The following is a 72,089-nucleotide window of genomic DNA, read 5'->3' on the forward strand; positions in this document are numbered from 1 at the left end:
GTGAAAAATTACAGCACTGTCAATACATGAATATCCAGACGTTGTACAAAAATGTCCAATTTTGGCACACAATTGGACACCATGCCAGTTGAATTTTTTAGGTATTAAAGAGCAGAACTTGATTACTTTTATTAACAGGCCTAAAAATGCTTTTTTAAAAAAAATATATTTTTGAAGAATTAACCACACATTTACATGGGAATGGCCCTTTTCTGCCATGCGCATGGAGTGTTTAATAGGTCTCTGGCCCTTTAAACTCTGAGGGGCTGTAACTTTGGTTTCTTTTGGTCAATTTGCATGATTGACACCTCTTTTTAATCGTTTGAGCCAATAGAATCACAGTAACGATGCCTCATTCACGTTACTTCAACCAATCAGGCGTTGCAATGCCAAAACCCACGTGGGCCCAAATTTACTGCATGTGGCGTCTGTCCAGTCACGTGTCTGTAGGTGGGTCTAAAATGGAGGTTGTTGACAGAAAACGGCTCTGATGCAGCTAGGTAGGCGTGGTAACTACTGATAATCACGTGGCTACCGGCTACCGGTGAAAATAACGGAGGAAATCGGGATGGTAAGCCAATTTCTGTCTTAGCGCATTTGCGCCGCTGTGTGTTTTTGTGGTCTTCTTTTGCGGCGCATTCAGTGAATTTTGGTCAGAGCGGGGTGAAACTTGGTGTTTGGAATTGGTGATAGCTCTGGAAGATAACCAGCCTATCTTTAGCCGGTTACATGAAGTTTGGAGAATTTCTGGTTGGGTTTTGTTTGTTTAGCGGTCTTCTGCGCATTTACGTAACTGCTCGTTTAATCATGGCTTGTTTTCGGTGTGTTTGGTGGTTGTAGAAATGGTTTATACGACATTTTAGCTGATATTCAGAGGTTTCTGTGGATACCACACATGTCTGGACTTATATTTCTCACCCCGTGTTGTAACCGATTAATCCTTGTGTGGTGTTCGTATTTTTGTTACTCAGCCAGTGTTCATGGGTCTGGTGGACCCGCTAGAGTTTTGGCTTTCCAATTAACACGATCAAACAATTTTATGTTAAATTACTCAACAGATGTTTACTTTATCCCAATCACGAGCCATGTGAACAGCAAACATGGTTAATTTTTTCCCTTTACCTTTGTTCATCACATTTATGAATTAATGTGCTTCTCGTTTTTTTTTTGTTTTTTTTTAAATAAAATGTTATAAGAAAAAAATAAAATCAGTTATAATCAAGTGTAAATATCTTTATACCATATTTTGCAGGTGTTGATGGTATATACTGCCTAAAGGGGCAGCGGCCTCTAAATGGCATGGGTCTCACAGACCCGAACACCATACAAGGGTTTTGCCCCCGGTACCAGGGCGTGGGGCTTAAGTGGTTAAAAAAAAAAAAAAAAAAAAAAAAAGCAATACTCTGTGATCACAATGGAAAAGGTGGAAGTTACACATTGATTGAAAATTTGCTCTCTGCCTTCTCTATTGTCTAACTGCCAATCAGTCTGCATTTAATAATAAACATCAGAGTGTGTGTCTCTGGGTGAATTGGAGGTCATTAAGCAGCTTCTCCTCCTCAATGTTCAATAGTAAACATTAAAGAATGTGCTCTAACAATTCAAGACACAAAGACATGACACATGTTCAAAGTTCAGCGTTCTGTGCCATTTTCCCATTTTCCCACCACCCTCAGTGCTGGAAAACTGGAACTGGGACAGGGTTGAACTCACTGAACAAATTGGATAAACATGCTTACATCATCATGACTATCTCAGCAGTTTCAAACTGTATCTTGTCCTTCAGGATGACTGATGTCGTTTATGAACAATTTTTGCCCGACAGCATACATAAAGCATAGAGCTGGATTTCTGCTCTCTTGTTGACCATATGCTTAAAATGTGACACGCTGAATGAATCTTCACAATCCTCAAGATGTTAGTAGACGATGATGTGGAAAGGCCTATGGTTCAAAGGGGGAAACGGGAAGTGTGTTACACTGATGCCAAACTAATTTAATATTGTAGTTCCATAAAACCGGGATGCTCACAAGGGACAGATTAAAAAAACCTTGTAAAAAGACTGAAAAATACAGATGGGAACAAAGGCCATGGTATTTTTTTTTCTCTCACAGAAAAACAGTTATTTAGTACGTAGTTTTTCAAACAATGTATAAAAGACCAAATCAGTCTTTTCATTTTAAGTGGTTTCATATTTTGCAATATTGACCAATTTTGTAGCCTAAACATAGTAAGGTATATGGGTTGAAATGCTGTCTGCAAAGAGGGACAGCTGCACATGACGCCTTAAATATCAGTTCATTATCCTTGGCAACTTAAATAAGTTTATTTTGGATTTTTTTCTAATCCACACAGGGATAAAAGTGTATATACAGCCTTAAATATATACATACTTTGGTCAAATGTCCCTTAGCAAGTTGCACCTCGACCAGACACTTTTGGCAGCAATCAACAAGCTTCTGGCATAATCCTGTCTGGATATTTGACCATTTGTCTTGCCACACTTGGTAGATTTTATTTAAATGGGTTGGTTTCCTGTCATGGAGCCAGTTTTAAGTGTAAGCAACAGATTTTCAATTTTAGGTCGAGGGTTTGGGAAGGCAATTCTAGAAGCATAATGTTAGCCTGCTTCATTCATTCCATACCACATGATTTGAGAATCGGAGGCAGACATCGTCCAGTCAATATTCCAACTATTTTGTTCAATACCACCGTCAACTGGCTGCAACTTTACTCCTCAAAACATACGTCTTATAAATGTGACCAACAAATTCTACTTTGTCTTTTTTTTACCACAAGGCATTTGGTTTGTCCACATGGGCCACAAATGACTGCAACAAATAGTACCAATCATTGGTGTTGATATTGCTTTTAATATAATTTGCATCACACAACATTTTGCACAGAGATTCACTCTTACATTTCCTTCTGAAATAGAAAATGGGAAAGATAGGCAATGCAGCTAGAAAGACAAAGAAACTGGATGAATTATAACAGCTCTTTCATGAGCTTGATCCTCTCATGGCTGCAGTTAATTTTTTTTATCTTCTGTTTTGGAGGCATTTTCTCCTACTGTTCTAATGTTGGATCATCAAAGTGCTCACTGAATTTTACTGGGAGATGAGGCGTGAGAGAAGACCATATCCCAAACAATGTGAGGGATTTAGTATGACCAAGATAAAATGGGTAGGGCGTGGAAAGAGAGTGCTGAGACGTGAGAGTGGGAGTCTGAAGGATGAGAGAATGTCAAGGGGCTTGACTTGGGGTGTGTGAGAAACCTAATTGAGTTAACAGACATCAGACATAGAAGAAGTAGAAACGCACAACTCACTTTCTGTTAGAAGACTGCTCTACTTTTGAAAGATGATACTTAGTATACTCTCCAAAATGTAAATAAAGAAAGAATCTGATGACTTGCAAATCTCACAAGTCCATAATAGTAAAATGTAAAATTCAAAACCTCATTTTGAATTTGATAGCAGAGACATGTCTAAGAAAAAAGTTGGGCAAGGGCAACAAAAGGCTAAAAAAGTAAATGGTACTAAAAAGAAACAGCTGGAAGAACATTTTGCAGCTAATTAGGTTAACTGGCAAAAGGTCAGTAACATGATCGTTTATAGAAAGAACATCTTAGACAGGCAGGAATTTCCGAGTAATGTTCTGCAACGTGAATTAATGAGTATGAATATCTCTTCATCTGCAGTACATAATATGATCACAATAATTTGAGAATCTGGAGAAACGCAAATGTGCAAATGACAAGGTCAAAAATTAAGACTGTATGTCAGTGAGCTTCAGGCCCTCAAGACACATTAAAAAAACTAATTCTTCCATAAAAATCCCTGCATGGACTCAGGAAATCAGAATAGTGAGTACAGTGTATCATGCCATCCACAAATGCAGTTTAAAGCTCTATCATTCAAAGAATAAGCCTTATGTGAACATGATTCAGAAACACTGCATTCTTCTCTGAGCCAAAGAGCATTTAAAAGGGCAAAGTGGAAAAATCTTCTGTGATGAAAAAAATTGATATTTGAATTTTATTTTGGAAAAGCTACATCGCTGAGACTAAAGAGGAGACGGTTTAGATCAAAAGGTTTCATCTTTGATCGTAGGGGGAAACATTAGTGGTTATGGAATTGGTAGCTTGTGCATCTTCAATGGCACCATCAATGCTCAAAGGTACTATACACAGGTTTAAGAGCAGCATATGTCTCATCCAGATGATATTTTTCAGGGAAGGCTTTGCATATTTCAGCATGATTATGTTAAGGTTTGATGCTGAACCACGCGTACAACAGCATACCTTCGTAGTATAAGAGTCTGGATACTTAACTGGCCTGTCTGCAGTGCAGAACTTTGATCAACTGAAAACATTTGGGATAAGAGAAATATAATATATAACAAAGATCATCCAGGACTGTTGAATGGCATGATGTTCGTTTTCCAAAGTCCAACAACTTTTCTCCTCAGTTCATAGATGATTACAGACTGTTGTAAAAGGAGAGGGAATGCTACAAAGTTTATAGATGGCCCTTTTTTGTGGTGTGTTTCTACCATCAAAACTTTTTTTTTTTTTTTTTTTTACATCAGAATGGTATTATTATCTACATTTAAACATTTGATGTATGTTTTTTGTGCTATATTATGAATAAATGATGGGTTAATGAGATTTGAAAATTATTGCATTCTGTTGCTTTTTTCATTTTACCGTGCATCCCAGCTTTTTTGGAATTGGGGTTGTATTTTTCACTAGGTGTAGCAATTAAATGCTAAATGATAGAATTTTGAGCAGGGATACATACTTTTTCTTTGCATTGCCAGGCACAGAGTCAAAAGTATCAACACTTTAACAGAAAAGCAGAAGATACATTCGACTGATTAGATTTTTAAGTTTAAACGGACATGTAGAAGAACTATAAAAACTGTGGACAAAACAAAGCAATTTGGCTGTAGACCATCACTAATATATAAAAAATGTTTTTGTTTGAAGAACACTGCACTGCACCAGGATTTGGAGCCCTGCTCACAGCATCCATTTCAGGGATTTTATTTGTGGATCAGAGCTATCGCTGTGTGTGTATGTTAGTGGAACAGCGTGTACGTGCATGCGCATGTGTGCTTATCTCAACATGCTCACTATGAACATACTGTAACAATCCAAAACATGTTTTCCACTACTGTGTACAGGACACACAATAAAGACAGGGACAGAAAGCACACACGTTTGCACACACTCCCACACACACACACTATGGATGTCGGTTAGATCATAAAGTAATAGTTCTGCTTACTTTGGCCCCCATGCCTTTTTCTCTCTCAATTCCTTCACTTGGTCCATCTTCTCTCTTTACCCAATGTCTTGGTGCATGATCAAAGACAGACCTCCTTCCTAAGAACACTAATTTTCTCACACCATTTTGTCACCAAACATTTGCAGTCAATTAGTCATAGAACACTCAATCCTTTATTTTCAGTAGGTTTTGTAATGTACCGTCTAGCTCTACAGCTTCAATCAGCAGACAGAGTGATGACTCCCTGGAGAGTAAAAATTGTCTTCAAATGATCATTTTTGTACTTTGTCCATCTTTTTTCTAAGTAGTTAGCCTTGAGCTTAGACCTATGTCGGACTCACTCTATGAAACCAAAACCTTTTGGCTAGTCAAATCCTCACCATCTGTTCTGCAATCCCTTCAAAATTTCCAACCTTGCCATGTTTCACTATCCCTGGTGATGTGATGAAAGTAGTGTACCACACTTACACAATAACTAAGTATGTCCTTTCTGCAGTGCAGGCCTGTGAGGAAATATAAAGATGATTTAGTCCCTCACATTGCTGGTGCAGCTATAATTTTTAATCCAAGCGGCTGACACACAACACACAAAATTCAGACTTCAAAGTTAAAGCATAAAATGTATCACTGGATTTTGTTCACACTGACACTTAGTCTGTGTTCCAGTGTGTCCACAAGGCCTTGCATATACACTAAATGCATATATGCATTAAAATGTTCTAATCAATATAACCTATTTAAGCTTATACTTTGGAGTCATTTTGTCCATTTAATTAGTTTCAGCTTAAATGCTCTTAGCCACCTTGATTCAATCAAAGGATTAAAAACCTGCTGCCCTGAGCAGGCAGTATGCAGGAAAGTGAATCCATTGCAGATGTATATAGCTTAGTTTTAACATAGAACAAAATCCCACCTACTCAGTGGTCATTCATCAAGTACATGCTATCCACTGCTCTGAATGTGTGAGCAGCAACATGAAACAGGGCCTTAATTTCTTGCAAAAACACCATAAAAACTGGTCAAATGTTATGTTTTATTGAGTTTTCCTTTTGACAGTGGCATAAAAAAGTGAAAATATATAATTACAAAAAGATATTTGGATAAAGACATTCACGGGAATTTGGAGGAACATTAAAATACTAAAATAAGTTGAGCCCCATTAATCTAATTTAGTGTAATATTTTAAGGTGCTAAAGGTCATAAGCCTCTCCTGGTGCAGTCAGGGTGAATAGCAGAGCAGGAGATGGAAATCTAGCCCTGCTTTTCTTAAATTATTATTTTCTTATGATTTGAGCTGTCCTATTATTAGCATGTCATTCATGTGTGAACCACTTTAAATTCCACTGAACTGCACAAACAGTGCTATGCAGGAAATATTTCGTCCAGTTTTCCCATTGTGAGGCTTAGCACAGGAATCTGAAAAGTCACATTTTTAGTCTCATAACTAGTGAAATAAATATAAAAAACGCTATATTTGTATAATGTAAAAACTATGAAAGAGGATATATACTTTTATAAACCAAAGAAAAAAAATCAAGTTAAAAGCAGTGTTTTTCAACAAAAAGCAGCTCAGATTCTTACTTATGTGCTAGCAGATTGTCTTGCTTGGATGTGCACTTTGTCTATGAGAGAGAGCATATGAGTTTGTATAACCAGCACCTCTCCACAGTCCAGTATGTGCAGCTGCAGAAATGTCTTTCCTTCTTAGTCAGATAAATACTACACTTCATACCCGAGTTTAAATAAACCAACCACTGTCTAATCAGACCAAGCAATCATAGCGCTGAAGGAGACAGGTATGTGCTAACTCAGCAGTGAATCTAAGAAGACATGTAAAAGCGTATTCTCCAATAATTACTGTATATAATTTTCATATGGTTAATACACTCACTGCAGAAGAAAAAATAAAGAAAAAAGCAAGACACTCATGCGCACATGCACCTGCTTTAACTTGTGTTTGTGTTCTCTGCATGTTCCCTAAATGCAACTGTGCTTTGCTAGCTCTAAACCCAATGACAATACTAAAATAAAGGACTACAGCTCCTACTTCCTCTATCACGCAGTAAATGGTTTTTAGTTTGGCTAATAAGCTTTCTTTAGGGCAACTTCTGGTGAAATGTGCTGAAAGTTGAAACAGCTTTATTCGCAGCCAAGGTCTTACAAGAGAAGGAATAGCGAAGCGAGCAATTTGAACTTAATACAGTAAACGATGCCATGATCCTGATAAGCAATCATGAGATCAAGGCCTTTGCTGCAGTTTAATAAAGCTCCTTTTGTCTGAAGCATGTGTGTGAGGAATCTAGCACTCAGTAGCTGTGATAGCATCTAAACTTGGCAGTGTCTTTCTTGGTGTCATTGCCATGCAAGTGTAGTTTAATGATTTTTATCCATTTATATATTAGTCTAAGTGTGTATTTTGCTTCAGGAGACAGCATATAAATAATTCATCCCCCCCCTTTGGCATGTGGGTGTATGTGCATATCAAGTGTGTGTGGTTATGTTGGCAGGATGTGTGCTGTGCTAGTCTGGGCTCAGTGGTTTTACGATGTATATCAGGCAACTGCTTGGTCTAGCATCTAAAAGATCAAAAATAAAAGCTGTTATTCTAGAAAAATGGCAACTGTGAGATACTATTTCACAATCGGACACCCACATAACTGTGTGTTGTACATACAAGCACACACCACCGGTCGCTTCTGTTTCTAACCCCTTTTCCTGGCATTCCTAAGCCTGTGTTGACCTTTAAACTGGGAGGTCAGATAACATCTCATGAGATGTACTCTACCGGTTGAATTGTTGACTTAGCAACAGTAATTGGTTTGAATTGAACTTCATGGAGGCATTTCAGGGAAAGGTATTCACCACAGATATTTCTGGCTTTGAGGCTTGGGGGGATTTTACTTCCCCATATTTTGGATTTATTCACTGCCTCAGGCTTTCTAAAGGAGGAATAAACATACCTTATATTCATGAAAATTTAGAATTAGTATATGAAGTGTGTGATAAGTCCCATGACCTAAGTCCTGCTGTTTGCTTTTAGAGATAAATTCAAATCAGTGGAGAACCCTTTTTTTCCTCCTTTATTTCTGTGGGGAAATAAACACATACTGTGAATTTTATCCAGAAAAAGCAATATTTTGCACACAGGGCAAAGAGAGAGACACTCATACGTGGACACATTCAACCTGGGCTGCAAGTCATGTCTCAATCGATGTAAGCTGATCCTCGTCATCTGGTTCTGGTTTAGATAGACCCCATTTCAAGACTGATTTGATCTAAGTTCACCCTCTGGTGTTTCTGTTCTTCCAAGTGACTCATTCAGTCATTGCTTTTCTAGCTGTACATCACACACATGCACACACACAAGCACCCGTGCACACATTGCTTGCACCGGTAGTGAGAGAAAAAGATATTTCCTGCACAGTCTTCTCACTTGACCCTGTGTTCCAATATGTTAATCATTTCCTGCTGTATAATCCAATGAAACGGTTGAATCCACTGACTTATTAGATTAGTCAAACTGGTGTCTACATTGGAGAAGCAGCAGCATAACTGGATCTGGACTCACTTAAGTATGATTTTATTACAAAGATTTTTTTTTATGATTCATAAAACGTAAAGCATTCATTCTGCTGGCGTAAAACATTCTGAAGTAGTGTTTTCAAATCTCTCCAAAGTGGTGGTATTGAACAATTTAACAAAATATCCAGTGACATGAGTTGTTTCTATTACAACATGAATAATATAAGATAACGGTAATGGTCCCAGTGAAAAAGTGTCTAGAAAAAAAAACCCTAGTCATAGCAAATGAATGCATAAAAGGATTTTTTATAGCAATAATGAGACTAAAACTAGACAAAAAAGGTTGGGGGTTTATAAGGAATGTAACCAAAAAGACAATCAATCAAAATACTGAAAAACAAGAAAATACTGATAGTACAAAATTCAAAGCAAAATGCTATGGGGGGGAGTAAAGAGTCTAACATCAGCAAAGTAATGGAAACCTTCATATCCAAGTTCAGATGCTTCTCATTTAACTTTTGACCCCCAAAGCGCCTTCCTTTATCCACAGGAGCAGCCCTAAATGTCTTCCTCCTGTTCGCTTTGTCTAAACAGTAGAGGCCTGTAGTTCTGGGGACCCCTCTCTTTAGGCTACTTGATGGACATGTGGCCATAGTTTAACATTGCATGGCACAGCTGTTGTTAAATGCAGTTATCCTTCAGGTTTCTTTAAATTGCTATACTGGAGAAGAAAATACAGACGCCTCCCATTTTCTGGGCAGTAAATGCCTGTTTTCATTTCCCTTTCCTTTTTTCTCTGACTTATGGTGTTTGACTTTAACTTCACTCCAGCTCCAGTTAAAATACTTCATGGCATCATTTATTCATGACCTGCTTGCAGCACTGGGAGGTGATTGGCTTGCTGTCATTTTGGGGGTCTGGTGGTTAAAGCTCTTTCCTAGGGCTGCATTTCTTTTCTATCTTTACTGTACTTTGAGTGCATGTCTTTTTGGAGTGATGTATCTGTGTATTTTGGTTATGAACACACAGAGTTAAAGCAAAGGAGAGAAAAAAAAATGAAGCAGACAATGGCCAAAGCTAGGACTTAAATAAAACAGAACTAGAGAAATGGGGATTGCTGTATAGCTCTTTCTCTTTGTAATCAGATCCTAACAGCTCTCTTTGTTCCCATGCTGGGGGCTATAAGTAGGCCTGAGAGACATGTGTTGAATGAGTCCATCCCTTTGTGTTATTACATGTCTGTGTGTGTTTAATCATTGAGCAGTGCTTTGAAAATGATGCTTCAAGCTTGTGACGTATTTTAAAACCTATGATAATGATAATGATATTGTAGGTCAGGGGTTAATAAAGCAAGTATGTATGTGTGTTAGGGCAGATGTGCATGTTTGCTCAAGTCTTAGACCTCTCATTAGCTCCCCATTGTGTGCTTTGAAAAACAAATATAAGCAACATGAACAGATGAAAAACACACAGCAGCGAGTAGATCAACATTTACTACTGTTATTCTTAGGAAAACAGAGGTCTTAAAATCAGGCCTTTTAAAATTAAAATGGTCATTTAAAATAGGAAGGTGACGAAAGGTCACTGACCCAACCTAAACCCCATGGCACCTGCACATTTCTGCAAACTGACTACATAGTCCCTCATAGAAGCTCTTTTATATACCGAGTTGGGAAAACTAACAATTATACACTTGCCAGCCACTTTATTATGGACACTTTTTTAGTACCAGGTTGGAGGGATGGCTATGGCAAGCAACAATAATCAGGTACGCTGTGACATTTAAAAGATGCTCAATTGGTACTAAGGGGTCCAATCTGTGCCAAGAAAATAATATTCACAATATTACAGCACCAGCAGCCTAAACCTAATATGATGTAGGATGAAGCCTTGCCTTCATATCATTTAGACAAAATTCTAACCCTACTATCTAAATGTCACAGCAGAGATTCTAACTCATAATACCAGACAATATTTTTCCAGTCTTCCATTATTCAACCTTGATGAGCCCTTGCAAACTGTAGCCTCAGTTTCTGTTCTTAGCTGACAGGAATGACACCCAGTGTGGTTTTCTGTTGCTGCAGGCCATCTGCTTCAAGGTTTGATATGCTGTCTTACGCTCTTCTGCATATACTGGTACAGGGTATACAGGGTAGCTTCCCCTTTTCTTTTAACAAAAGTCCATAAATATCTGGGAACTGAAGAGGAATCTTGTCCCCTTCTTGTATGACATAGGAGTTTAGTTGCTTAACAGTCCTTTGCTGTATTTTTCATGTCACCATGCATCAGATATTTTCATATGTTCTTTTTTATAGTCAATCATGGTACTGGCCTGTTGCCAATTAACCTAATTAGTTGCAAAATGTCCCTCCAGCTGTTTCATTTCTTTTGTTGCCCCCATAGCAACTGTCTTTTTGTTTGCTTTTGTTTTTCACATGTGCTGCTGCCATCAAATTCAAAATGAGCTAATAATTTTCATGTAATAGTAAAATGTATCTTTTCTGTTCTTTTGTGAAGCAAATGCAGATTTATGTGACTTGCAAAACATTGGACTCTGCTATTATTTATATTTTACACAGAATCCAAACTTTTTGGGGTTGTAGCTTAAAACAGTTTATGCACAGTTTCTCATATATTTAAAGTAGCTAGCGGTGCTTTGTGAAGCAAACATATTTGTAGAGATCTGCATATCCTCATGGTATGGTCACCAGGGTCATTGCATAATGCACAAACAAACTCATATTTACATTTTTTTTTCTGTTATTGCTGTGGAACTGAATAAAAGTCTTTCACATGTGTCATGGTTTGTGTCAAGAGATTTATTCTAAAGACACTTCTTCAGCTAAGAGTCTAAGGGTAGAAACACACACAGACGCTGTGGTTTTCACTTGTATACAAGGGCGGTCACAGAACGCTCACAACAGAGTGGGGGCCCTGTGATCAGCGCCCTGTTACCGCTCTGGTCTTTTTTTTATATACAAAGCAATACAACAGTGAATACGTCTATTCATAGGCAGAGGAATGTTAGTGCGTAGGGAGTGAAGATAAGAGTGGTTCAGGTGTATGTGTGTGTGTTGTGAGATTCAGAAGGACGCAGCCCCTCTTTTTGTTAGAGAGCGCAGATGAAAGTGTCCAGCTCTCCTCTTCCTGCTTGTTCAGCTATTATCGCTGTGAGAAAGAATTTATAAAACAGTCTTGTAGTGGTCAACAGTTCTAAGTCATCAAAAGGTCAACATACAGTATTCTATCATATGCAAACTTATATCATTAAAAGCTTATACTGACTACTAAGTACAATTTTCCATTGACAGTTTGCTACACTGAAAAGAATGAATTCCTCTCTGATGGCTGAAACAGCTTTTTCTATAAAGAAATAAATATGAAAAAAAGAATGAACCTTATCAAGGGCAGAAGCCCTTTACTACACTAATCAAACAGAAGGACGGAATGAAAAAAGACAAAAAATCTTAGACATTTATTTTGCTATGCCAGTTAGTCATCGAGGTCCCATGCCACCATTGTGTTGAGATTACTGAAGAGAGACGAACTCTTACTACAATAAAACTACAAAGAAGTGCACATTTATGGATTATAAGCACTTAAATCCATTGGTTATGAGTCATATAGGATTTGAGACAGAGACACACAACCTGCACTCATTGTAGAGCTTCCATACAGGATATGAAACCAACTGATATAAGCAGACTTAACAGATAAGGTGGTACTGTCCCTCTGGCTGACGACAAAAGCATTTGGTAGACCAACAAAAAACATTTACTCATGAGGTTGTTGTCAGATTTTACTATTTGGCTTTAAAGTGTTAAATGGTTTAAAAATTTTAGAGCTTTATTCTTTACAGAAAACATCTGCTCTTAGCTGGGAGCTTATTTAAGCAAGATTTGCACACTGCGGCACCAAAACTATGAGCTAACAGGGACTAAAAAGCTCTATAGCGCCTGTTGTTGACTGATAATTCTCTGTGGATTTGTCACAATGAGCAGTGCCTCTCAGAGCGCATGATTTAGTTTTATAATAAATATTACCAAACAGCTGTGCTTTAGGTTAATTGCGACAGCAGCTGTGTAGTCTAACAATATCTATTGCTTCTATTAACACTGTGGACCTTATGAATAAACATAGAATATGTGTGCAGCGTTTTAGTCTACGGCTCTCAGATGAGCTCAAGTATCTGTCTGGGATGTTTTGATGGAGGGATATATGCATTTGTGACTTTCACTTCAGGGTAAAGGTAGATATAAGATTAATCCAGTGTTTGGTCAGGGTGTCAATCAATAGACACCTAAAATAACCCCAATTTTCTTATTACCACACACATCTAATTACAATACAATGGTGTATGTGTATACGCACATGATAGATGTAGAGGACATTGTGTCATCACCCAGGGTAAACACTGAATGAGTCATGCCTTGCCTCAGGTGGATTTCATTAACGGGTGAATAGCATCTATCTTCATCTTAACAATTTCTAAAACAAGATGCAGAGACAAGGAACAAGAAGGATGAATGAAACAAGGCTTACTGATGATATCAAATACGGCAACGTGGCAACTGAAAATTGTGCAGACGCTGTAATGAAGACATTATGAAAAAAGTGATAAAGGGGAAGATCCAAGAGATAATGAAAAGCTGGCATCAGGGGTGTTTTGTCCAGATTTTCATAAAACAGAACACCCCCTCCTTCCATCTTTCATCCCCATGGTGATGTGTTTATGTGTGTGGGCAGACACTGAGGAGAGACAGGGCAAAGCTGAGGAAAACCATTAACGGAAGGAAATAAAGAGAGCGCAGAAGAGCAGACTGGTCAATTCCCCAAGGTAGGGGTGGTAAATTATTTTTTCCCCTCTCTGACAGAGCACTTATAACAATAGCAGTAGTAGATACACTGAATATCATCTACCCCATACACAAAGACATACACACCCTGGAGATAGCTTATCATCTGCATTTTTATTTAATTACAACAAGTTCTAGAGAAATGTTGGAATGCTTCACCCACCCTGATATTAAAAATGATATTCCTCTGAGCCATCTCTGTTTTTTCTCACTTGGCTGCGTTTACAAGGCTCAGCTTTACATCAGTTTACAATTTAATTACATCTTGGTCTCAGTGAGATTACATGTGACAGGACATGCTCCACATGCGAGTCATACTTACGCATATGCTTGCAACAATTGCTCTCACAGTCAATCTCCCATGGACACTCATAAGCTGGAATGTAATTGAATCATTTATTGAATCCTGAAATGTTATATTTCCTGAGCCTGCATGTAGAGCTGCTATCTGTATGTTCATTGATTGCAACCTAAGGAAACAATGATAAAGGAAGTAAGAGGACCAGCCATATTTTCTGCGTGGAAAGCAGAAAAGTAAACACCGCTGCAGAAACAGCCCGTTATACATAAACAAAAACATCTTTGCATCGATTTTCGAGATGACGGTGATTCAAATGCATTAAAGTAATTACAAGTAATAATTGCCATCTTTATTTCCATGATTAAAGTTGATTAATGAGTAATGTTTGCTTCTTACATATGTTTAGAAGCTTCTCGTGCTAAACACACGCGCACACACAATTGCCGTGGTAACCAAACACCACACAAGCATACATTAGTATAATCTCCTTGATAATAACACCCAAACCGAAATGTCAAGAACTCATCAGCGTTAGAAAATGAGGCCATGGGCTTCATGGAGATACAAGGGTTTTTTTTATCCAGCAGCACTGAGCTCATTTTAGAAACATGCAAGCACACAAGCTACCTCTGTGACAAGAGATGTGAGATATCTTCACCTGGGAGATGTACAAAGCACATTGATAGTGTGAATGAGTGTGTTTGTGTGCACCTGTGTGTGTGAGTGACACTGTGATATGTGGAAGATGAGGAGACAGGGGAAGGGAATTGAGAAGAATTTCATACAGTGAAACAATGGGATAAAATTCTCATCCATTTCAAATATTCTATAGCATTTTAGGTATGTCCTGTGTGTGCTTCTTTTGAAAGAGGACACTAGCTGAGATCCTTATATTTTCTAACTATCCATGCATCAGGACAAAAAAGATTGTCCCTTACACTTTAATGCTTGCTAGTGTGCTTGAAAATTGTGAACAGATCGGCAGTTTCCTCGAATTAAGGACGGCTGTATTGGGAGACATTTGTCACACTAAATTGCACTGTTGAAGCCAACTGAATGAAACCACAATATGCTGTTAATCATCTCTGAAATAAGTAATACGTGCACAGCCAAATAGGCATACAGCGCACAGACACCAATCGATACACATTCACAGTTATAAATCTAAACTTGGTGCACAGCACAATTAGGCTGGTTCGGGTCCAGCTACACAGAGTTGTTTGTCTATTCCTGCTGAGCTGCCGAAGCTGTTTATTAAGTGTGTGTTCTTTTCTGTGGGTGTATGTGCATTGTGAGCGCATGGCTGCTGGGTTGAAGCAGCCGGGGGAGGCCATCGATAATGACCCCATGTGTGGAACTCACACCTGTGGGAACAGCCAACCTCAAAAGCGCTGCAAAGGATCATGGCACAGGACCCGCCATGCCTCAAAGAGACTCCAGAAACCATGGCATTAACTGACAGCACTGCCAATTAGTGGTGTGAAGCCTCTGGGTTTTGCCTTTTGCAGACCAAGTCTGTGTAAAATTGCATTTGCACAGACTTAACAAGGTTTGTTTAAGTGTTGGTTTAGAGAAGGTGACCATGCAGCACAACACAATGAAAAGCAAAACATTTTTACTATCATATTCTGATCAAAAACTAAGCTGACTAATATGGGAAGTTCATTAGTTTATCTGTAATACCATCTGCATGTGGTACTACTTAGAAATACATTTTTTAAGATGCCACTGAAAGTGCCCTTAATGGGGTGTTAAATCTTTGGGCACTGTGCTTTGGAAACTTTTGCCTTCTTCAAAGAGCCAGGTAAAAAAAAAATGCCTGTATGTTAAATATAGAGCTGGAGCAAGAGAACCATTTAGCATTTACTTCTTCTACTTCTAAACTTAATTAATGTAAGTTTACAATATCATAAAGCTCAATTTTATCATATAGCTTATACCAATAACCTATTCTTGGTTTGGCCTGCTGTTTTCTGTCAAAGATCTCATGTAATGTTTATTCAACATCAGATTAGGAAGGTAGATTTTTATCATATTATCAGCTTTGTTGTGTTTCATTGTAGAATGAAAGACTAGATCTATCTCTATGTATTGAAATTTAATGAGGCAAACCTGGCTGGCTGCAGACTGAAGAGGATAGGAAAGACTCCAAAAAAAGACAGGACTGCAGTGTCCTCAAAGCTTCTTCAAAGCCAAAGTGTTCAAAAATATATAAAAACACATCTGCTTAGTCCTTCCCTTCTTTTCAGCTCACCCACTCTGTCTGTGTTGCTCCCTTCATGGTGTATCCTCTCCTGTATATCCCTTATTCCTTCTGTTTTAGCTTTCTCTTAACTCATCACATTCCGTTCCTCTAATTTTCACTTCACTTTTTCACTCTTCAAGTTTTGTTTCTCGAATCCTCCCTCTTCTTAGCTCTCCTCCATCCAAAGGGAGTAAGAGGACTACTTCTCGAGAATTTGTTGAATAATACATGCCTGTTCGAGCACAGCAGAGCTGAGGAGGCTGACATGGATGGAAGAGAGACTATTGAGCTGGATATAGAGTTTTTATAACGTGTGAATATGGAGCATTTATTATGTTGAGATATGAGCAGACAGGTTCATTACAGGGCGGAATTATAAGATTTGATAAATCTTTTAGATTCTTCCTGGCAAAAGGGAAAATGTGTAAAAGCACACATTTATTTTTAGATTTTTTTTAATGAGCGTACAGACTTTCATAAACATGTTAACAGCCGGTTCAATGTGTTGATGGTTAATTCTCACTTCAAATATGTATAAGCAAAGATATTGACTCTTATCTGACATTTGAGGAAGCAGGATGTGTTTGTGGTCTGTCCATTCCTGCAGATTCAGATCTGTCAGACATAAAGGGTCACTCCTGCCCTGTAGCCCAGTGACCCCATCAGACAGTGTTGAATTATGGGTAGTGGCACTTAGGTCTCACAGCTGTCTCACCGCTTAGGGCACAGTGATAGTGAGTCATCCCTCTCTACCTCTCTTTCTTTTTCACAAACACGCACACACACACAAACAGCAGCTGGACTGCAGAGTCGCTGACATTTAAAAGTGAAGGAAAAAGCAATGAGTGGGAGCTGGAAAAAAACAGAGCTGCAGCCATGATGGTAACAAACACATCAGAGCACCAAAGACTAGAATAGTCATAGATGTGGCCTACTTGTGTTTAAAGCGAGTCCGTGCTTTTTGGCCTGTACTTATTCTCTTTGCTACAGCATGGGTTTTTTTATGTCAATTTTCAAAACATTTACAATCATTTTAGTCATTAAATCTACTTTAGAGATTAAAAAAATCACACTGAATGAAAGCAAATGAAGCAATTACTCCTTAAAACAAAATTTAGGGTGTATTAAAACAACATTCCATTATTTACAGATAAACTCATTACACTAAAGATACTCTTGAATTTTAGTGCAGTCTGGAAATGCCTGTGGGAATAAATATGATTTCACCTGAGATATGAAGATCAGTAGTGAAGCTGAAACATCTGAGATGGCCTTTAGAGAAAGTTTGAAAGCTAGTTTGGAATGAAGAACTACTAAGAGCTGCTTCTCCACTGACCTAGCAAGGGATAAAAACACAATAGGTCTAACAGATAAGCCATATTCAATCCATTCAAACACTCAAAAACAAGATTTTAGGTTTTAGGTGGATATGATTTGCACCCAGTCTCTTAGCCTAGAGCTTAGGTGGCACGTCTCTTGCAATCTATCTGCATTTTTATCTTGAAATGAAATAGGAATAACATTAGATATTTTAAACTAAAATCTAAACATGTGAGAAAACACTTACTTTCACTTATAAGCTAAAAAGATTGATGAAGGCTGATGAAACATGATGAATGTCTAGATTAGACTTCACTGCACAGAAGCTAAAATCATACAGGAAATGTCTTCAGCTGTAATCTTGTAGTCAAGTAGGTCAAATGAATCGACATAACAAACAACAGGAGGCACTGGTGCGTATAATTCTTTGAGACGGGTTTGTTGACATGAGTGTGAGTTAATTGCCTGCACAAAATATTTTTCTATTTTAATACCTATTCTCTAAACAGATCAAATCTTTCAAGATAAATGTTTTTTTTTTTTTTCAGTTTTGGATCCTTCTTCTGTCACCCGATTTTACTTTAAATTTATGTCTTGGGGGTTTTATTTTATGTTTGAGTAGTATTTTACATCTTAGCCTAATCAGATCTGATTCTTTTTCAGTCAAACTGTTATCTACCCTTTTGTTTCGGTGATGCTCTTTTTGGGGGATTTTTGTGTTTAGTTTTGACTGACCCCCCCATCAAGCACAATACAGACTCAACTTTCATTGGATCCTGTTCACATTTATGTTATGATAGAAACTCATAAGCTATGCAAAAACAAAACATTTTTAAAAATCAAACAACTAAACTGAAATAAGGAAACTGACCTACTGTCTGAAATCTAAACAAGGCATTTTTAATACAGCAGTGCAAATAACTAATGAAAAATAAACTACAGTAATGTTTAACAGTTTCTTTTACTCTTGTCGTTTTGTTATTTGCACGTTTGGTGCAAACACCACTTTACACCACTACAGCTTTGCCTGTTATCTGTTTGCAAAATTGCTAAAAATTACAAGTTATCTGGATCTAGATCCAGGAATATTTGCAAGTATTCTTTACTGTTGGGAGATGTTGCAAGATACATTTCATGAATATGTTTATTTTATTTATTTATTTTTTTCCTTTTTATTCTTTTAAGAGCAGTTTTTCCAGCTGAGAACAATCTCCAGACTAAAATATTTCTTAAAATGATGAGATGTGTTTGCACACCTTTACATCTAGACTGCACAATTGTAATACACGGTATACTGGAGTCAGTAATCAGCACTTCTTTGTCTACAATTAGTCCAATGCGCCACAGCTAGATTACTGACTGGAACTGCAAAACAAAGAAAGATATCAAATTGCTCCAGTGTCGGCGCTGTTTGCATTACAGAATCCAGAATGAAGTGATACTGTTTGTTTTTTAAGCCTTATATAGTCTTGAACATGTATTTGTTGTATCCATAGATTCCATAAAGATTACTAAGGTCTGCTTCCCACTCAGTATTGCCCACCTACCCTTGAAGCTCATTTCAAAACAGGGTTGTGCCTTTGCTGTTATTGCACCAAGACTCTGGAATAATCTCCCAACCTTATATGAGCATCAACTGTGGCTGCCTCTAAATTCAAGATAAAGTCTACCTTTTTTGTCAAGCTCTTGGAAGTGGCTCATTTCTGGAACTGCGGTTGGAGGACAGGTTGTTGCTGTATTATTCTATGCAAACTGTGCAATTATGTGTAGCATGAAGTTTAAGGAACCCTTTTATTTTTCATTTGTTATTCATTTTTATTGTAAAGCACTTTCAGATATGAATAAAAATTACTTAATGTCTTGGCAGCAACAGAGAGTTTTGTTTGTTAGTTTTTCCTAAAAATCATCAAGTCAACGTATATGTTGGCATATCTGTAAAGAAATATCGCTGATAAACAAGTGTTAAGCTCTGTGTCAGCTTAATGGCTGCTGACATTGGTGAGTTGGAGAACAGGTTATTCACTGGCAATGTTGATGTTGCACAGGAAGTCAAATATACAGCCTTTGTCTCTCTTTCTCCTCAACATACTCAAATACACACAATGACATAAACAGGCTATCTATGGCAAACAACATAGCCATCTGTTGAATATTTGATCAGAGACCAGCAACAGGCTTAATAATTTAGCAACAGGCCTTTGCGTGACTCTCACTGCTAGTGAATGTTGGGTCCTCTTGGCACACTAGGAATCAATTCTGCCACTTGACTAGAAACTATTCAACAGCTGTCTAAATCTGATATCATTATATTTTACAGGCATGCCTGAATACCACCTGCTTTACATTGTGAAAGATGATTTGTTACTGCAGATCTGTTTGGTAGTTTCATGATATACTGGTAATTGGCATGATAAAATTATAAAGTACTAAAACCAGCATGAAAATATTAAACCTATATAAGCTCTCTTTACTAATTTTGGAACTAAAAAAAAGGTAATTCCTGTAGTCTTAAAAGCAAATATTTTCTTAGTGAGTTGAAGTTATTTCTTGCATACTAAGAGTTTTAATATTATGTACTGTAGTAGATTAAAACCCTATATCCTTTATACTTAAAAAAATGTTATAGCTAAACTATTCTTCAGTTGTTAATCTGGGATGCTCGTTTTATACCCTCGTTTTATGTTACTGGCCTGGACAGAACTTTTCTAGTCTTTGAGCACATACGTTCAGCATAAATGAACAGTAATAACGAATGTTCTCCATTTCATTCGAATAAGATACGAATGTTAATTTTAGGCATATTGTGGGCGTACTGTAGTGATAATCCTTGTGTCATGGCTGGATCAGTGTAAGTCACGGGGGGGTGGACTGCAACGGTGATGTCCGGTCAGCTTGGTGTCTTGGCCGGTCAGGAAATAAACCGGATGAATAATACACAGTGTCGACGGTCACATGTCGTGCAGCGGGCTCCTGAATGATTTAAAGCTTTTTACATCATCAGCCTCACCCTCCCTCCCGCTCTGTCTGCCGCTGATGCACCGCGCAGCCCGGAGATGCTGCTGCTGATGCTGGTGACCGACTGCAGCATCCGACATGGGTATCCTCTAATCCGGCCGTGCCACAGTGAGTGTTTTTCCTTCGCTTTTCTCCCCTCTGTTCTCCTTAGCATCGTGTTATCTTAAACTTGATCACCTTCCACCCTCCTCCTTCGTTTATCACCTATCCACCCTCCTCTTCCCCCACCCTTTTTTGTTGTCTTCCTTTGTGCAGTTTTTTCACGAGTGATGGCGCATTATAACGTGGCGGAAACCGTGCGTCTTTCCTATAGGGAGTGTGTTTATGATTTCGCGGAGTGGACGGAATGGTCGGTCAATGGTCCCGTCCTGTCACCTTAACGGTGAGCGTCTTTACCTAAGAGAGAGAAAAAAGGGGGAAGGCAGAGTTTAGGGCGGGTATCGCTTCTCCCAGCGGACTAGAGCTGCAGGAGGCTATGCTTGGAGGGTCGAGAGGAGGACAGGACAAGACAAAGTGGCGACTGGGACCCACATGAAAGAGGGTGGGTTCTTTAATTGAGAACATTTGTAGTTTTTAGTATGTATGCGGTTATTACCTATCTAGACTGTTGGCTCAGTGGGTGTGTCGGAGAAAGAGAAGATATGCCATAATTAGAGTTAGACTTGATCTTTATGATCAGGGCAGGGTAGGAAAAATAAAGCTTTATAGATTTTATCCATGAACACTGTATCGTATGCGGACATTCTAGTTTTGTTTTGGAACATCTATCTATCTATCTGTCTGTCCAGTAAAACAAACTATTATGTTACTTGATTCATGTGTGTATCTGTGAGGACAAGAGCACTAAAGCTTCAACCAGTTCAACTAGGCTAATCCCTAATGACATGGCCAGATCTCCCTCTCTCTCTTTCTCGTTCTTTCTCTCTCATTTGCCATAAGGCCTTGTCTCTTTTTTTCTGCTCTTAATTCTTTAAAAAACACACTTGTGGTGTCGTGCTGTCCATGGTGCTGAAAGCAGTCGTCTGCAGATGGCTTGCTAATATGCTGAAGCTTGATGGCCCTGTCATCGCTCAACAGGTGCCTTTTACTGCTACAGAAATAAGGGAAGTTGATTTCAGTTGTAACTCTGTCATTTAAAACGGGCGTTGTGATTGCATGCACTCTGAGGTTTTCTCTGAAATGGCATGCTCCTGACACAGAAGCAATTAATTTGCCAACATGGAATTATACAATTCAAAGGGCAGTGGGCATTGCAAAATTACTGCTTTTTAACACACATTATTTTACAGATTTTAAATGGCAGTTTGGGTTTGTGATACTGCTCTGAATTTCAGGACATATCAATAAGCAAAAAATCTTGGGATGATTATCATAGAATCAAGTAGTAAAAATGTATAAATATTAATATCTGATCAATATTAATACTTAATAATAAAGTATTAATAATAATTAATACTTTACTATTTCAAACAGAAAAATCTATGCAAGCTGGATAGGCAGTAAATGTTCAGAAGCTCCTAGCATTTAAGTCAAAAGCAGTCCATCCAAACCAGTGAATGGACATCCGAGAGCAAAATGAAAACCATGTTGATGCCGATGCTGATGATTGAGTTGCTGAAAACAACAATAAGAAGTAGAAGCAGAAGATTATATAACAGACCAATTTAGAAACTGCACTTTGTCTGTCTGCATATCCCTCACACACTCTGTCAAACAGCCTCCAGCATATCCAGGTCTCACATTGGAGGATGAAGTCACATGTAGAGACACACCATCAGAGGAGCTTGAGGGGCAGTCGTTCCTTGCTTAAGGGCACTTTAGCAGTAACAAAGGTTAAGATCGGGGCATCTGCCCCCCCCCCCTTTTTATATTTCCTTTGCACTGACTGAATGTTATCATGTTGAAGAGATGTTGTGAAATTGCAGCTGAATGAAGAGGATAAGGCACAGCTCATTTGTTGGTGACGTTTATTGAGCATTTCTGTCTTTAGCTGTCTTCACAAAATAACTCCAGACAGTGTTAGAAGAATCACAGGACACAGCAGGAGACTGTCTGCTTCAGATGTGTTCTCACTACTGGAAATAAAATGTTTAAGGTCGGGATGCACTTGCAGGAAGAACGATATAAGATGGCCACTACTTGGCTCTGATTTCACTGGACTATTGTCTTCATCGATCTCATATTGGCACAATAAACTTGAAACAGATTTGTACTAGCGAGCTGACATGTCAAGGAGTGCTTGATTACTAATACGACTGCTCTGTACATGTGCATTCTCATGCATACGTTGGGTAATGTTTAGAGAAGTCGATATCTACGGTGCACGTGTGATAATAGCTTTTATTAGATAACAATAGTGGAGATGTGGCAAAGGAGGGGCGGAAAAATGGTTCCTTCAATGCAGTAAAGTAGTTTAATAAGTGTTTAAAATATTTTGTATATAATTGTTTACTTATCTATTTATTTTGTCAGCCTTTAATGTATCTGCTTGTACTAATGCTGTTGTAATGAAAACACTTTTTAGATGCCACGTCTTTAGGGTACCATTCATAAACTCATATGGGTTTTTTCACGTGTTATGATTTCTTCGTGTTACAAAATTTAAACAATGCATACATAAACTAACAATGCACTCTTAACCTAGATGATGCAACATTTGATAAAGCTGCCATTTTCGGGTGGTGTAGCTGGGTTGAGCAGGTGACACATATGTCTTAAGGCTACTGCAGAGGCCCGTGGGTTCATATGTGTGCCGAGGCTATTTATTGCATGTCTCCCCACTGCTCTCTCCCAAGATTCTTGCCCTGCATCGACAAAGCCTAACAAATTGTCATTTTTTTCTGAAGTATCGATTAAATAAAACTAGCAAATGCTGAAATGTGTGGAAGTGCAAGTAAAAAAAGGATAACAAAATAAACAAAGAGACTTAGTAATATCAGCTTGGCAGGAATATTAATCGAAAGCTTTCTGACTCTTGCCCCAGTGAGCAACCAGAGACTAGCTGGTCGTGTCAGATCTAGTAAGGCTTTAGCAATGAAACCCCTGAATCTGAATATTGCACTCACATAAATAATATATGTTTTATTTTCAATTTCAAAACCACACTGTCTTGCTCCTGTTCAAGGCTTTAGACGCAGGCAGGAACTATGTAACTGCAGAGGTTATGAAATGCTACTGGCCTCTCATTCATTTTTATTAGCAATAATGGGCGCTGACAGAAGAGTCGTGAGTGTGTGTGTGCGTGTGATAGATACAAGACACATACGAAAAAGGGAATTGATATTTATTTTTAAAATCTTTATTTGCCTTCAGCACAAAATATTTCTGGTATATTGCAAATAACTACTTTTGAATAGAATATGAGCAGCACAGTGATGCACTGTTAAGCACACAACAATAGAGTTATGGGTTTGAATCCAGCAGCTAGCTGCGGCCTGTGTGGAGTCCCTGTGCTCTCACTTTGCTAACCTGAGTATCCAGGTACTATGACTCTCAGTCAATTGGTCAGTCAATTCTTAACTGACCATAGGTGCAGCTGTGTGTGTCTTTCTCTCTTTGCTGCAGTAGACAGATGACAGGTACAGGTACACCTGAATTGGATAAGAGGTTAAGAAAATGATTGATTGATTCTTTAGAATAGGTGATGTACTAATTTCTATACTGTAAAATATAGCTGTGACTAACCAAGAGAAACTTAGACACGTAAACATCAGCTCTTAATTTTATGAATGGCCAACTGGCCTCCATCACCCTTCCTGCTGCTCAGCACTGACGTCAGTGAGTCTGCTTGCGCATAAAGGCTAATATAATCAGAAAACATACACACACACACACACACACACACACACACACACACACACACACACACACACACACACACACACACACACACACACACACACCCACACCTCAGGTTAGGTTGCTTCAACAAGCATTAAAAAGAGATAAAAAAAAAAAGAGGAAGAGACAAATATAGAGGCAGGTAGAAAGAGAGAGAAGAAAAGACTTGAAGGCCAGTATGTTATCTGATCTCTGTTATAATTTGTGACAGTGGCTGCTTACTTAGGAGCAGATTTGCATAAAAATAGGCTTTTTCTACTTTTCTTTTCATAGGCTTCTCTTGCAATTTTGAGATTGTTCCTAAAAATGAGTATACTGAATCACAGAAAGCTAAAAGCTGCCACTTAAGCGTATGTTTCTAAGCTGGAGAAAAACACTTTGCTAAAAGGTAGATGATGAATATAAATGGCTGGATGATGCAGTTTTGTAATTTGTATAAAAAAGTCTGCACACACTGATGTATTTGTCACTTTCAGATGCAGCACCCATTTCTTCCACTCAAGGTTTGCCTTTCAAAAAACAATTGGCTGCCATTATTTAAAAAAATCAATAAAATAGTGAACCAAGGCATTTTGTTCCACTGACAAATGCAGTCAATGATCTTGCACCTCTACGAAGTAGCTTCAATCTGTGGAATTGGTTGTGTAGGAATGATTGCATGTCTCTGGGGCTCTGTCCTATTTCTACCCCAAACAGTCCTATTTCCCCTCATTTTCCCTTCATTTCAGTGTTGCCCAGGGTATATTGGAAAACAGAAACAAGAAACAGTTAACTAACCTAATATTTGCATCTTTACATCAAACAGACAATAGTAGCGCAATACAGGAATGTAAAAAAGATCTCTGAAAATAGCTCCATATTATAAAACAATATTAATACAGTGCTGTCAGAAAAGTATTCCTCAATATGATGTATTTATTTCATAAATAAATGTTCACCCCCAAAACAAATGAAAGGTCATTAGTTAAATGCTTATAAATGTATTAATTTGACTCAGTTTGTCTCGCTTTTTTACAATTTCAAGTCAGTCACTCCTCAAAAATTGCATTGGTCTGTTCAAAACTGTCAGCACAGACCATTAAGAAAAGTCAAAGAAACCAAAAAACAAAGCACAGAACATCATTCAGTCTTGTTTAACTTTGAATCTGGCATTTACTGGTGTGTTAACTTTAAAATGCAAGGTTGTTTTCGAATAACTCGAATTTTGGTCATTTACCAGAATTCAGTTTATCCATTTACTTGCTATGCGAAAAGTACCCCAAGGCTTTCCTTTGAAAGAAGTCAGAGAAACACTGCCAGAGAGAGACGGGGATGAAATACACCTGGTAGTGTGGAGTGGTTGAACAGGTGAAAGTGGAATCGAAATATAAAAGACTGTCAACTGGCAGAGGACTGTTTCGACATGGTGAGCAGTGCACACAACAGGCGCTACATTCATTTAGTGCTGAGCGGTATAAGATGACAAACAATTCTCTGCACTGTCAGAGCTGAAATGGGAATATATTAGAAAGGAAATGTGGAGATTAGAGAGGGTTGTGTTAAAGGCATGGTTTATGACAGATGTATTGTCAGTGATATAGAATTCTGACTGAGGAACTACAGTGGGACAATCCTGCCCACAGTGGGGAGAGGGATTAGCAAATTGGACATATAGTGACAATACTGTGAGGAAAAAGCATCATTTGGCTGCCACAGGCAATATTTCCTTTCCCATTGCTTCAGAGTGTTACCAGCGTTTCATGGTTTTGGAGTTATTTGTCAAAGAATTACTCAGCAGGGCCACCGGAATCAACAAGCCAATTTTAAGGCCAGGTCTTCAGTCGAAGTTTGCACATTAAGGGAGTCACAACTGGGGTAAGTCCCTGAGTGTGTCAGATGGCCCTGTTGTTTCTTTAGGGCTTTAGGCCACATTGACAGAGATGTCATTGATATGGCTGGTTAAGCACAAAGCCAGAGGGAATGACAGCACTGTTTTTATTTATCTTGCAGTGTAGAAGCAGATCCATTTTGCTTTAAGCTCCAGGCCCCGACTATGCTGCATTAGGGGAAGATAGATGAGGATGTAGCATTCCAAACTGTGAGTGGAGCAGACCAGCTGACAGGTCAGTCATGCAGAGCAATTGGTCTGTACCTTTTTGGACTAGTGCCAGGCGATTCCACACTGTAAACTTTTGATAGATAAGCATTATATGTCTTAAGTGGACTGAGAAATGGAACATTTCCTCCCTGTGTTTACTGGTTTCTTAGAAATTTAGAATATGCCTCAACAGGCTTAAGGTTAATGGTTAAAATTCGCAGTGATTCAGAGCTATCTGCAAGCCAGAATATAGTCCAGGTAGTCATTAAAAGAGTAATCCTGTGAGACAGCCAAAAAGTGTATTCCAATACTCTAAAGGAATAGAAATTACAGTAACGTGGATACTATATACATTACCTGGAAACCTCGAGACATTTAACCACTCATTGGTTTATACTGTACATTAGTTTTTTTTTGGCTTTTTTAAGAAAATCTTTGCCCAATCTACACTTGGACACAGATTTCTCGTGTTTTCCTGAATCTTAATTAAGTTTCAGCAGCATGCTGTTTATTTACACTGTGAGCCGAGCCCATTTCAAGTTCCAAGGCCACACAGTCTGTCTTAATTCTGTCTTGTGCTCCATAATTATAACATTTTATGAATGAATTAGCATATTCAAAATCACAAGATTAAAATCACAAGATAAGAAAATGGTGAATAAGAGTTTTTCTGTAGTAACAGATGAGAAAAGCATGGTAGGTGGCTCTTTTCTTAGATGTGAATTCTATCTTAAACCAGACCTCGATGGGTGAGTCGTACTTATATTAACACATAATACAACTTGCTAAAAAAAACACACCAAAAAAATTGGTTTGATCGAAATATATCAGTTTACTGTGGTTTTTCCAAGAAAAACAACAGCAAAAATAAAGTTAGCCTTTGCATAGTCCTGTTGTATACACATCAAAATATAGGTGAGCAAAATGTATATAGCTCTACATTTAGAGCTCGATACATTTTGTGCGTCCTTCTACATATGAAACACCTTGTAAAACATATCATAACAGCATGAACAAATAAGGATATGTACCTACGTGGCTCTTGTGCACTGTGATGACGCAGAAAATAATTTCCTCATTTGTTGCTTTGATAGTGTCTCAACCATTACTTTACAACACATTATTTACCCCTTGATGGATGATGACTCCCTTTCTCCAGGTAGTCTCATCCTGTGTTTAAGTAAAGAGACATTTTCATGTGTCTTCATCTGCCTGAAATAAACAGTGGGTTGGCAATTATATTATTATAAACTGAAAATTAAATTAGGAGATATCAATCCAACAAACATTGTTGGATCATGATCTCTACTGAGCTCCACTGATGAAATATCAAAGGGCTCCCAAACCATATAATTTGACCCATTTTATTTACCAATGCATAATCATATATTAGAAAGGCTCCAGTTGACCAATGGATTCACACACAGGACCTTCTCTCTGTGAGGCACATTGCTAACCACTGCACCACTGAGTTTAAGTCTCTTTAAAATAACCCTTCTTAAACCTTCAGTCAGTTTATTTTACAATATAAAACAAAGGATGTATGATATTAGCATATTCCTACTCCATGAAACTCCAGCAAATCAGAGTTCATGTATACAATAAAAAACAGCCTTTGGTCGTACAGGGATAGGTACAGTGTGACTGATGAGCCAGACAACATAATCAACCTGGCAGGTGGCAATTTCTCTTTTATGTCAGATTCATTAGGCTTGTCAGACAGGGACACTGCGGCCAGTGAGCCAAGACACTAAATCAGCCACAGAGGAAGATCAGCCATGCAGAGGAAAATGAATTTAGGACTTCCACGTTCAAACCTTCAGTTCCTGCTGATATTTATTGATCTGCTGACTGGGTCATTGTGCTTTTAGCACAATAATTTTGCTCTCGGGTACATGACCTATAGGAACTCATGAAAAATCGAGCTGGTTCATATAGACCAGAATATATTTAATAATAATGTCTGCCTAAATGGAACTAGCTGTGATTAAATGAGTGGGTATTTGCTATTAGTCATAGTGATTGATAGTAATACATTATTGTGTTCAAGACTCAATGGGGCTCTAAGAGCTGATGTGTAACACTCCACAGAGGCTAGCCTCATAACTCTTAATACTGAGAGGCACTAATATCGAGTTACGCACGTACACACATGAATTATGCATAGTAATATTTTCTCTTTTACATAAGTTGTCTGTGTGTCCGTTTGTTAAGCTAAAATAAAATATAATTTAGCATCCTTTAAGCATCCTGTTTGCTAATTGTGCTAAAACAAAAGCAATTACAAAGTGACAAACTTGATCACTTGCATTTTACATTAGTTTCTCTTTCAAAAACAGCATTCCAAATCATCAGTGACACTGACATCGAGTGTGTGATAAAACGGAAAACAAACTCACAAAAAAATTGTAATTTCCCTGACTCAGGTGCCCTACTGAAAACTCCTTCCTGTTCTGTCTGCAGGATGTGAGAATGGGGCCAGGGCAGCATGCCAGGTCTAATTTTTGTGGAGGCCAGGGCCATGCATTGCAGACTGGTTTCCACATCAGTGTTGAGTGAATTAGAAGTGCTCTCAACTTTATTAAACCACAGCAGCTCTTACTGTAAAGGCAATGAGAGCTCAATCAGGTTATTCATCCAGTTAATTCAGACACAGGCAGGGGCGGACACAGAAACAAGCTTAGTCATGGCTGATTAGACACAAGTATAGATGTTCTGACAGCTCTCTTATCTGGAGAGGAAACACACTAATGTTAAGATGCTAGAGGTGGCTGTGGTGATTATGATGACAGGGATTTAACTATTGATCTTTATACATCAGCACAAATGGGTGTTTGTTTAAGCTTGTAAAATTATAGAAGAAGAACAAAGAAGTGTCTAGTTCAAAAATCCATTACAGTGTGAAACAGTTCCTCCCATGCTGAGAGACGACAGCGATGCTTTTAGCTCTTTGTGTTGTGAACATTACACATTTGTTGATACGTACGTGTTAATTTCCAAGATTTCTTCCCCTGCAGTTCAGTGAAAGAAATAATTAGATTAACTGATGGAAAGATATTTAAATAATAGGCAAAAATATAAAATGTATTGCCTGCAACCACACTCTATTAAATAATTTAGTAGCCAGTGTCACCACTGGCATTTTAGCTTCTGCACTGTACTCAGAAGAACAGCAGTGTCTGTCTCTGTTAGAGGTGCTCGGGGCCTGTGTTGCAGATGTGTACCACCTTCTACATACACTGAGTGGGATTATTACTGCTGAGATTAGTGCTTACCTCTAAAAAAACATGTAGTTCAGATTTTCTTTTGGATGCTGTGATGATGCACTCATTACTAATGAGGGAGGTTTTGGTTTTCATTATATAGGGTGATCCAGAAATCTGTTATTTGCCTCCTGGTTACAAACTCTGATTGATTCATTCATCATGCCACCTTCTAGAAAGCAAAGTGTATTTCTTTACCATAAAAGGGTCACACAGAGAACATCAACAGGACACTTTATCACATACACCTTTAACCCGGGAACAACTATTAACAAGATGAAGTCACTTTTCCAGAGCAGATGGAACACCTGCTGCCACGGGGCTTTGTGCGGCTCTGTTTTGTTGATCTAGAGTACGACTGTTCAAATAGCTCGCGCTCAATGCAGGACAGGTGGTGGTCATCATCAATGAAAACTGGCCTAGAATATTTAAGTGAGCAGATGTTCTGAAAAGCAGAGCACTTGTATGATCTGATTAAAGATATAGACTGATGAAAGGTTGTATGTGTATGTGTGGCACTTACTCTAGTACACACGAAATGGAACGTGTTTCTTCCTGATCTGCCACTTTTATGACATTTTTGAAACTGGCTGAATGTGATTGAATTCATGTATAGATATCATTGTTTCAAATTTAAGGTATTAAGGTGTGGCTGGCTTGTCTGGACACTCATGTTCTACACACACACACACACACACACACACACACACACACACACACACACACACACACACACACACACACACACACACCGATTGACAAAGCAGAGCCAGGTGATCAAAGCTTAGTGCACTAATGAAACCAGATTTGCTGTTTTTCAGTCTGCTCATCCTCCTCATTCTTTTCTCCTAACATGTTCATCTTCTTCTGTCTTCGGTACACACACAAAAGTATTGAGCACTACTGCGCTCAATTTCAATTTTCTTATTTCTTATTGATTGCTTCTATGAGATGACTGAAATAAAATCTTGTTTCCATAAATATCAGGTTGTTTGTCCAGTGATTGTAACACATAGCTCACTTGTGCGTCACATTTTGTGACTGCGTCATTCATTTAAGTACATTTTCATATAAAACATAAATGGCACTAGAATAAAGGAGTTTTTGTTGCAGTAATCTACAATAATTGAATAAGATGTCATCATTTTATGTCTGCAGAACAATAAAAACTTTTGCTAGAATGTGTGTGCAAATACAGAATCGAAGCAGAATTTCATCTACATGCCCAGGAGTAAGAACTCCACTGATCAGATGTTCTTAAATATAAATTATTATATATGGTTATGACTGGAAATTTCTGAATTTTAATTTCAGAAGGGTTCTGCACGTCATTCATAACTACAGGGCTTCATACCAGCTCCATTAAGGAAAATCCCTTTTGTCAGAATTTAAGAGGTACCGCCCCACCCAGAGCTAACCACCATGCTCAAACTGAATCACCTTTTAAGCTTTCTATACTGCTGCACATTGTAATACACCCACTAAGTGCAGTGACAATAGCAGCCCCACTCTATCTGGTTAAACAGCTGGGTAATTGCAGTCATCATTTGAGTGGCTTATGTTATAGTTGAGGGCGCGCAGTGTGGGTCTGCTGAATGTAAGTGTGTTTGTTCAGTAACTTGAATTTGTTGTTTAAAGTAGATGAATGGTGAGTGTTAGTTCATTGCTGTTAAGCGAGACAGAGGTGGACTCGGCTACAATTGATGGCTTTAATAGCTCTCTTTTCAACAGCATCTCTAATCTGTTACTCACTCGACTTTGCTGACGCTTTTTTAAAACGTGGCAGAAAAACCTGCATTAGGGCAGCACTAGGAATTTACACATTTGCATTTGAATTATTCAGATAATTTCAACTGATACTGAAAGGATAAAAAACATTCAGCCCCTATGATTTTTATGGTTTTGCATTTAAAAACTTTAAGCTTGTTTTGAAGTAATGCATCATATAATATGGCATTTATTTATGTGAAAACACAGGCCAATAAATTAATAATAATTATGTAAAAAGCCCCCAATATGATTTTAACATAAGAGTAAAATGTCAGATTTCTGTCTGTAAATAAATGTGTTAAAGATTTCATTCTGAATTTTAATGGAGTGATCGTTAAGTATGGTGAAGATGTTGTAGTTGAAGTATGTTGCCTCTGATTCTACAGTTATTTATCAGTAAACACTACAGAAGAGGTTTTGCCAAGGTTTAATATTGCTATCTCTCCCCCTTACAAACAAAATAAAAGCTCATTAGTGACAGGGCTGTCACTAATGAGCTTTGCTACTATAGCAACATGGCTTTGGGGAGAGGACTTCTAATTAGCGGTTTCCTCATTCAGGTACACCTCATTTGTGGACAAACTTGTAATACATTTCCCCTTTTGAACTGATATGTCTTGGCATGCATACTCCAAAATAAGCATTGTGTCAGATGAATAATAGTAGGCAATGGGCTGTGAAATGCTTTAAAAATAAATTATCCCTCTTGTGTCTTTCAGATTACTTTCTCTCTCACTATGTGGGGAAAAACTGACGTGGCATTCTACTGAGCCTGAAAACAGAGGCGTGGACATCAAGACAAAATCAGATTCTCTTCATTTATTTGGATTAGGAATAATTCCTCTTCCAAAGTGCTCTGCACATCTTCTTGAAGAACTCAGCCAGAACTTAAGGAAAAACACTGGTCAAACAGTATCTTCCACTACTCCCCATTGGCTTTCAATATGAGTGGTCTGGTAGGGAAGCTGGATCCTCGCAGGATACAGTGGGGGTCGACATGGAACACCTTTGCATCCCGTGTCCTCAGGACCAAGCCTGTGGAGTCCATGTTAGATTCAGCCATATCGGGTACAAGCTCACATGGAACCAGACTGGCCCGGGTTTTGTCTACGGTGGACCTAGTATCGCTGGGTGTGGGCAGCTGCGTCGGGACGGGGATGTATGTGGTCTCTGGACTGGTTGCCAAGGAGATGGCTGGCCCTGGGGTCATTGTGTCCTTTATTATTGCTGCTGTTGCCTCCATTCTGTCAGGTGAGACTAGAGCTATGCATGCTCATGTATGCAAGGCTTCTCTAATCACATAAACACCAAGGGGACAGTAGCCGCAGTATAAAGGTTGCTGTCCTTCTTATTACCATTAAACTGGTAAGATTTATTTGAAAAGCCTTGTAATACCTATGCAATTATTACAAGGGCAATGACATTATAGGGGCACAGCTATAATAGGTTCAAGAGATAGTAAATTATACTTTAATGCTCATATCAATAGTTTCAATTTAGCCTTTCACTCTGGTGATAATGCAGTCAAATCACTGATATGTGTCTGAATTTATGTGTGACTATATTGTACTCCCCTTGCTGTCTCCCCCACAGGAGTATGCTACGCAGAGTTTGGTGTCCGTGTGCCTAAGACCACAGGTTCAGCCTACACATACAGCTATGTGACAGTGGGGGAGTGTGTGGCTTTTTTCATCGGTTGGAACTTAATTCTGGAATATCTGATTGGCACAGCAGCGGGGGCGTCAGCTCTCAGCAGCATGGCGGACTCACTGGCCAATCACACTATCAGCAACTTTATGATTTCACACATTGGAACACTCAACGGCTTAGGTAAGTAGCACAAAGATGCAGTGCTATGACAGCTTTGATAAATGTTCTCTCTGGTTCTAATTTTCTCAGGATTGGAATTCATTCAAGTATTGTGAAAAGTACTGCAGGTTTACAGTGAATGCTTTTTTTTTTCCAGTGTTATAGTTACAATATTTCGGGGAACTGAAGCCAAAGTGCTTCTTAGAAATCACCTGTGAGATAATTTTCTTGAAGGCACATTTTTTAAGGCATTAAAAACCAGGGTAATTCATTTAGAATCAACATCTTATCAGCAATCGGCTACAGTTAGTTATTTTGGTTCAGCTGTCAAGCATGTTTGCTTTAATGGTAAAAACATGCATTGACCCAAGTGACTTTTGGAGAGACGTTATCTTTTTTCCCCCTCCCCACTCTCCTTAAGAAGGTCAGACAGAGCTCTGTTCCTTTTGCTGTAGTTGTAGTTAAGACAAACACTTCCTCTTTGAGGTCTTGAACAGACTTTGACTCAGTGACAGCTGGGTAAATCTGTTAACTCAGAGAAGTACATTTAATAAATCCAGCCTTTGCTCTTATTCCGTATTCGCTCTCTAACACGACTTGTTCCTAAGAGTCATGATTTACTTTATCAGTGTGGAATAGAAGCGCAGCACCATTTCTATCATACAAAGGATCTCCCATTGCCTTGATAATCACAACACATCTTTCAAATTTTAATAAAAACACCAATATAAAAATGCTTACATTATCTCAGAAACCATTCAAACCATACCAATTTATTTTTCCCAGGAACAACCAAAGAATTTTATGCAGCTTATCTTGGAAGTCATACTGTTATGAAATCATCTTGAATTCTATATAACACAGTTTTCCATAACCTTACCATGAGGAGGATGCCTGCTTATCTTGTGCAGTACTCCAGCTGATGTGTGTGCCAGCTCTGTTTCTATCTGGCTGACACTGCCTCATCAGTTGCTTCCTGTTGGCCTTTGAAAAAGTGGTGGTAGTGGTCACATGACAAGTGTCACGGCCAGCTGTTCCAAATGATCAAGGAAAGCTGATGTTTCCTTTTCCTGTTGGAGAGAAATGATTGTTTCTCCACACCCAAGGGGAAAAATTGTGAAATCTAACTAAAATATATCTCATTCATTTCCAAATACACACAGGCTGGGTTCTTGTGGAACATGTGCATCTAAAAATTTGTTGCCGTAATGGTCAACTGGGTGGGGTGTAGTGTATCTAATTTAGGAATGCAGTACTTCACTATGACAACTTATCATACAAAAATAGTTCGGTTGATGTGCCAAATCTAAAGGTGTTTCCAACTTTCTGTTGCCAAGAAATTAAACAGAGTTGGAAAGTTCAATTTTTTATTAAACCATGGCTTTGGGTGTTTTATTGGACCAGACCTGTGAATTGCACATGTTACCACTAGAAGACCCTTGGAGAATTATCTACACACTCTATGAGAGTGGTTGAAACTCTTGGAAACAACAAATTAGTCTGGGAATATTTATTCAGATGGTTGTGGTCAGATGTTTACATAGAGTGATCATGGACATGATTACATGGTGTGGAAATTTTGAGCATTTAATAATTACTTTGAACAGTTTCTGTCTATGTGGGTTCTCAGTAATCCAGGTAATGGATGAGTTCTTCAGTTCAAAACTGGAGAAGCCTCTTGGATGAGAGGTGAAACATCATTAAAAAAAACAAAAACAAATGTAAGTCACCTTCCTTTTAGCTCTTTAAACTTTGAACTGTTCTTTTTCTAGGTAAAAATAATTGTATGCCAAACATCTTTCATGACAGATTCCATGATCATCACTTCAAATAATTGTACATAAGTAAAACGTATTCAGATCTGCCACCACTTTGTCAGAGTCTGAAAAAAAGGTCCAAACTGTCACCCTCAGACAAGAGAAAATTGGTTAAGGCATTCGGAGCAAACCAGGAACCACTGAGGCTTACGCCTGCCATGAACTGGAAACTGCTGGAATACCAGGGTAACGGTTACGTCGCCATGGACTAAGAGGGTGATTACCTTGAAAAGACCCTTTTCCAAAGTTGACACCTTTAGGCTCAACTCAAATTTTCAGCCGCCCACATGGATAAGCTAAAGTTCTTATAGAGAAAGGTTTGATGGTCAGACGAGACAAAGATTGAACTATTTGGCCACAATGACAAGAGTTATGTTTGGAGGAGTAAAGATGAGGCTTTCAAACCTATGAACATGCTCTGTATCTCTGCCACTATTGTATTGGTACAATGGACTAAATGGATGGAATGATATAGAAGGAAGAGGCTTCTTTATGCTTCTCCTCAAAATCCATCAACTTCACCTCAGATCAATAGCTAGATGACACAAACGGGTGTTCCAACAGATAGATTAAAACTGGTTTTGGAATGGATAAGGCTGGCTAATGTTAAGCTTCTGGAATGACCTTCCCAAAGCCCCAGTCTCAACCCTTTTGAAAATTTGTGTGCTATGCTTAAAAGCCGGGCCGGTGCCAGGAAACCAAATCAGCCAAGAAGAGTAGTTAAATATCCAGCCAGAATTATGTCAGAAGCTTGTGAATGGGTACTAAAAGCGTCGGGTTGAGGTGAAGCTTGGTACATTTGAAGTTGTATGTTTGACCCTGTGTGGATTAGAGAAAATCCAAAATGAATTCAAAATGTTGCACCCGGTTCTTGATTTTAGATGTATGTTGTACAGTTATTCCACCCTGGAAAAAGAAAAATTCAGAGAAATTATTAAAAGACCAAATTTGCATTGACATTTATCCCATTAATGATTGTACTTTATGTGTACTTCTGATAAAAACTATATTTAGTTAAACTGATTTGACAGAGCTTTAGAACTAGCACTAATAACGTCAGGATTTTCTACTTTTCTTTTAAATTTTGGGTTAATCAGACAAAATAAGAAATTGAAAATCATTTCTCTGAGAAACCTGCTTAACTGTGAGAGGACTTGTTCTGACAATTTAGTATTTTCTTGAAAAAATAACAAAGCAATTACTCAAACTGATAGTAACAGTTTTATGCCAAACACAGAGGAAAATGGATATATTCATCTTCAGCACCACAGTGACTGGGTGATAGCACTTTTATGTCTTTCTGTGTATTCAAGCATGTGTGTTTCCTCTCCAGGTAAAGGAGAACAGTCCTACCCAGACCTACTGGCGCTGCTGATAGCACTGCTGGTGACAGTGATAGTGGCTTTGGGTGTGAAGAACTCTGTTGGTTTCAACAACGCATTGAACGTCATCAACCTTATAGTGTGGGTGTTCATGATGATCGCTGGCCTGTTCTTTGTAAATGGGGAGAACTGGGACGAGGGGAGATTTCTGCCTTTCGGCTGGTCAGGGGTATGCATCCGAATGTATATATAAACACACACAATAACAAACAAACAAACAAACAAACAGAAAGCCCCCTACTATCAGCAGGGTATCTGTGCTGTTTGGTTGTTTTCTTTAGGACATCCATCAGCTCTCTTTCCTCTGTGTTGCAGGTGATGCAGGGTGCAGCCACCTGCTTCTATGCCTTTATTGGATTTGACATCATTGCTACAACAGGAGAAGAGGCCAAGAGTCCCAACACCTCCATCCCCTATGCTATCACCGCCTCACTCATCACCTGCCTCACTGCCTACGTCTCTGTGAGTTAGCTTTATAACTTATTGCATAAACAAACATGACCACTCTATTCTTTATATATCTATTGTTAAGTAATCAACAAATCTATTGTTATTCACACTAATAGTTTTGTGTATAACAAAGTAGAGCGTCATTCATGTTATGGTGCTTTCCCTTGATATTTTTTGTAAAATGACTTAATTTAATTATAAACCTAAAGAATATTGATCTCTTATCATGTGCTGAAATTCAGCTTTAGCTTCAGCTGACTGCTCTCCCCCAAATGTTGACAACTTTCCAATACACGGAATGAATAAATATGAAGATGCTGTATTTCAAATTTGTGGGTGTGTACCTAATCTCTGATCTCCACCTATACAGCCCGCACAGCTTTCCTGATTACCTAATGTGTGCTGGATGGTTGTTGCTATGGGTGCTGTGCAACAGCAGCCTATCAGATATGAGACATTTTTCAGCATTTTGTGGGGCAGAGATTGCATCAACTTCAAAAACTCGAGTGCTTCTTTTTGAAATCCTTGTCTCTCTCTTTCACAGTCACATCTATTCCTCCACATCATCCCTCTCCTATGCACCAGCCTCTCTCTAATCTCCACCTTTCTTTGATCTCACTCACTGTAGGCTGCTTGGAATAACTTTTCTGCTGCTGTGAGGATCCCGTGGTTGCTGCTGTTCAATCTTCAGAAATCAGCTTAAACACATTACCTGTCACATCTTTTTTTTCTGTGTGTGTGTGTGTGCGTGACATTGGTTTTTGCAGTACATTTAAATCAAAGAGTTTGCAAGGCAAACTTATGCTTGTTTGTCAGTTTCTGAGCTTTTCATTCACTGTTAGTGCTGACATATCTATCCTTGTACGACCTTGCAATACTGTGCTCTTCAGTTTAGGTCGGGGCAATGAGCAGCAGGGGAGAGAATTGTGCTGATTATTGTTTCTGGGAAATCCTTTGCTCTGGAGATGGGTAATATGAATTTGCCAACTAAACTTAGCTGACTATGAGGGGACAGTGAAAAATAAATTTTGGGATCAGATTTGTGCTCTAAGCAAATATGTTGTTGTAGATTCGTTTCAGATTACTTTATCCCCCTTGAGACTGGTTCACACACAGTGTCAGCTAGTCTTTTCATACAGTAAATAATGGATGTTAACTTCCTTTCTGTAAGGGGTTAGTGCCTTTTATTATTATTACTCCCCTTCTGTAATCCGTTGATGCAAATCTATCTGATTAGCAGCACAGCATTTGTGACAGATGGCTCTGCATGATATCACACATCAGATACAGGGACACACATATTGAGCGAGGCACGAGTAATGACCACTTTGCATGTGATGGAGCATGCTGTGTGCTGAACATATTAGCTAAGCAAAACGAAGCTCTGAGGATGTAGCTCAACACTTTTTAGTATCTAGGGTCTAAATGTTGATGTGACTATTGGCTCCACAGAGTTATTCTGAGAAAAGCCTCCGCAATAAGTCGAATTAGTCTCTTTTCTGCAGCATCATCCCGTTCTTTTTGAGGTTTTTTTCTTTGTTTGTTCTTTTTGTCGCCATGTGGGTGTCTGTTTAATACACTATAATTCTGGCAGCAAAAATATAATATTTCTGCTTGTTAACACTGGTATTAAAGTTTCTCTATACTTTAATAGATTCATGATGAGATTTTGATTTCATGGTGAGAACTGCAGTAAAAAGTTCTTAGTAATAATCAACACTATGTTTGTTTTTTTTATTCCAGGTTTCTGTCATTCTGACACTGATGGTACCATACGATGAAATTGACGAAGATGCACCACTGATGGAGATGTTTGCCATTCATGGTTGTATGTTCGCAAAGTACATAGTGGCGGTAGGCTCTATAGCTGGACTGACTGTGTCCCTCCTGGGTTCGCTGTTCCCCATGCCCAGGGTCATCTATGCCATGGCAGGAGATGGCCTGCTCTTTAAGTTAGTTCGCACAGTGCTTGCAGTTTTATTTATATATCAGTCTTAATGATGTTTACTTATGAGTCTCAGCCCACTCATCTCTTTTTTACAGGTTCCTGGCCCATGTGTCTTCCTACACAGAGACCCCTGTTGTAGCCTGTGTGGTTTCAGGGTTTCTGGCTTCCTTGCTGTCCCTCCTGGTCAGCCTTAGAGACCTCATAGAGATGATGTCCATAGGAACGCTTTTGGCCTATACCCTGGTGAGTGTTGGATAATAATAATGGAAACATGTACATCATGAAGCTTACTCTCAATATTATTTAGATCAATTTTCTTTAAAGAAGTTTTTCCTTCCCACATTGGGGGCCATCTGATTGTCTTTACTTTACAATATAAAGTGCCTTGAGGCAACTGTTGATATTTGGTGCTATATAAATAAAATTGAATAGAACTGAATTGAATTGAATGCATTTAATATATCTGGATAAAGCCCTTGAGATGTATTTAAGGATGTCTAAACAAACATACTAGCAACAACTGCTAAGCAGAACAATACAAAGCCACAATCTCACTGTATTACACTGCCTTACAGAGATCGATTCGCAGTGTTTTGTAACCAGGGGGCATCCATAATCCAGCCACAATTGTTTTATAAGAACTAAGTGAAGATGCGTTGCTCAGCTTCCATCTCAAGTCTAAGAAATTTATAGCATGAAAACAGAAAGATTTGGTATTCTTCTCCTAAATAGCTGTACATTCAGATTTGACAAGAAAGCACTGCTCTTTGAAGGAGCTATGAAATACTGCACACAATAACAGATACATTGCTAGGATAAATAATCTCTCCAGTCCATGATTTCCTATGATAACAGGATAGCTGTATGTGTTCATAGACAACAAATCTTAACAGAGTCACCAGTATGTAAAAGACATGTGGGCATCAGGCTCTAAAGATTACCTTCTACCCATGGCTGCACAATACTAGTCAGATGGTAAGCAGTTAACTAAGATAATAATGAGTCACTGATTTATGAACCAGTCAGAACAAAAACAAAACTCTTAATTTTGGTTAATACATTTGAAATAAAATAAAATACATTTTTGTAAAAACTTATTATTGAGCTGTTTGTTTTGAAATAAAACATCCACACAATTCTTGTGGAATGGGAATGGCACTATTAAAAATGGTTTTGTGATGGAGCTCCTGTTTATAAATGACATGTGTTTTGCAGGTGAGTCTCTGTGTGCTTCTCTTACGCTACCAACCTGAGGGAGACATCCATGGTTTCGTGAACTTTCTCTCTGAGGAGCAGAATAAAAAGAGGAAGGAAGGCGTTCTGGCTGAGTGTGAGAAAGACGCCTGCTCACCAACCAGCGAGGCCGATGAGTATGGCGGTCCGCCCACTAACACCTGCGGAGCCAAAAACCTGCCTTCGCTGGGTGACAATGAGATGCTGATTGGCAAACCAGATAAAAATGCATACACGGCCAGTCACCCTAACTATGGTACAGTGGATATGACTACTGGTATTGAAGCAGAAGAGTCAGAAGGTGGGCTGTCCCGGCGGTTAAAGAAGCTGATTGGACCACGCTACTATACTTTGAGGATCCGATTGGGCCTACCGGGAAAGATGGATAGACCAACTCCAGCCACGGGGAAAACTGTCACTGTGTGTGTTCTGCTGCTCTTCATCTTCATTTTTGCTTTCTGCTCCTTCATAATTTTTGGTGAGAACAAGTTAACAAACTCACACTCAAATCTGTATGATTCAAGCATAGGTTAGGCAACAAAAATGAATGCGTTGAACTGAATTGAATGAATTATTTCTTCCTTTCCTTTCAGGAGCTAGCACTATTGGGGAGGGTCGTTGGTGGGCCTTGCTGCTATTGATCTTCTTCATCATTATCATTGCCCTACTGGTCATCATCATCCTCCAGCAGCCAGAGAATCCTAAGCGACTTCCCTACATGGCACCCTGTGTGCCCTTCGTACCTGCTTCAGCCATGCTGGTTAATATCTACCTCATGCTCAAACTGTCTGCAATCACCTGGATACGATTTTCAATCTGGTGCCTCGTGGGTAAGTAAATGATGTTTTATGTGTTTGCTTTTAAATTAACTTTAAAACATTCAGAAAGAGAACAGATAATGCTTTTATTTAGTCAGTCACACCTGTCAGTCATGTTGAAGGACAAGCAGGAAAGTAATGAGACTTTTTTTTTTGTTTTGTCATGTTTAATCACTGTGCAGGTTGGTTGCTGAATTATTTCCATGTTATATGTATGGAAATAGTTCAATATAATTATATAGAATATAATGTATATATGTTTGGCAATGGTTTATATGAACACTGGCTGCTTCCATCTCAATGTAGCAGTGAAACAAAAACCCAACCAAAATATTGCACTGTAATCAATGACTCATGACAGCTGATACTTAGTGTAACAACTGAGTAATTAAAAATAACTATTTTTTAATTGAATTTTGTGACCAATACAGAATAGACTGTGTGTGACTTACTTGTTTGTTTTATTGTGGAAAACCTGGGGCATCTAACTTTCCTTTTCTTTCCTGCCTCAGTTGTATCTATCTGAGCACTTATTTTTGACCTGCCTTTATAGCTGCAAGAGCAAAAGGGAAGGTTTACGAGAAGGTAGTGAGACCTGCTTTGATATGTGGTTTGTAGACAGTGGCACTGACAAAACATCAGGAGCCTAAGTTAAAGTGGCAGGGATGAAGATGCTAAGATTTTCACTGGGAGTGACCAGGATGGACAAGATTAACAGTGAGTCCATCAGAGGGACCGCTAGCAAGGCTGAAATAGCTTGGGCATGTACACAGTACATGGTGGGTATACTGGACAAAGGATTTTGAAGATGAAGCTACCAGGCAAGAGGAAAAGAGAAAGACCAAAGACAAGATTCATGTATGTAGTGAAGGAGGGCATGCAGTTGATTGTTGTTACAGAAAAGGATGCTAGGGACAGGGTGAGAAGGAGGCAAATGATCTGCTGTGGCAACCCCTAAAGGGAACAGCTGAAAGGAAAAGAAGGAGAGTCCAACAGAGCTTTTAGGTTGATGGAGATTTTCCTTTTTTTTCTGTATTTTTATTTAAGCAACTAAAATCATGCCCCAAGGTCTAATAAACACGATCCACTGGATTATGTATGTGTGAAGAATATTAACATGTTCTGTTCTTGTAGGTGTGCTCATATACTTTGGCTATGGCATGTGGAATAGTACTCTGGAAATCACAGCCAGAGAGAATGAAGTGCATGCTTCCACCTACCAGCGCTACGATCAAGGTGTTGACGAAGGCTTCTGCGGCTTCGAAGATGATTTCTACCCACCTACCACTGACACCTGGGGTGCACCAGACGGGGGATCAGGGCTAACCTCGCCCCCTGTGGCAAAACCTGAAAATGATGGGATGCCATCGAAAAGTGGAGGCAGAACCATTGCCAATCATGGCCTCGCGGAGGAGGATCCAATGGATTTCTAAGGGACTGACTCTGTGTTACCCTGAATGTACTGCCTTGTCTGCTGCCTGGGGGATGGGAGGGGAAGAATATGTGAGTGCACGAATGACTGTGTGTGTGTGTGTGTGTGTGTGTGTACATGCCAGCATGTGTGTTTTTTTGTGTGTCCAGCTCTTGGGCTAGATTGTTTGTTGGCAGTGGAACTGCTTTTCTATCACTTTATTCCACCGTGCCTGGCTCCCCCGCTTCCACAGAAATTTAGATGTCAAGGTCATGAGTGTCTTGACTCATTTGCTTGTTATTACTTACTGGAATCCACATGACACACAAAGAAAGGCCAGACAGAAAAAGTGCAGATGTAGCAAGAGATAAAATATAATGTGGCTCTCTGAACTCTGAACCAAATGAGAGTGTCTGTTAAGCAATTTTTTTTAACTGTTTATTTCTCAGAATTACGAGATACAATAGAGGAGAAGGCAACGAGATGGGGCAGATGAATCAGCATGTCCCATCCTGTTTTAACAGACAGGCAGGAAGGTTAGATGACAGCATGGCAAGCCCAAATGACTTCCTGTGGACAGCTCTGGTTTTCTCCGTTCATTCCAACAGAAAGAAAAAGCGCAGCACGTACCCTCAAAATAATAATAAAAAAAAACGTTAACCCTCAGCGTTATTTCTCGCTTTAAATGTTTCCCTGACCCCAAACATCTAGCCCAAGTGATTCTGAGGTGAATTTGGGAAAGGGTGTTGATGTTTTCTGTCACAAATATTACTTGGACTTTGCTTGCAATAGTGCCTTCATCTACTGTATGTGTACGTGAGTTTCTGATTATGTCGGTTTTCTACTTTAATTTTGCCTGCGCGTGCGTTTGAGGGTGTACTGCATGTACACTCAAAATCCACCTTTACATGGGTTATTATATTTGTGTTTGTATAAAGTGTGTTCTTCAGATTGTTTTACTCTGTATGTATAGGTATTTTTTCCCACTCTTCCCCAGCATGAAGCTCAGCGTGAATTCACTTGCAACAAATCAACTCATCAGTATATCGGAAAAGAGGAGAGAGTAGTCGATATAAAAGCAAGAGAGAATGAGCTGAATCCTAACTGGTAACCACTATGGTTACTCTGAAGAAAGTCATATTTTCTCCTGTTTTTTTTGCATGATCAGTATATAATTTTATTTAAAATTCATTCAGAATGTTTTTTGGCTTATTATCATTTGTTCTTTTTGCTTTCTTTTTTACCAAATGAAATGAAATCTAATCCTTCCTCTTCCTCCTTTCCTTTGCTTTTCTTTCTTCCATTCCTTCTTCTTCTTTGCATTTTATAAGGTTCCACAATTCCTTTCTTCTTCCAAACCAACTCTATCTTCCTCTCTCTGCCACCTCACCCTCGTCTTGATATCCATCGGGCCATGTCATCCACTTTAAGCCACAAGTGATAGAGCCAGGATTGGTTTTCAGTCAGGATTTGTAACAGCAATCTGTTCATGGCCTGTCGATCTATTAGCTCCTGTTTCACTTAAGGGTGTCCGCTATCGCTTTTCTGATTTGTCACTGGAGCATTTACTACACTCCCTGTGGTCCTGCTCCCACCTAGACTCAAGCTGGTATGAGTGAACCTCACTGTTTGGCCCTACGTTGTTTTTAAAACATGTAGCTTGTGCTGAAGTCCCACTCTTCACATGGTACCTACAATCACTGGTGCACTCTGAAGAGCTTGTGAAAATCAGCTGGATCAGATAATGAGCCGGTGTGGTTTAATATGTAGGACGAGTAAGCTACAGCCAAGGCTAGGGGTTGGATTTCATAATTAGTATATTGCAAGGCATGTTTAAGAGTAAAACACTTTTAAACAAGCGAATACAAAGTGCTTTACATTGAAGGCATTGTGCAATTTATCCATTCATGGCACTATAACTGATTTTGGCATCAACCAAATAGCACACCGCTTTGTTGGTCTATAAGGGTGGGGGGTGCTTCTTCTATATAGCTGCTGCTGCTGTCTGCCCTGATTGTCCTTCTTGTACCTTTTGCCCCTGTTGCTGCATCAGTCCCTTCCAGGGAAGCCTTATTTGTCTAATGCACTAAATCTAAGGATGCCACGCTATACCCCCACCCCACCTCTGCCCCCCTCACAACCATCCACATTCAAAAAAAAAAGCAAAACAAAAATAAAACAAACCAAAAATTAAAAAAGTAATAAAAAAATTATTGTATAAACAGGCCCTTTGGTGATGTCCAGTGAAGAGATTATACCAACTCCATATACGCAGGGATTTATGTTCACATTGAATGATTCTGCAGGTAGCCAGTGCACGGAGCAGTATGCTGTGCAGGCAAGTGGAAGTTTAGGGAGTTTGAATTTAGTTGCGGTTGAGCGTGAAGCCTGTGTAGTCTGCCAAGGTCATGACTTTAGTATCTTTTATGGAAATGTGACTGGGTTATTGACTTGAGGGGGGGGGGGGATCATATTTTATGACCACAATATTACATTAAACCACACTGTAAGTTCCAGCCATGGATGTTAGAAGAACTGATATTTTATAGCAGTTTTTTATGGTTGGCAAAGGAAAAAATAATAGAAAGTTTTGCAGAATTGTCCAATATAAACATTATGCTAGGTGATACAGTTGGAAAAGCATTTGCACATTAAATCTCGCACACATCTAAACATATTTTCATTTTGTACTTTTGAGCCAAAATACCCACTCAGATCACTTCCTAACTCAGCCAAAAGAATCCAACAGCTTTGCATTCATAGCTCAGCCAAAACAAAAAAGCAAATTCAGGCGATGCCATTCCTCTCACACTGGACTGTACAGTCGACTTTCTATATTATCTGATCTGCGTGTGTGTATTAAGACGAATGCATGTGCTGTATGTGTGTGCGATGTGCGTTTGTGGTCTACGCCTGCGCCTCAGTGTGATCGTCTGGTGAATGTGTAGCATGCTGTCATGCACGAGGCCCAGACTATACATGTTGTACTTGCATGCGGTGACTGATCGCAATGACCTGTAATGGAACACTAAACCAAACCAAATGCAGGCTTAATTCTTATACCTGGGAACGTTGGCCTCTCTGCTCTGGAAGGACTAATGTTTAACAATTTCATAGGTTAAATAAAACCACTATCCTACAGGATGATTTTGTGCATTTGTTGCACTTTGCTGCATTTTTCTATTCTGATGGGAACCCAGAATTTTACTTTATAACTCAATACTATGTTAAATGAAAGAGCTAAAGGAATATTATATACGATATTCAGTTCAAATCGCACATTATTGTCCTCAGTAATCTCCTTGCCCAGGTATGAGAACCAGGACTCCATTTGAAAAAGAAGGAGTACATGTAGCAAACACATTGATGTGGGTTGCTCTTCTCACATCCTTCCTCAAGCACTTACAATATGCCTACTTCCTCTTTGTCCATCTTCTCAACCACAACCTCTGCAAGCCAAAGTCCACAATGTTTGTTTACTTTTCACGTACAGATATCTGTAGTTTCTTCAGAGTGAAGACCTGAGAAAAAAACAGCTAAATTTTTTTTCTTCTCTTCTAATAAGCTACTTTATCACAAGCAGACAGATTTTTCTTTTATTAAAAGTGACTTTGGTCATTGGTATAAAGGATAATTTCTGAATTTGTGCTAGTATTTCGTTAATATTTAAAGTATTAGTGTAGACTCCGATGCATCTGTTCTGCAACGACACGATGCAGTGAAAAGTACAACACTATAGGAGGAGTGAACTAAAAGAAAGGTATTTTTCTACAGCTGTTTCCCATTCACGGACCCTCCTCGGGAAGGTGTACACAGCAGAGTTGGGTGGCGTTATCAGTCTTCACTTTCTGTGGTTTTGTTTAATCACAAGGAGGCCTGGGAGAAACTGCTAAAATATATTTTTAACAGCCGTAGTCTCTCTAGAATGAAAAGGCTCATTTATAAACGTTAATCTTTTCCTTTGAAGGTTTTTCAAATGGTTGCTCAAGACGTCAATACGACTATAGATGGTTTAGGAGTAAGAATACTAATGACTAATAAGAGAAAACACGCAGAAACTATTTTAATACGATTCTATAAATGGTAAACTACACACAAAATCAAAGATTGCCTCTGTTGCTTTTAAAGTCAGTTACTGTTTGTTTATTTAGTCTTGGAGAAGGCGTGCCATGTTCTTCCTGTGCTCTGTGTTCACTGTGGCCAAGCGTCCAGTCAGTGTGTGTTGGACTTGTTGAGATTGGCTTCTCTTGCAACAGCAGATTTTATTCCTTTTCACTTCTGTATATTTTGGCACAAAGCTGTATAATGTAATTGTTTTAAATTTTTGTTTTTTAAAGGTTTCTTCCATATGTGTGGTTAATTTGCTCCTGGGTGCACTGTTTTTGCTGAGTTGTTGATATTGCTTCCATGCAACAATGAAAGTTAGTTATTGCAATTACAAAACAGTGGCTCGCTCCTTTATTCGCACATTTATTCACACATTAGATGAATGCACATGCATACACAGATGTTTTCCGTGTCTTTTTCCTCTAAAACTAAAAATCTAAAATAAATATATTTTTAAAATAAAACTTAAATACATACAAATTCTTATGTCTGTGCAAAAATATGTAGTTAAAGATTTTGGCTGCAATGCAGGAAGCAAGCTATTTTATGTTATGTGCTATTTTTAACCGTTGCCAGAAGCGAGATACACGTTTACTTCTATTGACCATTTTAAAAAGGCAATCGGATTTATTTCTCAAAATATAAAACTGTTGTTTTAGCATTTTGTCATCACTATAAGATGTCTCACTGTTGCTGTATCTACAGCTGGACCCCTACAATGGGGGACCCAGACCATACTGTTTATATTGTATGTTTCCACAGTATGATCGGCTTCATTTGTTTGTAGCTGAACAGAAAAGATAAAACATGCTAATTGCAAACTAGTCTGTGTATTCAAAGCGCTGGAAAGAAACCCTGCATGTGTGGGTCTTGCACATGTGTTTCCAGCACTGACTGAAATGGCAGCTCAGGTGCATTTATAAATTTATGACCCCCTTGAACTCCTCTTTTGATCTGTTTTAATTTTAGTTAGCTCTCAGTTAATTTATTCTCAGTTATCATTGAATACATCTCAGAATAAATCGTAGGCACTTGCACCTGCAGGCGGAGCTTTCATGTCTGTGTCAAAACAGCCTCTGACCCCTGTATGACCTCTGTTCCTTATATACAGGTCACTCCTATGCTATTTTACTATTTCACTGTTTTGAGATTCTCCCATGAACCCTCAGAAACCATGTACCTGTCTCTGCAGGAACCTGGGCAAACACAGACAGTCGTCATGACAATGTCAAGGTTCCCCTTAAACATTGTCACCGTTGCCCAGTAAAACATTCAGACAGACATGGCATGTAATTTCAAAATTTAGGTTAAAAGAATGACATTTATGGTACGTTTACTGCTGTCAGGTGTTGAAATGGGTCAAATTTGACTCGAACAGCATATAAGGGGTAAATGTACCTAAAATCTGGTATTATTTATAGTCTCTTACAGTATGAAAATACAGTGAGGGACATTCTGCATCAGTGATGAAGAAACTGTGAGAAATCCATTACATAACAGGCAGAAATAACAATGAAACACCCACATCAGCAGTGTAGATTCAGTAAACTGCAACACCACTGCGTTGTGGTTAACGGAATTCACTTTATCAAACATTACTATGATTTTCTTCACAGCTGAAGTAAAGTTAATGGATGTTTACATAGTGGATTTGAATTGGATTCGGGACTGAAATGGAAATAGGCAAGCTAGGTTGAATAATGGCGCAAACACAAGATGAGAAAATTAAATACTTTGTCAGAAAATAAAGATTGGTGTATGAGAATGTCCAAGGAGAGATTTAATAAAAAAACAAAAAAACAAAACACAATTAGTTTCTTCTTTGCTATAATCTGCTAACTGTGACTCCCATGATGTACCTACATTGTAAGCATCATTAGGAACTGGTAAGTACTTTTAGCTACTGAAAATGATATAACATGGTAAATGGGAGCCATAATACCTTCAAACGTCTTAGTCAGTTTTGTCCCTGATGGACAGCAGCTAACTGGTAGCAATATTTATGTATAGGATATCATAACACTACAAGTCTTTTTCAGCAATACAGGACAGCTTGTATGCTTGCTATCCTCCCACTGGCCTCCTGTTGACTGGATGGCTTCATGCCTAGAACAGCATCACATATCAGGGAATACACACACCGACATGATCACACACCTGCACTCACAGGCGTGCCAGGAAATTCACATGCAGAGCGACAATGATATGCAGAAATACAGTAACACAGTGGAAATCTGTACGCACACTATAGATGATTGTGTGTGTGCTAGGAGATAAGCTCAGGGCAAAGAGATAGCACATTTTGTTTTCAAAGTGTCATGTCATATCTGTGGTATGACTAAGTGACCTTGATATGGGCAGAGGGGTGCACACGAAGGAAACAATTATCTTTCTTAGTTGCATATTATTTGTGTGGTTGAAACAGGCTTTCATTTACTGATTTAACTCAAGGTCACTGAGTCACATTTTATCGCAGCACATTATGTTTTCTCATTGTCTTCAGCTCAGATTTGTAAAAAATACAGACACATGCACAAACACGCCAATTATAGTTTGTCTTTGTAACTAATGTGCAACAAAAATCAACACAGCTTGTTACAATGCAGTATATCTCACACATCCACACCACATGCTTTCTCCAGTTTCTTTCCCCCCATAAATAGAAAAAAAGAAGATAAAAAATACCCTTCCAGCATTATTCATTTCACTACTTTGGCTTTATTGCTGAAAATAAACCAACACATCAGTAAAAACAATAAATAGTCATTGCCGACACTGCTTATGTACAGAGTTGCTTGAAAGTATCAGGCTCCATCTGTGTTATATTCTTTCACGAGAAGTTAATCGACACAATGCTGCTTTTTTGCACACACAAGTTAAACATACTTTTAGTTGCAGATATTTTTTAAGAGCTAATACATGAGAAAGTTTAACTGGTATTTTGTGGGAAAATTTACAACACCTGAAGTTACATTTTGCCAGAAAGTCATTCTTCAAACATTAAACTGGAGCAAAAGAAGGGACTAAGAAATATTGCTATCAGATGACATAGTTCAAAGTTGTATTCTACAGTAAGGTTTTTCAGTGCAAAAAGTGAGACTTTAATGCAGTCTGTAACACTGGTAAAGCTCTCCTGTAAAATTTATGACCTCATAGTTCTACCATCATTCAGTGGGGACTAGAACAGAAAGCAGTGGTATATCATTTTAATCAAGTCTATCACTCAAGAGGCTAGCGAGTTGTATAACACTGTCAAAGAAAATCAATGTGCATAAACAATGAACATGCTTTTAATTCCAAGAACAATACTGTCATACCCTGTGAAAATCAAAGCAATAGGTCATGATATTATTCAGTTTAAAAAACACATTAATTAACAAAGGCACTCAAAGGATTTCATCTTTAGGTACACAATAGAAAAAAAATAGAATACAGAATAGAATACAATGTCTGAATGACACAAGGCCTCATCTGACTATGACCTCAGGTGACTGCGCATCAGTTGCTCAGAGATTCTACAATTATGCAACATTTGGGAACGTTTGCACCGCACCCAAGATGAGGAGGCTGGAAGACACAAAAACAGTCCACTGGTGGGAAAACGACTCCACCAAAACAGTCTTTTTATGTTTGGATTTTTTTGTATGCATATGTGCAAAAATGTGAAATTTCCATTTCATGAATGGGTGTGAGAATGTGTTGCCTTCTCTTCTAGGACATGTAAAGATTACTGTAATAAACGGGGCTATATTAACCCTCGCGGATAGGTCTTTATGTACAAACCACTGCTATCAACAATCCACATGGGCTTAATCTCCAATCTTAGACGTGGGCGCTTTTGGCATGATTGGTGGAGGACGCAGCTGGTAGGTTGCTGCCTCCCTGTTTGGAGTAATAAAAATGGTTGTTCTCCTGGTAGGAGTGAGATGTGGAGGAATCGGATGAGCAGGTGACGATGGATCCACCGAGCAGGCTGAAAATAGTGCCCACCCACCCAGAATAGAGGGAGAAGCCAAATGACATGAGGCCATGCTCACGGTGGGCCCCAATGGGAAACCAGATAGTAGACACCAAACCGCAGATTGCTGAGGAGAAACAGACAGACAAAATGTTCAGTTTGAAACAGAAAATTAATTAAAAAAACCATATGATTAGATTTTATGAGAACCGAATCTTGAATTTAAACTCATCCCAAAAGGCCTGTGTAAAACAAACAATGTCTAAATTTAAAAAATGACATTTAAATAGTGCACTTAAATCCATCCTATATCCAGTATCATTACATACAAGAACAAATTCTAAATGAATTATAGTTTTGCAGACAACAGAGTACAGATACTGTATAGTTACAATAAGGCAACATGCCCACTGAATTTTAATTATGCTATCCGATAAGTATTTAAAAACACGCATACCCATATATGTTCCTGATAGCTAAAGAAAACTTTTTACTAGTTTCATTAAATCTGAGCTTCATGGTGAAAAAAAATCTGTCATGAGAAAAATGGGCGGTAGAAATATGAAATGATTTGGTCACAGGGGTTGAAATTTCATTTCAGGGACACAGGCGCTGGAAATGCTAAAGCACCAGTGAAATATTTATAAGCACAGAGTTCATGTTGTTCAGGACAAAGACAGGGTGTGGACGAGTAGGTGGAGGAGAGGAATGTGATGGAACCTTGGGGGTGGGTTCAATGGAACAGGAACATATAGGAGTGCATGTGTACCCCCAGGGAGGAAGACAGTCAAATTCAACATCCTGTGCTCGCCACAGCTTGTAAGCATCTGGTGCACGTATAAAAGTGGTCAGAATCAGGAAGGTTCAAAGAGATGTTGACGTGTATATGAACTAATCTCTTACCAGCTATGATTATAAGCACGCCTCCCAGGATGGCACGCTTGTTCTTGGAGCTCTGGGGTTCATTCCCAAGGCTGATGCAGGGCATGGACATGAGGAGCATAACCACTGCTGGGAAACCGAGGATTGAACCTGTGATCATCAGGGCACGAGTAGTCTGGATGTAGGCTATAGAAGCAGAAAAGGAAAGTTATGTGAGGAATGTACACGGCATAAAAAATAATGCAGTCTTTTTTTTGACGAGTCAACTCATGAATCAATAGATGAAAAAAATGAAATTATAAAGAACTTGTAGTTAGATAACGGGAAATAAAATAATTAGTGTCAAAAATATGGTGTAACAAACCGCATGAGCTCGAGTGAATAGAATAACTCGGCGTGTATAAACAAACACTGTTCAGACAACGTAGACGGAGCAGTGTATACCTGGCAGATCCAGGATCTGTGTAAGGGAGACGCAATGGTAGAGCCCTGTAGAGATGACACAATGCGCCCATGGTCCCCTGGCCTCCAGCTCATCCATCTTCTTACAGGTGTTTAAACCGTATTTACAAATATTCACCCAGTCAGTGGTGGATGTGGCGATCACTATACCTAGCCACCCGAGGAAGCTGAGGAGAAACCCGCCCAGTTGGAGACAAGAGTTTGCCATGATGAAAACTGCGAGTAAAGACCACTTGTCCCGAGTTCAGAAACCGTAAGAATCCCTAAAACTAAAGCTGAGTAAAATGACAAAACAGAAATTTAAGTGATAAAGCGTTAAATCAGTTCCACCACACAAGATAATCCGGAGCTAAATGTCCACGTCCAATTTAATAATTCCATCAAATGAGCTCTGTTGCGTACTTCAAAAGAATGGTTTAATATTACGATACCTTTTATAGGGGGAAGTTCAGTAAAGAAAAAAAACTAGCCTAAAACTTTCAGCCAATCAGAAAATCACGTTTGCTATCTTCAAAAAACAAGATGTGCACTCCCCTTTACCGGATCAAGTGATGCAGACTGTGTAGGTGGCTGAGATTGAAGCACCGAGTGTTTAACAAGAGGCCTGCTGCCATCTACTGGTCATACTGCATTCTCTTCAAATGGAGTGGCAGAAAGGTGCATCGTCTCCAACCAAACAATCCCTTATCAAAAAAGTTGTGCACCCTTTCGTCCGTCCTCTTTTCTGTTTGTGACCGTCGTGTTGCGACTCCTGTTGTTTCCCTTTACCAAAACTAGCTTGGTTAAATTATTATTTATTAAATGTTGATGTTTGGGGGGGCTTAATGTTTTTGTTTTGGAATTTTGTGGCGTAAATTTTACCATTACTATTTTTCGTTATAATTTTTCTTTTGGTAAATCTTTTTCTATCAGCATCTTAATTTATTGGGCAAACAGACACAAGTAATGATTAAGACCGCTACACAATCAACACTGTGAAATAACCTTGAATGTCTATCTGGGACAGCAGCAGGGGCGGATCTAAAAGGGTGGCATCCCCAAGTGCCACCCCAGTTTTGCATATGACAGTGTTGTTTATTAAAATAAGATAGCATTAACAGTTTGAGCGTAGTTACAGTCAACAGTGAATATAAATGCTAAAACTGAATATATTGCATAGTGTTCCCCCCCTCCACCATTAACAAATGGTTCAGCCCATAGCAGGACCGGCTGCTTATGATTGTGCCAGAGCACATTTTGAACAACACCATGGGAATTTCGGATTTTACACATTTGGTTGGATGTTACACTCTGGAAATGGAAGGAAGGTGAGTGTTATTAACTCTGTGGGGTCCACGGACATGCTGCACCTCCAAATCACATGACTGTTTTAAGCTGACATAGCAACAAGCTGCAGCCACGCTGAGTCTCTATTTCAGCCCACATTGAAAGTTCTGACTTCAAAGTTTTTAAATTTTAATTACAGGCCAGTAAATCCAGAGTTATGATAATATATATAAGCCACGCTTTTTTCTAAATACTGTCTTCACGTTTTTGTGTGTGTGTGTGTGTGTTTTCTAAGCGTTTTCTAAGGACAGCGCGAAAACAGTAAAGAAAGAAAAAAAAGCCACCTCTTTCCTATCGGTGGAAAAATGTACCATGCCAACCAATTTAAAAAAAAAAAAGTCAACACGTGGGATTTGGTTGTTTAGGAAGAGGGGAGAGTTTTGGGAGTGACGGTAATGGCAGCGAGACAGAGCAAGCGAGTGGGAGAGAGAGAGAGAGAACATTTTTAGATGTGGGAGATTTGTGACGTTTAGTGTGGAGTGTATACTTAGTGTGTTGTGTTGTCTTGTGTAGTTGTCCTGTTGTGTAGTCGTTTTGTTTTGTGTGTCAGTGAGGGCACTAATGAATGTCACAAAGGCACATTTGCAATGTAAACACTGTCACTAAGTAGAAAACCAGCGGAGTGATACACCTCCTGTTGTCAGGCCTGCAGGTTTATCCCTGTGCTGTTCTCCTCTGTCTTTTGGTGGACAAACTTTTTTTTTTACTGGCACACATCATTTGTGGGGCATCTTATTGCGAAACCTGATTGTTCTCTCATTTTAGTTTTAGTAATATTTTTAAATGGTTGTACAAAATGAAAAAAAACGGCAGGTGTATTGGCTGCATTTTTAGATAAATAGTTGTATATGTTTACAAAAGTACAATTTATATTTGCATTTCAAGTTATAAAAATTTACTCAACATGTCTGTGGGGTTTTTTTTACAGTAAAAAATACTACTAGGATTTTAAGTTCTTTGTGTGATTTCAGATCAGTAATACTAATGCAGTATGTCAGTTAAAAAAAACAACTAAATTCAGTTGAGCTGAAAATAATGATACCAAACAAGGCAAGGGTAAAAAACAAAATGAAACAATTTGAGGGTGAAATACAAACGTAAACTCAAAAGGAGTCAAAAACGGCCGGTTGTATTTCAGACCTCAGTGGGTTAATCCAACAAATCATGAAAAATTAGGTTTAAATTTTTGTTCATGACAGTGCAGATTTCTGACATTTTGTGTAATTTAAGCTGTAACAATGTGATTGTTTTCTAACAAAAAACAGTGTGAAACTTAAGTTAGACTTGTGTTTGTAAATGAACCGCCCCATGTTGTGTAGCTTTCTGGATTTTATACTTATTGGGCTACATATTTATTTATTATACAGGCTATACAGTACATAAAATCAAAACTCACATGTTTTATGTAACTAAAGTGTGTAATTATGTGGGCTACAGACAATAATTAAGTTATAGACTATATTTATATGAAAAACATGTATACTTACTGCATTTGAATCATTTTAACCATATGTAACCACCTACATATGTGTTTGGGGGGAAAAAAAAGGCTTTGATTTTGCCACCCCATTTGATTTCTTTGCCACCCTCATGCCACCCTAAGAAAATTTCTCTAGATCCGCTCCTGGACAGCAGTCCAATTTATCAGCACTACATGTTCAGAATCACCCGAGAACAGTCAGCAATAATTTTATATGTTGTGCAGTGGTTCACACATTCACCTAACAAGCAAAGGATCGATTCTAGAAGTAGACACAAATCCATTGGGGGCTGTGTCAGTAAGGAAATCCACCTTAAAAATATGTCAAATCCAATATGTGGAGCTACCTGCTGTGCAACTCGTCTCCTTCTTCTTCGTTTTTTTGACATATAAAATGGGCATTTTATGTTTGGTGGTCTTGTTTACCACCTAAATGCAAGCTTCCTCTGCTGTCCCCTGGTGAGTGTTGCTTGCCCTTAAAGCTACTTAGTTATCTTGGGATGTAAGGTAAACTGATTAATTTTGTCATGTGACGACGCAGGGGGAGGTGGGCGGGGTCAGAACCACATAGTGTTCAGTTGAAGGAGCCTATCTATGTATCAACATACAGATATGATGGCCCACAGGAATTGGGGGCTCTACCTAACAAATGATGATGATCTCAATAAATTAAAATTGAGCAGAAATAATTGTTCAGTCATCGCAGATTAAATATTATAGCTGTTTATTTTTCTCCTGTGTTGTCTGCTCTAATTTATTGTCCACATGTATATACAGTACCTTTTCCTTTAAGCAAATTGGAGTAGATTTGTTTATTTGGCTGTTGTACCAGGGTGTGTTAGGAAGTATTTCCATTCACTTTACTCTGTTCTTTTGTTTCCTTTGTTTCTGTGCCTGCATCTTTTCTCTTTTTTTGCCTGTTTTGTTAACTCTCTGTCACCTCTCTCATATAGTGTAAAAGCCTGGGAGAAATTTACTGTGTCCTCCTGTATTTCATGAACAGGTGAAATTAGCTTCATTTTTTCATACCTGCGAGTCTTAGATGCATGCCCACTTTTGATCGACACCCACATTCAGTATGATTTTTGCCCATTACTCTGTGGTGTTACATTTAGACACAGTTTGGGACTTCTAACATCATGGTAAAGATCCCTCAATCTTGGAGCCACTAATTAATGATCCAAATCATCAACAGGGGGCGATATAGCACAGCAATGGCCCACCGTTTACATTCAGGTGTTGTATGACAAGGTGTTTCCTTCCACCCGTCCTTGCTGGATGGAGTTAGGTAAGTCCTCCATCACTCACATCACTCAGTGACGTGGCAGCAGCATAGCAATCATTCTGAGAGGAAGACTGAAACCGACTGAGACTTTTCAGATACCCCAAGGTCACTGACTGTAATGGCATCTTTAGGCTACATCCTTATTGTGTGTTTTGCCCATTGCTCTTTGCCACAGATGCACAAATCTCAGATTTTATTCATTTCAGCACACCTCATCAGATCAGGTATGATCAGAATATCTAAACAGAAAAAAGCCTCTCATCAGGTAGGCCTACGCTACTTTCAGCCTGAAAGAAAACATTTCTTGACAAGAATCCTGAAAGCAGTGTTACTTTGAATGTATCTGTCATAGCTTCCAGGCCAATGGATTTTACTTTGAGAAAATTTTGACATCAGAGATGTGGGCTCGATAGTATTACCTCACCCTGCATATCAAAATTTAACACAGGCTGCATACTTTTTGTAACTCCACCAGGTACTGTGGAAAAAAGTAAGGAAAGACTAAGACTTAAATGTATCAGCAGGACAAAAAGCTGCTGAAAAGCCAAAGTTGTAGTTGTATTCTTTTTTTGGGTAATAGCACTGTATCTTGTTAATGCAGTTTCAATATTTCTTTCAGCTGCTTCAAAGAGAAAACCTTCCACTGAAGATAATCATTTATGGCTTTCACTTGGGTCCACCAGAGCTATTGAGTTATAGTCATTCAGTGTAGCTTTGTTATATTTTAAAAGAGACTACTTTGTTTCAGATCAATATTTATACTTTGTTCCCTTCAAGACAGCAAATGGGTTTGCTGCATGCACTTGGTGGAGTTAGACTATTAAAAATGTCTTTACCATTACACCATCTGCAGCTGACACGACTGACTTTTTTTTGTAGTCTTTTGTTTTATTGTAGATTACTTTTCTTTTACTGGGTTAATCTTATATCTAAAATGTATTAATAGGTGCACAGGCAGTGTGTTTAATGGTGAGAAAATGAAAGAAAAGAGGAAAAACACCAATGTATATCTTCAGATAGTATCTCGAACCTTATGAGACACAGTCTGTGTGCATCACATTAGTGTAAAAGTGGTGGGATAAAAACACATTAGATAAACACATAGATCATTGGGGTAAGTGGTTTAAGCCAGTCAGCCATATAAGAAGTGTTACACTTCATCTCTCCCACCATTTAACTACTCTGTATGTCATTCATATCGCTCTCTGTCTCTTCCCTCAACTCTCCAGCTCAACTGCCTAATAGAAATGGATGAATGCATAGATACAAAGATGGATGGATATAGATAGATTGCTCTTAGTAACTAAATCAAAGATGGAAAAAGTGAGGGAGTATGCATGCATGAAAGGGGGGAAAGCACAATGAAAAAAGGGTCAAAAATAAGAAATATCCTGAACAGGAGAAGAGAAAATCCCACTATGATTCCCTGAGCAGTTTGTGAGATACTGGTCGAGTCAGGCGGCAAGGGGATGGGAATATTATGCTAATGGGCTAAGGACTGCAACAGTGACACTGACACAGAGGGATGATGGGATTCTATCCCTCCTAGGGAGAGAAAGAGGGGAGGGGGCAGTGCATGCAGCATGTTTGTATGTGTGCCTGTGGACAGGGCATCTGAACACAGAAGAGAGGAAGCACAAGAGAGTAACTCCTCTCTAACCCCTCATGCTGTCAGAGCTGTCAGTCAGTCAGCTGGAAGAGATGAAGACCAATGACATGCTCTTTGTCTCTGAAAACCCGGACTAGTGGTCCAGTTCAGAGGTGGAGTTGCATTGGAAGAGAATGAGTTATGAGTGGGGAGGTGAAGAGAAGCAATGATAAAGTGATTGGAAGAAGAAGGTTACCGTTTTAGGCCAGCCCACTGTGATGGAGTGGCAGCCATATTGGATGAGTCATCCCCAGCCTAAGGGAATGATGGGTACTTTTTCAAATAGATGTCAAGTCACATTCTGTGATTAACAGGAGCCAGAAGCGGAGGAGAAGACGATCATTCCAACAGTGACGTGACTTGCACTGATGAGATTTCAATCAAAGTGCTTCACAGTTGATGTGTTGAGGAAAAAACGAGTATGCATCATTTAAATGTTAAACACAAAGCATCTGCTCGGCAAAAGCGTTATCAAGCACATAAAGTATCAACTTGACTTTTTATAATGTTGGGTCATTTATTAACTATATTTTAATTACTGCAGTTACGTTTTTCTCCATAATGGCAGTCTCTGTTGTGCCTTTATGCATCTCTTGGTCATTTGACAGAACTATGCAAAGAAGTTTATATTTTGATATTAATTTGAGAAACAAGGGCAACAATTTATTTAAACATTTGCAAACATACATAAAAAATAAACCATATAAGTCTTAAAAAAAAGGGTTTTATATAATTCCAGTGAGCTTGAAGTATTGTTGTGGACAGCTTTGTTCTTCAACACCTCCTGAACTCTCTTTGGCAAGCCTTCTTTGAATATATATATAAGCAGTCTTTAAAAAGGCTTTTTGGAAGGGCATTTCAAAGCTTTTTTTAAATTGTCTTTTATGTGTAAACACAACACCCCTTGAGTTATGTGTTTTTTATGCTTGAATAAGTCAAAGGTCATTGTTAAATGGCTTAAAAAACAAAATCCCAGCCCAGACCTCCTTCTCCCCAACCACCTCCTTCAGCCTTTCTGGGGGAACACCAACAAGGCGTTCCCAGGGCAGCTGAGAGATATAATCTCTCCAGCGTGAATCCAAAATATATATTATATATAAATATATGTATGTAGTGGACTGAAAGTTACTGAAGAAGTAGCCAATAACCAAAGAAAATCTTTGCTCAACACCACTTAAAAAACATAGAAATGATAGGAAAGTGTGGCTCTTTGGAAGCTAGATATACAGAAATAAGAGTTGGGTCAAGAATTTTGCACAGTACTGTATTTCTCAAAGCAATGTTTAAATTACATAAATTATGGTGAAGTTCTGTTAAGTAAAACTAAAGGATGTATTTTAGAACTTAGGCACACTTTTGCTGACATATCCTTATGCAATTATAAGACATTAAAAGGAAAGATCCTTTCTTTTAAACAGACTTTAGTGCAGAGCTTCCAAATTTAAGTTGCTACTTAGTTGTACTTTCGAAAATTGTTATACATCCCTGGATTTATGCCTGGTGTTAACATGCATCTCTTGTCGGGATATTGCGCAGACACGATTAAGATGGATTACACTAACATCTTCTATTCTCTTCCACTGTGTGCATCCATCGTTCACATCACTTCCTGTAATAATGTTGCTGAGTTATTACATCATTTGATTGACATACTAATGCAATTTCCGTTTTGTTTTTTGCTTTTTTTATATGAACATTTGTACAACACCTTCACTTCTCTGTTATTGTGCTTTTTAAATGTCTTTTTTGTCAAATTGCTTTGGTGGCTCATAATTTTTCTCATTAAAATGGGTTTCCAGTAATTAACTTTACTTGAACACCAGTTAATGTTAGCCTTTGGCTGTCAGGAAGTGGATCTCACTGTGACAAAAGTCTTCAGTAAACCCACTAGTGAAGTAAGTGGCTGAGTGCTGCTTTATGCTTCACACACATATCTTTGATTTGACTGCAATCTAGAGCAGTTGGAGTATGTTGCTGCAGTTGGAGCAGAGTTGGCCATGTGTTTGCAGTGTAGCAGCCATCACTCACCACTAACTGTGTTAGCCATTAGTATCAATTAATCTCAGCAAATGCTGTTGGCCATTACACTCAATGCATCACCACTGGCTCTGCTAACTACATACCACACAGAACATAACAGAGTGGTAGAACCCCGTCGCTCTTTGGGAGAAGATGAGAGAAACATGTGTCGTTCCCCATATGGCTGAAGAGAGGGAAGAAAGTTACAGCTAGAGAACAAGCAAGGATAAAGAGGGAGGGAGAGACAAATGGAAACACAGGTGATATATAATTCATCCTGACCCTCTGGGACCGAGGAGCGCAGATTCTGTCAACACAGTAAATGCACTCACAGGATTTGTCATAATATTTCATTAATGCTGGGAAGAGATTTACGTAGGTACCAGGGGTTAGGAGGGTGGATTAAGAAAGGGGCGTTTTCCAAAATACATGTTCTGAACTCTTCTATATAAACATATATTGAAGCTACCTGTCAGTTGGCACATGACCTGAGCTGCCTCTTTCCCATCTGGTCCTATTCCTTCCATACAGCCCCTCTCTCAAGCATTTTCAAACTGCTTAAATTAGCCTCCTCATCATTCTGCTCTTTATAATCCTCCTCTTCCCCTCCCCTCTCCCCTGTTGTCACCAGGAATAGAATAATCTATTGCTCTTTACACGGTGGGCTGTGCATTATCTAATATAGGAGATGGGAATGTGTTGGGCAGTGAGACAGAAAGAGAGAGAGATGGAGAGATATAGGGAGAAGGAGCCATGTTGTGACTCGTAAATCATTTTGATGAGAGGCTCTGCAGTAGTGGACTGAGTTGAAGTTGGGCCATATGTGAACCACAGGATTACGTTAGACCAGTTAAAGGGATAGTTCAACTCTGTGTGTTAAATGAAGTCCAGAAGTCAGGACATGTCTGACTTAGTCCGAGCAACAATTTGTGACTGCAGGCAGGTTTTAAGCATGGCATATATATCTGTACTGTGTGCAGATAAATAGAAGCATGATGATACCACTCCTGGCAAAATTATTGTGATGACAGACTGTTGGAAGAGTGCCATTAAAAGTCCTATCTGTCGCTGGTTAAGAAATTGTTCCAGCATATACAGTAACTTTCCCCAGAACCTTAAATCATCTAAATGAGCTAAAGCACTTACATTTTCCTACTTTAAAGGAAGCTGCAGGCAGAGCCATGCTAGCTGCCCGTCCTGCTTTCATTCTTTAAGTTGAGCTAGCTTACGCACCAGCTCAGTGAATGTATGGGTGACTGAATTCACAAATCAAGTAAGCCCAGATTTATATCTTCTAAAATGGAAAATTTTAACGCATTAATCAAAATAACCGTACAGGGAATTCCGGCTAACATTTGCGTGTCATTAACTAATTTCTTTGGTGTTATATTCCTAAACATTACTTTTCTCACTGCTCTCATAACCCTTTTCCCAGAACAGCAGTTGGCTGTTTTCCACCCTATACTACATGCCCTGCACCAAATGACAGTTAGCACACTGACCATTTAACTTTATGGACCATTTAGTAGCTAAAGATTTTTTCCTGTGCTGTGAGGCACCAAAACTAATCTAAAAGGAGAGCTTCATTCGATCAGTTTAAACACAAAACTCCAAATGCCTGCTAATGTCACATTTTCCATTTTAGAAGTATAGCAATATGATTATTAAAAAACGAAATTGGAAGAAAAAATGGTGTAAAAAAATCCAGGTTGAGGTTTGGATAAGTAATTAAAGCTCTTTGTTTTCATGAGGAGACCTCTACACCTCGACACCTCTATCTTTATTATAAATATCTCAGCGACAGAAAAAGTATACTGGAAAAGATCATTGGAGTAGGTAAGAAATTGTGTAATCATAAGCAGTTTGTCCATTGACATTGAGACAAGCAATGTGTTCATGGTAACTCTGCATCAGCAATGGTGGACTATTATATTGGTATATATTTCTAGGAATTTCTGAATGTTTCAATCCTGAAAAAAATGGTATTGACATTGCCCATAAAATTCAGTATCAGACGGGCTTTATATAAAGCAGCTGTGCCTGTCTGTGGGACTCAATAAATTTTTGGTGTCCTTCAAACAGGCAGGAATTGACACTTTTTAGTATGAGTGCTGACGCATTGTCAAGAGTACTGATCCACTTCAGCGTGGCCTCATAGGTGAATTTCATTATTTATTTTTCAGATAAGATTAACTATAATGGACGGGGGTCAATGACCCAAGAAGATCATTACTTATCCACTGACTCAGGCACCGGCCTATACTTTGCTATTCCTCAATTACCAGCTGACAGACAGGAGTGTGGAAAAGGGGTCATGCCAAAGCCCAAGCACCCTCACCCTCTACCCCCCATGTATAGTCCGCTAAATCTCCTTCCTTTCACCCCTCTACCCCTATCTGGGACTCTCTGGGGAACGTGGATAAGATTGAGTGCTCCATTGTTTCAGCTAATGCGGTTTAGCTGCCTGTCAAAGAGGCAGTTGGGAACTGCTCCAGCCTTAACCACCAGCTTGTCTCTAACGATTTCCCTATATGTCTGTGTGCACATGTGTACATGTAGTGCTTTAGTTTGTAGCGTGCACAAACATAGGACAGGAGTCCTATACATACTGTATGAGCAAATTTTGCAAGTATTTATTTCATTAGTCACGTCTTATGTTCCTCTGCCTCTTTTATCCTGTCTCAGTACTTAAAAACTTGAATTTATTTGTTTCCCCCCCCTCCCAGCCCCCAGTTCATACAACCCTACAAATGCATTTAAATGTATTTACCCCCTATCTGCCTTTGCTCCCTGACTGCCAACCCTGCTTTCTCCCTCTTAAATAAACCAATTTAATCATGGAGGCTTCTTTGCCCTCATGCATTTCTGTGTGTGTATGTCTTTGCTTGTTTGTGTTTAGAAGTGACTGTGTGTGTGTGTGTGTGTGTGTCTCTATGTGTGTCTGATAGAGAGCCGGAGAAATCCCCACAGGCTCGTGTGGGTGCTTGCGAGCATGCACGTGCAGCCTTCCCCTGTCAGTGCTGGGTTCAGTGATGCCCAGCATACTCATCCCAAATCGGTGTGACCTTGCCAGTCAGCTAGTTAGTCAGCCATGGCAGGGCATCTAGTACACCTGCCCTCTTATGCTGTTGGGGTATGTGTGTGTGTGCATAGAGTTTGTGCATGTGTAGCTCATTTCCTCTTCCTTCCTGTCTTATTTGTGTAGCTTCAACTGTAGCAGACAAACAAGGCCCCATTTTGTCCCCTAAGATCAGATGATTAGCATCTGATTGGGTCTTTTAATCCTAATGACTTTTTCCACCACACGCTTTAAGATCACACCAGCTTTGTCACCAAGTTCCAGCCAATAATAATCGCTTCCTTCGGGCCTGTCCCGAAGTGACTGCAGTCATTGCATAATGTCAGATCTTGAATGTTTTTGAATTTGAAAAGTTGCCGCTTGAGATTGCAAGGCAAGCTAGGATACCCAGGCAGCAAAAAATAGAAAGTAAACACTCTCCTTTTCCCTTAACAATTACTATCAAAATGTCCTAAAGCATATATCAGGTGCATATTCCCTTTTTGCGTTACTTGAAACTGTTAAGCAGCTGACGTGTTACAATTCAAAGTGTTCTTGAAAATGCCTAGATATGAATGTTTTTAACTGTCTAAATAAATGTGAAGCAGAGTGTTACTGCATAAAGAGCCTAAGTGCTGAGCAAACCCTCCTTGGATAAATACAGATTAGAAACACACATATACACAGAGTTGGCAGCCAGGTCTTATGTGAAATAGACTAGACTCAAGGCAAATACCACACAATACAGCGTGGAGCTCCGATACTATAATTTTAAATCGAGCCTGAGTAAACCTGCCAAAGGAAATTTTTTATCTCACACCTCATCAATCAATTTTTGTGCAAAAAAACAACACCTGCAAGATTTTTGCTTTGATTCTGTTCAGTTCCGTAAACTTCCCGTCTCCTGTGTGTGGAGGATTGAGCTTAATTCATTTCTCAGAAGAAGAAATCTGGCTGTGGGCCCTCTGTGTGGAAAACCAGAGCAGTGTCTCCATCATCCTAATATCAAAATGGCCCGCATCCCTCCCTCTGCCCCTCATCTGTTCTAGCTGGCACGCCTCAGGACCGTTTGTCACACAAACAGCATCTCATATGAGAGTGAGGCTGACATTGGTCCACCAGGAAAGACGGATGACACATTTCGCTACACCTTTATACAATTGCAGAGGCTTGTCTGTCAAACTGCTGCAGAGAGGAAGAATGAGTGAAAACCCAGTGGTCAAGGCAGAATTTAAAATGAGCATCGGTTCTGATTCTTCACCTTTCTCTTTGCTCTGTTCTTTACTTTTTTTTCTCTCTTAAATGGACCGCCCATCACAAGCACTCAGAAATCAAAAATCATTACATGTATTTTTAGATAAGCTATCAAAGTTTATAACTAATAATTTTATTATCCTGGGTAAAGTACTCCTTAAATTGTATTTAACAAAATAGCACATTAATTAGCAGTTACAGCTCGCCCTCTCTCCACCTATTATCCGATAGAAAAGTTATCTGATGTTGAGATGATAATCCTCACCGAATTATAGCCTATAAACAGCAGTTTTTCTTTTAGGCACAGGTGATGTCTAACCATGACAAAAAAAAATGTTAAAACCCAAAGAATTTGAAATCAGCATTTCTCTCTCTTGTGTGCAGCTGACATAATAGTTTTTGTTTTTAGTTTAAATTCATTTTGCTCCTTCTTTCTTCTCCTTGCCTCCTGCAGGCTGAGATAACTGTTGGGAGTGATTTAGTATCAGAAGTGCTGGTGAGGAGGAGGAGGGAAGGGAGCAGAGGTGGAGTTGTCTAAAGGGGAGTAATAGATGGACGGGCCAAGGATCACAATGGCACGCAGGAGGGCTGTGCAGCTGACACTGAATTCTCTGAATCAGGCTTTCTCAAGGACTTTAGTAATTCACAGTTTGAACTTGGCCTGGGGGATCATAAGGAGACAAACAGAGGAAAGGTAGAGAGGAGCCTTCACTCTTTGGGGCTTCACTCTGGCTGAATAAATTGAGAGAGCAATTATTTGAGAGAGATGAGATAGATTGGTAACTGATCCAGTGCAACTACAATGACCAATGTGTCTGTTTCTTTCTCAGAACAACAAAAAGCAGCTGGGGTGATACTGTTATAAAAGTGTGCAGAGAGGTGGCAAGTGCTGACAATTAATGAGACTTGGGAGACTGTCCAGCACCGGAGATTAATGCTGGATATTCAAGCTAGTAGGGGATAAATCAGGCGTCACGTTGCCAGTTTGAACCTCATAAATTACTGAGTGGCAGTGGAATACACAATTTAGTTAAAAATCAGCTCAATTGTGGCTTGGCAGACCTGTTATAAAGGCATTTGTATAAGTGGCCACTGTGACAAAAGTGACCTATCATCTTGCTCATTCAATAGACTTCTTTGTTTTAACTGTGGTGCAGCAACTTTATTGATTGTAAAACAACAAAGCACTAATTGTCTCTTCAATTTGCAGTGCATTTAAGTCTCGAGAGGATCGTGTCCTTATCAGCGCTGAGCAGGCACCAGGAAATGGTGCTGAAGTCTCACACAATAGCTCATTCCATTGAATGTATAGACTCTTACATGCAGACTTACGCGTATGCATATGTTTGTGTAAGTACATACAATGTGTACACTCTAGAACTAACACAAAAATACACCTAAAAATGCACACCCCTACCTGTCAGTGGACTACAACAGAGGCTGTTTCATGTTTCCAGTCATGTATGTGTGTGTGTTTGAATACCTCAAAGGCTTGTGCTGTTGCCCGCCACTCGGCTTGCTCTGCAGCCCTAAGCTGCAAGAAGCAGAAGAAAGGGGATTTGCAAGTTCACTAGTGGCTGCTGAAATGAGTGTGATGCTTTGGCGAGTTCTGCTCGTGTGGGATTTAAGTGGCTGAGAAATTCGAGGACAGTTTTTACTCCTCTGATTCAATCCACTGGCTGATCTGTCTTTGGCAAATTTAATACACAAATGAAAAATTTAAACCTCAAGGGCCAAAAAAGCTCTTGACTACTTCCTTTTCAGTATGTTGTAATAAAAAGTGTGATTGTGAGTAAAATACTCTCCAGAGCTCTATAGGTGTAATATATAACATGTTTATATATCCCACACCATGCATAGACAGCCAGTCCCCCGGCTCAAGTCACAAATGTTTAACACCAGGTGTTTAGGAGGAAGCTCTACAACATTATTGAAATAGCAGAGTTAATCACTTAGACCCATAGATATTCTGCATTACAATATTTCCTAAATCTATCCAAAGTGTCACTTCCAGTCGTTTCCTTTTGCTCATCCTTAAGCCAAGACCAGCTTAGACTGATAAGAAGAGCTAGCCGAGGGTCATCAACTGCTTATCCTCTGTTGGCCTGTGTGCGTGTGTGTGTGCGCGCGTGTTTATATGTGTCCATCTATGGGCATGCCTATCCTTGCCTTTCTTTATGATACCAAGATGTGGATGTTTTGTAATGTGCATACACATGCATCAATATTCATTATGTGCCATCACCATGTGTTTTGTCAGCAGGGCTGATAGGCTGAGGTATTCAGGAAGGTTGGGGATCTGCTTTATCTTAGCTCTCTGTTGCTGTATCAGACTTTTCTGACCACATTCAAGGGCTCATCCTATACTGTCCCTGCACCTGAACTGAAATATGGCATTAAAGGCAAAAAAATATGATGTTCTGTCAGTATACTGAAAAAAATGGTCTACAAATATCTAAATAATTGGTGTCGGTTTACAGATTTTACGTTTTGCATTATAATCCTAGTTTATGCTGCGCTCCGTAACTGTTTTTACTTACTCAGTATATTATTATGTCATAATAATTTCTTCTGTGTTTAAATTTATTATATTATGTACATTATATTGCCTGTTATGCAATCTATTGTGTTGTATTCTTTTCTTCTCACTTTGTAGAAACATGCAGAGCATGAAGAGACCAAATTAAATTTTGTTTAGTCTGGAGAACTTGGGGAAAAATGTTTAGCATAAAAGTTAGAAAAGGGCAGTTCCACAGTTAGCTGTCTTGATTCCACAGCAGCAAAATTATGTGAAAAGACACTTATTTTTTTTGCTCAACTGCACCAGCCATGCAGTTTATAACAAAAGGATTTTCAACCTTACTGTGCATCAAATGCCCCAGGGGGTCTACGGTCTCATTATCCTGTTTGTTTTTTGTCACCTAATATAATCATTAAGAAGTAACATATATTTTCTGACTGAGTTGATACTTAAAGATACATTTTGCCTCTATTACAATAATTAGTGTAAAGAAACAACACCAGCCTCGAAATGGAGCTTTAAGTAGTGTAAATGTTTCCTTAAAGAAGTGAAGACACAGAGCTGTACTCTACTCTGTCCTGCTTTATTGTAATGTGCTAAAATGTGCTCCAATCTATTTTAACCTGATCTGTGTCATAAAACTAATCCCTTAACATCATTTCGTATCACACTTTTCTTGGTTTAAGAATCAGAATCAGAATACTTTAATAATCCCTAAGGAAATTTAATATATTTTAATGTATTATGTATGTATTAAGTACATTTTAAACAGCAACATGGTTCAAAGGATATCCATAAAGCTAAATAATGCCTAAAGTTTACTGACAGTAAATCATCTGTATCCCCTTTAGACTAGTTTACTCAAGGAGGTCAGTGGTTCGCTGTCACATAAAACCAAAAAATTATTTTTTATAGTTTGTTGTTTTATCAATCAAACAAATTAGATATAATTTGTTACTTAATGAGCTTTGATTATTGCTGTTATTGGTAGGTGACTTTTACTCACTATGGCCAGCTAAGCTGTTTTGCTTTATCTTTATGCTAAGCTATAAACTAACTGGCTGCTGGTCTTTCTGGAAATGTAAAGATCTTATCAAGGAGAGGGGAGGAGAGGAGAGGAGAGGAGAGGAGAGGAGAGGAGAGGAGAGGAGAGGAGAGAATCTTTCATAATCTAATGGGGAACAGGGACTGCGGAGAAATGAGGCAGCATTGGCTGTAAGCACACACTGTAAAAAAGAAAATGTTGAGAAAACGTAAAATTTCAAGGCAACATGATGCAAGAGATTTTTGAGTTTTCTCAACTTTTGCCAACTGTTGTTGACTCAACTAAGATTTACAAGTTCTGCCAACTTGGATCTTCTTGTTCACCTAATTAGGATAATCCTGGAAGTCTAACGAAGAAATTCTGGTTTCAATGCCATGTATTTCTGCCTTCACCAAACACAGATATTCTTGTTGAGTAATCATACAATTCTTACTCCAGTGAGTTGAAAATTTACCTATATAAACGAAGGAAAATGTATGTTGTTATTATACTTGAAAAAACACTTAATAAATGATATAGAATAAAACAAAGCACAATTCAATGTTATCTAAAAGCTTATTTATTTTGTTCAACAGTCTTTTCAGTACATTTCAGAATGTCATGGGTAGTAGGGTGAATTTCTGTTAAAAAAACAAAAAGAAAGAAAGAAAAGAAATAACAAACAAACAAAAACCTCTTGCCAGTTTCTTTTGGGTGCTTTGAGCACCCCAGCAGAGACGTTAAAATTCTAGAGTCCAGAACCAAAAAGAAAAGTGTCCAGCAACTTAATAATTCACACACACACACCCTGACCGTCTTGTAAAAGCTGAACATAACTATTGCACATTAAATAGGGTAGTGCTACAAACGATTGCCTATGCACCCAGACATTGACATTTTACACAGGCTTACTATGATGAACTATGGAAGTTAAAAGTTCTTAGAAATGTTACCATCAATGAAGAGGAAACTAACACTATAACAAATCTTTTAAAATACTACAAGACAAATTTTCACCATATATTCTCAACAATACAGATTCATCTGACTAAAATTTACATTTCGAATAATGATTTATCCACTTCACCTTCATATTGTCCGACCAGGCCAAAATAAGATGGCCTGAATTGCTTCAAAGGTAAAACTCATCTGCTTTGGATAATCAATGTTGAGGGCATACAGAAGGCCAAAGAGGTGTGCCAGGGCAGTAGAGAGATCTGGAATGTTATGTAGCACAATGTCCCCTTCCAACACAACTGCATGTTCTCGCACAGACGTATCAGCATCGTCATCTTGTAGGATGGTGAGGATGGCAACTGATGCACTGTTCAACACTGGTTCCAAAATGTCAGTGTCCTGAAGAAAAGTAAAATATGAATTATTGAAAGCTAAGAAAAACTAAAGACAAAACAAATTTCTAAAGATTTTAACTTTAACCTCTATACCATGCTGGTCGTTTGACCCATGGAGGTTTTAAGAAGAAAAAGCTTATTTTCTTTTAATTAATGCCACCTTGTGAGTTTTGTACAAAAATATTTTCTGCTATGGAACAACCACTAACAATGCCCAGCTGCTGCTCAGCAGAAAAAAAAAGGAGTGAGAGTTATGACAACTGCAATCCCCACTATAAAATTATCTGGACTGCACTGAGAAAGTGTACATTTCCATTTTGGATAAACTCATCCTTTAAAAACATCTCATAGCAATTAGTTTTACTTGGATTACTTTTTGTACTTACTAAGCACTTCAGGAAAACCTCTGTTGCATCTTCTCTTGAGGAAAATGGGCAGGCCTCTCAGTGCCCGTTGGACACAGTGTTGGATGTCTAAAGAGTATTCAGTGGAAAACAAGAATTTCAATTAGTGAAGTAACATGGTGTACTATACACAATGCAAAATCAGAACTCTCATAGTAATGAAAGTAAAGCACAGGTCAGACCCAGCAACACGCAAAACGTACAACCCCCAAAAAACAACAACAACACCATGTTAACAATTTTACTTTCATTTTACAAATTAAATAAAATACTGCCAAATAAGAACAAAGCAATGACTCATGACATTCATTTTTACTGACATGTCCACTGATGTGTTTTGTTTGAAGCCAACATCTTTTCAGTTTCTGTTAAGAGAAAAGTATACTCTCTTCTAAAAATGTCAGATAAAGGAGCACTTCACTCACCTGTTCATCAAGTTTATCCAGGAGGTCTTCCATCTCCTCACCAAGAGCTCCCTTCTTAGACCAGTACAGTTTCAGCAGGCCAGGCACAACTTTGTCAAGGGATGCATTGAAGGTCCCCAGGAGGTCTTTGCTTGTGATCCGATGAAATTTTCAGATATCTAAACAATACATTCACCAAAATATTGTCATTTATTCAGCACAGAAAATTCCTGGGTAGCTGTCTTGGACAGTCTGCACCATGTTATATGCCTGACTGTGTCATCAACAGCAAAACCTACCTACTTCAAAAATCTCTCATGAATACATCTTTTGCACAGGAATAGAAACACCCCCACAAAACCCAGTATCAATATGAAAATACATATTATGTTCTAAGTTGCACCAAAATCTGTGACCAATCAGATTCTGTGACCTGCCTTAGTATTCTTTCCCTAACAATCTCAGACTATAGAAGTCCTATTTCTAGCACAAAAAAAAAAAATACATGCTAAGTCAAAATTATGAGATTGCCTTTCTGTTTCACAATTTCGATTTAGCATGGGGACTCTTTTCTTGTACTGGCAGAAATGTTCAGGGTAAGGATTTCAATATAACACTGGCAAGGGCCTTGACTGGAGTGGTAGCACAAGATAATAAAGTTGGCCAATGCATTACCCCAGCAAATACCGTACTGCTTCAATATAAGTATAAATCATGCCCAATTTGAATAATAATTAAATTATAAATAAATTAGGACAGTCTTACCTCCTCAGAGGAAAACAGCGCAGGTCATCTCTCCTGGACCTCAGATACCATAGGCTGACACTCCACGACCTCTCTCCGCCTGAGAGAGAATGTTTGCAATAATGAAGCATTTCAATATAATGTAGAAAAAAAAAGAAAAAAAAGTTACGGATCGACTCCCGATCCTTACTGCGCATGTGCAAAGTCTGACCGTACAGATCGCGTCTACCCGTGGAATTGTACATAAAATCAATACTCCACCAACAAAAAGGCTCTCAAAACAATACAATACTTTCCACAGCTTTGAAGGATGGGTCAGGGTGTATCCTTCGTGGCCCACCCTATGCCAGAATTCATAGCGCGGCCCAGCCGATTCTAGTTTCAAACAATGGCGGCAGCCACTTAGTTTTAATATTACTCTTATTACTCTTTCTGGGTCACAAAGTAAACTTTTAAGGTATTTTCAGGCGAGAATGTAGCTGTGTAAATTTCAAATATCTGCTCAGTTTATTAAGACAACACATTTTTGCAAAAATGCTTCTACGTTTTCGGAGACGTCTGTTACCACCAGCTTGATAGCTAGCTGGGGATTCAAGGCTCGCTAGAGCAGCAGAACAGCGAACTCCCGGCATATCATTTTCAACCCCCGCGGTCCTTCGCTAGCTTAAACATGATATATAAGTCCCTTAGATGACTTAAATATGTTATTGTTTGGCTTTTTTTTCAGTGCTTTACTCGTTCCACCCTCCTGGGTCCTCAGGAGGATGCAGCCTAGCGCTTGTAGAAAATCCTAATAACAGATGTCGTTAGCTTACCTGCTAGGGCAAATGGCGGCAGCTCCCGCACCTGTCCAAAAATGGTCAAATAATACACTCCAACTTCAGACCAGGTAAAATCCGTAATGGTCGAAAAATTGTAATTTTCATCCAACTTTGGCCACGTTTGTTCAAAGTTTCTTAGCAGGTTTTCAGTTCAGAACACATCGACAAACCACTATCACACAGTCTGCTCAGACTCGTTTGGTCTAGTTCAAACTTATTCAGACCACGACGTGTGCCAGTCACCTACGGGTTTCCACCGGTTCCCAACTCGACTCAAAAATCTACTCAAAAGTTGATAATCTTTGTTATGCTCGCTAGAAAATCTTAGTTAGGACAACAATGGAAGAAATTTGTTGGGCAGACAAGCTATTTTAGGTTGTAAATGAAAAGTTTTATTTCTAAGTCAGTTTAATTTGAAAACTTTACTCAAATCAACAATTACTAGTTATCGTTTTTACAGTGCATTATATGGCTTTTAGATGATTTTAGATGATGAGTTTGCTTTTATGGTATTTCAGGACAATCAGCTCCTGTGTAAAAGTTATTTACTATGCCCTTGTAAATCGTGTTCCTTGTTCTTTTCAAATTATTTACTGCAAAGTTTCATCTAAGACTCAAGTGACATTATTCTCGGAGGATTAGGGGAACTGAACTAACTCCCCTTCTTGGCTTAGCTAAGCTGTCATTGGTAAAACCGGACAAAGCAAAGTTGCGTTAACAACGCAAATGTATGCAGCAACAAGAATCATTGTCTGTAACACTGTAATTTTAGAAACACTTGCCTGTGGTAAATAAACTAAGTCTAAAAGTGTCTGCAACAGTGTCTAAACAGCAGGAGGTAATTGCATCGCTTCATTGGTAAGTATAGGATCGTCTCGTCTACTTTATCTGTTTTACATTCTTACAGTTGGAGAAATTCCTTTGATGTCGAAATTTCCATCGCAGGATTATTGATTCTCTTTAAGTCAA

The 72,089-nt window shown here is 38.8% G+C and overlaps 2 protein-coding genes and 1 long non-coding RNA gene across 3 annotated transcripts; 1 reads left to right on the plus strand and 2 right to left on the minus strand.

The window, feature by feature from the left end:
• Positions 1–20,586: 20,586 nt before the first annotated feature.
• On the plus strand, positions 20,587–46,770 carry slc7a14a (solute carrier family 7 member 14a). The gene is made up of 10 exons (XM_031737101.2): positions 20,587–20,661; positions 32,223–32,754; positions 33,097–33,333; positions 36,463–36,680; positions 36,827–36,973; positions 38,705–38,913; positions 39,005–39,152; positions 40,125–40,620; positions 40,736–40,972; positions 42,095–46,770. The coding sequence occupies exons 2-10, from the start codon at positions 32,448–32,450 to the stop codon at positions 42,391–42,393; spliced, it is 2,298 nt and encodes a 765-aa protein (XP_031592961.1). The 5' UTR covers positions 20,587–20,661; positions 32,223–32,447; the 3' UTR covers positions 42,394–46,770.
• Positions 46,771–49,176: 2,406 nt separating this feature from the next.
• On the minus strand, positions 49,177–51,988 carry cldn11a (claudin 11a). The gene is made up of 3 exons (XM_031737121.2): positions 51,763–51,988; positions 51,340–51,504; positions 49,177–50,563 (listed from the first exon to the last, which is right to left on the minus strand). The coding sequence occupies exons 1-3, from the start codon at positions 51,986–51,988 to the stop codon at positions 50,301–50,303; spliced, it is 654 nt and encodes a 217-aa protein (XP_031592981.1). The 3' UTR covers positions 49,177–50,300.
• Positions 51,989–68,057: 16,069 nt separating this feature from the next.
• LOC120434927 lies at positions 68,058–69,640 on the minus strand. Its single transcript, XR_005609433.1, has 3 exons — positions 69,577–69,640; positions 69,134–69,220; positions 68,058–68,751 (listed from the first exon to the last, which is right to left on the minus strand). It is a non-coding gene; the product is annotated as an uncharacterized LOC120434927 (long non-coding RNA).
• Between the last annotated feature and the right edge of the window lie 2,449 nt (positions 69,641–72,089).

The sequence above is a fragment of the Oreochromis aureus genome, linkage group 19 (genome assembly GCF_013358895.1).
Source record: "Oreochromis aureus strain Israel breed Guangdong linkage group 19, ZZ_aureus, whole genome shotgun sequence".
In the NCBI taxonomy this organism is placed as follows: domain Eukaryota; kingdom Metazoa; phylum Chordata; class Actinopteri; order Cichliformes; family Cichlidae; genus Oreochromis; species Oreochromis aureus.

Coding starts and splice junctions, on each gene's coding strand:
- slc7a14a (XM_031737101.2), top strand. CDS start 32,448: ATGAGTGGTCTGGTAGGGAAGCTGGATCCTCGCAGGATACAGTGGGGG. Junction 39,153..40,124: donor CGCTTTTGGCCTATACCCTG/GTGAGTGTTGGA, acceptor TGTGTTTTGCAG/GTGAGTCTCTGTGTGCTTCT. Junction 40,973..42,094: donor TTCAATCTGGTGCCTCGTGG/GTAAGTAAATGA, acceptor CTGTTCTTGTAG/GTGTGCTCATATACTTTGGC.
- cldn11a (XM_031737121.2), bottom strand. CDS start 51,988: ATGGCAAACTCTTGTCTCCAACTGGGCGGGTTTCTCCTCAGCTTCCTC. Junction 51,505..51,762: donor ACAGATCCTGGATCTGCCAG/GTATACACTGCT, acceptor CTGCTTCTATAG/CCTACATCCAGACTACTCGT. Junction 50,564..51,339: donor CGTGCTTATAATCATAGCTG/GTAAGAGATTAG, acceptor GTTTCTCCTCAG/CAATCTGCGGTTTGGTGTCT.